This window comes from Coregonus clupeaformis, unplaced genomic scaffold (genome assembly GCF_020615455.1).
Source record: "Coregonus clupeaformis isolate EN_2021a unplaced genomic scaffold, ASM2061545v1 scaf0052, whole genome shotgun sequence".
Lineage (NCBI taxonomy): Eukaryota > Metazoa > Chordata > Actinopteri > Salmoniformes > Salmonidae > Coregonus > Coregonus clupeaformis.
Genome location: NW_025533507.1, coordinates 287,148 through 355,000, shown reverse-complemented (window position 1 = coordinate 355,000; position 67,853 = coordinate 287,148). Strand labels below are relative to the sequence as shown.

Genomic DNA, 67,853 nt, shown 5'->3' with positions numbered 1-67,853 from the left:
GTATGGACTCAGCTTCAGACTATGTCCTGTCGCCTCCACTCTGCCCTTTCTGCTGAAAATGTCAGCTCAACCCCCTTCTCTGAAAAACCCCCCAAACACTTGCTTTAATTCACTTTCTCTGTAACTCCTTGGCTAACTCCCTCACTGGTCCAGGTGCTCTGACTCTCTCCACTGCTATGCATCTTACAGTTGCATACATCACTGTCCCTGTTATGACTATTAAAGGTCAACTGCCCCTTAGAACCAACTTATATGGTTATAAACGGCCTCTGTGTCATCGAAATGCGAAAGAAACATTAATTGTAGTGCCAAAATTAACTACAAAGTGTAAATAGGTCAGTTTTGGTCATAAAGTCAGTCTCGTCCAAAACGGAGTTTGGTAAGTGACTGCGTCATGACTTACTTGAGGGTTTGGTTTGGATTACAATTATGTCAACAATTCATGCCCCCTTTTGTCTAATAACACGTGGTGGCACCGTGTTGTCTGGGATAAAGACTGGGCGAGTTCACCCGCTGTTAGCGCTGTTACCTTCAAGTAGGTTTCAGTTTTGCTAGGGCGTTGTGGATCGGGATTGGTTGATTGGAAGTTCAAATCCAGCGATAAGAAAGTCGTGTTTGATATTATCTTTAGTTTTAAGCCTATACCAAACCTTAAACCTTACCTTAACCATTTGGAGTTAATGCCTAAACTTAACCTTAAACACTTAGAAATTTCACGTTTGGAACAACTTCGAAATTTGACATTTGAGAAACATGGATGAATGTCTAATTCTGACGTGAGACTGTGTGAGCTGGTTGAAAGGCAGGTGGTTGTGTTATTTAAGCTGAGGTGTGTTTCCGCTAACTCAGTCAGAATTGATCTGCCCTACACGTCACACTGCTTTCTGACTCATCACTGTGGTTACCCAACCACTGCTGACAGAGAGACCCGGGTGACGCACAGAAACACATTTCATCTGCAATAACTGTGTCTTTCCTAGTGTGTGTGTGTGTGTGCGTATGTGTGAGAAAGGTGCCCAACCAAGCTAAAACGGACAAATCCAGGCCCAACTAAGGCCCTCTAAAACAGGGGACAAATATAATATTCTCAGAGATAGTACAGGAGAGCTAAAAAGAGGAAGGGATATGTAGTGACACTCATATATCTGCCTGAGAGGGGAACCCTGTGAGAGAGCGCAAGCAGAGTGGGAGCGAGGAGAGAAAGATAAAAGCGAGGGAGTGAGCGGGAGAGAGGGAGATAGAGATATGTAGTGGTGCTTGAGTTGTGACTGTGGAGAGGTCCTGATACTGTACAATAAAGGGCATGTGATGTGTGTGTGTGTCTGTGTGTGTGTGTCTGTGTGTGTGTGTGTGTGTGTGTTTATGTGTCTGTGTGTGTGTGTGTGTGTGTGTGTGTGTGTGTGTGTGTGTGTGTGTGTGTGTGTGTGTGTGTGTGTGTGTGTGTGTGTGTGTGTGTGTGTGTGAACGTGTTTAACTATTCTTGTGGGTACCAGGGCAAAATAAATAACAATATTGGGATGAGGTAGTTGGGTGGGCTAATTTTAGATGGGCTGTCTACAGGTGCAGTGATCGGTAAGGTGCTCTGACAACTGACGATTAAAGTTAGTGAGGGAGATAAGAGTCTCCAGCTTCAGAGATTTTTGCAGTTCGTTCCAGTAGGTTTAGGGTTAGGGTTAGAATTAGGGTTAGGGTTAGAATTAGGGTTAGGGTTAGAATGAAGGTTAGGGGTTAAGGTTAAGGGAAAATAGGATTTTGAATGGAAATCAATTTTAGGTCACCTCAAGGATAGTAAAACATATGCTGTGTGTCTCTGTGTGTGTCTCTGTGTGTGTCTGTGTGTGTGTCTGTGTGTGTGTCTGTGTGTGTGTGTGTGTGTGTGTGTGTGGGTTGGTTCTTCTATCCTTGTGGGGACCTAAAATCCCCAGAAGTCCCCACAAGGATAGTAAAACAAGGAAAATTCTCCATAGTGAAGACATCCCCATGAGGACAAAGGCTATTTTAACATTAGGGGTTAGGTTTAGGGTTAGGGTTACAATTAGGGTAAGGTGTTAGTGGTTAGGATTTTGAATGGATATTAATTATATTTTCCCACAAGGATAGAAGAATATAACATGGCGTGTGTGTGTGTGTGTGTGTGTGTGTGTGTGTGTGGAGGTGTGTGTGGAGGTGTGTGTGTGGAGGTGTGTGTGCGTGCGTATGTCCATGTGTGTGTGTGTGTGTGTGGAGGTGTGTGTGGAGGTGTGTGTGGAGGTGTGTGTGTGGAGGTGTGTGTGCGTGCGTATGTCCATGTGTGTGTGTCTAGATGGTGTTTTGTGTGGGAGGTCTATAATAGTGGAACAGGTCAGCAGGGCAATGCTCTTCCATATGTAAACATAAACTGGTGTATTTCATAATCATCTGTCCAGATTACCACAGTAAGCCCTGGTTGGCTCGTCTGTCAACAGCCTCCCTCTGAAACCCACGGCAACACCACAACTATCCAATAAAAACCCCTGTACAAAACAGCAACACACACACACACACACAACTACTAAATTGTGTACATTTGAGTTGGTAATCTCAATATTAGCTGATATTGTGCAGATGCATCGTACAGCAATCATGAATTGATATGGTAAATATAGTTTACTAGGCTCCCTGCATGCAAACCTGATACTTTCAACTCAACGTATGGTAGAAAACAGTAGCTTGGAAAGATGGTTCGTTCTGCAAAGTAGCAGACCTTAAAGTATCTTTTCAATTTATTGCGATCTACATTTCCGACTTATATCACTAGCTGATGTATGGATAACACGGTGTTACTGTCCACAGAAGACAGAAACCTGGCCTGAAAAGACTCCCTGAACACAGTCAGTTAAAAGCATTCAGCTGGGACAGATAGGCCCCCAGAGGACAACTAACCTGCAGAAATAGACTGGTAGAAAAGGACAGACAAATCCAAGAAGAACTAAGAAACAACACAGACTTTCAAAGCTATAACCCAGAGGAACAGAACTAATAAAGGAGACAAAGACAGGAAGACTGGAACAGAAAAATAAAGAAGTGAGAAATAAGAAGATGGAGAGAGCAGAGTGCGTGTTAGCTTACTGACAGAGGAGACTGCAGATCAGCTCAGAGGTTATTATACAACAGGATCATTTTAGCCTCTTTTTCTAATGCGCCACACACAAACACACAAACACACAAACACACAAACACAATAACACAATAACACACAAACACACAAACACACAAACACACACACACACACACAAACACACACACACACAAACACACAAACACACACAAACACACACACACACAAACACACACACACACAAACACACAAACACACACACACACAAACACACACAAACACACACACACACAAACACACAAACACACAAACACACAAACACACACACACACACAAACACACAAACACACAAACACACAAACACACACACAAACACACAAACACACACACACACAAACACACAAACACACACACACACAAACACACAAACACACAAACACACAAACACACAAACACACATGCACACATGCACACACACAACATAATTGTGCTTTCATTTTCTACGCAGACTGAGACTCATGAACTTAAACCATCTCTCTTTCACACACGCGCACACACACACACACACACACACACACACACACAAACAAACACACACACACAGTACATAAATACCTTCTCCTTGGTGCCTGACTGGGAGCAGTCTGGCCGGGTGCAGATTGTGAAGGGGGAGGCCAGGCGTAGCAGTATGGCCTGGAAGGTGGGCTGGATCCTGGGGGAGATGATCTCAAAGCAGTCCCTGAAGGAGAGGGTCCGGTGAGGCTCGATCCGTGCCTGCCTTCTCAGACCTTCCCCTAGCTGCAGCAGCTCCATACTGGAGCCCAGCACCAGGTGGAAGGGGAACGCCCTGCAGAATGTAGCCGGACCGATGCGCAGGTCAGTGGGGGAGAGGGAGAGGGGCAGGAGGGTCCGCTTGGAGGTCTCTGATGGAAGGGTGACAGAGGAGGGAGGGATGTAGAGAGGGGAGGGGGAGGTTTCTCTGATGAGGAAGGAGAGGCAGACGGGGGCAGACGAGGAAGGGGAGGGGGTGGGAGTAGAGATGGAGTCTCCTCCTGAGTGTTCTGCGTCCTCATTGGGCGACAAGGGCACTAGGGGAGGGGCTTCCTTCACCACAACGTGGGAGTGGAAGATTCGGAGTGCGACAGCTCGGATCAGACCAGGCATAGCCAATCCCACGACAGGGGCGGGGTTAAAGCAGTGAAGGAGGAGAAGCTTTCCTCCCACCCTCTCCCTTCCTCCTCCTCCTCTCTCCTCCTCCTGAGGGTCTTTGCATTGAAAGGAGGGGCTCTCTGAAGAGGCCCGGCGTCCGGTCGAGGTTCTGATGTGTTCTAAGATGGCGTCAAAGCCGTTAAAGAAGTCCTGCAGGTTCCCTCCCACCGCTCTTAGAACCCGCTCGTTCTCCTCGAAACACAGACCGAAGAACTCCTCCCCGAAACGCTCCCTCAGCTCACAGAACTGCACACCTAGAACACAGCGCAAACAGAACCTCAGGACAACATAAGGACAACACAACTACAACCTCAGGACAACGTAAGGACAACACAACTACAACCTCAGGACAATGTAAAGACAACACAACTACAACATCAGGACAACGTAAGGACAACGTAAAGACAACACAACTACAACATCAGGACAACGTAAGGACAACACAACTACAACATCAGGACAATGTAAAGACAACTCAACTACAACATCAGGACAACGTAAGGACAACACAACTACAACATCAGGAAAACGTAAGGACAACACAACTACAACATCAGGACAACGTAAGGACAACACAACTACAACATCAGGACAACGTAAGGACAACACAACTACAACATCAGGACAACGTAAGGACAACACAACTACAACATCAGGACAACGTAAAGACAACACAACTACAACATCAGGACAACGTAAGGACAACACAACTACAACATCAGGACAATGTAAGGACAACACAACTACAACATCAGGACAACGTAAGGACAACACAACTACAACATCAGGACAACGTAAGGACAACACAACTACAACATCAGGACAACGTAAGGACAACACAACTACAACATCAGGACAACGTAAGGACAACACAACTACAACATCAGGACAACGTAAAGACAACACAACTACAACATCAGGACAACGTAAGGACAACACAACTACAACATCAGGACAATGTAAGGACAACACAACTACAACATCAGGACAACGTAAGGACAACACAACTACAACATCAGGACAACGTAAGGACAACTCAACCACAACATAAAAATAAACAAACACAGCTGGAGTGCCATGGCTGGGCTGTAGGGAGTTATTTACTGTGAAGGACAAGCAGAGCAGAACACTGATCTGGAGTCAGCTTTAGAGCACACACACACACAGACAGCTGCTGTTTGTCTGACTGATCAGTCAACCCTGATGCATAACAAACAGAGAGACCACAACAGGCTGGACAATACACAAAACCTACAAACCACACACACACACAGAGGTGGGTTAGGTAATGAGGGTATGGTGAGGAGCATGCTGACATTTACAGGCATGTCACGGCTGAGACAGAGATGGAGAGAGCGAGGTAGAGAGAGCTGGAGGGAGGGACGTAGAGAGAGATGGAGAGAGGGAGGTAGAGAGAGATGGAGGGAGGGAGGTAGAGAGAGCTGTAGGGAGGGAGGAGGGAGTTAGAGAGGACGGTAGAAGGAGATGGAGAGAGGAAGGTAGAGGGAGATGGAGGGAGGGAGGGAGGTAGAGGGAGATAGAGAGAGGAAGGTAGAGGGAGGGAGGTAGAGAGAGATGGAGGGAGGGAGGTAGAGGGAGATAGAGAGAGGAAGGTAGAGAGAAGGGAGGTAGAGAGATGGAGGGAGGGAGGTAGAGAGATATAGAGAGGAAGGTAGAGGGAGGGAGGTAGAGGGAGATAGAGAGAGGAAGGTAGAGGGAGGGAGGTAGAGAGAGATGTAGGGAGGGAGGTAGACAGATGGAGGAGGGAGTTAGAGAGGAAGGTAGAAGGAGATGGAGAGAGGAAGGTAGAGGGAGATGGAGGGAGGGAAGGAGGTAGAGGGAGATAGAGAGAGGAAGGTAGAGGGAGGGAGGTAGAGGGAGATGGAGGGAGGGAGGTAGAGAGAGATGGAGGAGGGAGGTAGAGGGAGGGAGGTAGAGAGAGATGGAGGGAGGGAGTGAGAGATGGAGGGAGGGAGGGAGGGAGGGAGGGAGGGAGGTAGAGGAGGGAGGTAGAGATGGAGGTAGAGAGAGATGGAGGGAGGGGTGGAGGGAGGGAGGTATAGAGAGAGAGATGGAGGAGGGGGTAGAGAGAGGTGGAGGGAGGGAGGTAGAGAGAGAGCTGGAGGGAGGGTGGTAGAGGGAGATGGAGGGAGGAAGGTAGAGAGATATGGAGGGAGGGAAGTGGAGAGAGAAAGATGGAGGGAGGGAGGGAGGGAGGGAGGGAGGGAGGGAGGGAGGGAGGGAGGGAGGGAGGGAGGGGAAGGCAGAGGGAGGGAGGGAGGGAAGTAGAGAGAGATGGAGGGAGGGAGGGAGGTATAGAGAGAGAGATGGAGGGCGGGAGGTGGAGAGAGGTGGAGGGAGGGAGATAGAGAGAGATGGAGGGAGGGAGGGAGGTAGAGAGAGATGGAGGGAGGGAGGTAGAGAGAGGTGGAGGGAGGGAGGTAGAGAGAGAGAGAGAGAGAGAGAGAGAGAGAGAGAGAGAGAGAGAGAGAGAGAGAGAGAGAGAGAGAGAGAGAGAGAGATGGCGGGAGGGAGGGAGGGAGGGAGGGAGGGTGGTAGAGGGAGATGGAGGGAGGAAGGTAGAGAGAGAGTTGGTGGGAGGGAGGAAGGGAGGGAGGGAGGGAGGGAGGGAGGGAGGGAGGGAGGGAGGGAGGGAGGGAGGGAGGGAGGGAGGGAGGGAGAGATGAAGGGAGGGAGGGAAGTAGAGAGAGATGAAGGGAGGGTGGTAGAGAGAGATGGAGGGAGGAAGGTAGAGAGAGATGGTGGGAGGGAGGAAGGGAGGCAGGGAGGGAGGGGGAGGGAGGGGAAGGCAGAGGGAGGGAGGGAGAGATGAAGGGAGGGAGGGAAGTAGAGAGAGATGGAGGGAGGGAGGTATAGAGAGAGAGATGGAGGGAGGGAGGTAGAGAGAGGTGGAGGGAGGGAGGTAGAGAGAGAGAGAGAGAGAGAGAGAGAGATGGAGGGAGGGTGGTAGAGGGAAATGTAGGGAGGTAGAGATAAATGTAGGGAGGGAGGGAGGGAGGGAGGGAGGGAGGGAGGGAGGTAGGTAGGTAGAGAGAGATGGAGGGAGGTAGAGAGAGGTGGAGGGAGGGAGGTAGAGGAAGGTGGAGGGAGGGAGGGAGGTAGAGAGATGGAGGGAGGTAGAGAGAGGTGGAGGGAGGGAGGTAGAGAGAGATGGAGGGAGGAAGGTAGGGAGAGTGAGGTAGAGAGAGCTGGAGGGAGGGGGGTAGAAGGAGAGCGGTAGAGAGAGCTGGACGGAGGAAGGTAGAGAGAGATGGAGAGAGGGACATAGAGAGACAGAGAAGTAGAACACTGAGAAACAGGTTGTGCTGTAACCTAATGACCATCAGTACCGCAGCACAAGACAGAAGAATGGAGGCAGGAGGAGAAAGAGCGATTAGGGGAGAGGAGGGAGGGAGGGAGGGTTGGGAGGGAGGGAGAAAGGAGGATGAGAGGTAGGAGAGCCAGGAAAGGGAGAGGAAGGAGGAGAGAAAGAGAACAGCAGAAAGAGGTGAAGAAGTGTGTGTTTGTCAGAGCTCCACCGAGATGTCTCCCCTCATTAGAAGGTTGCTGCAGGGTTCCAGAGGAGCTAGTGTGCATGCGTGTGGAGAGGTTGCTTTTAGTTGCAAAGTACAGCTGAAGAATCATTCTAGTGTAAGCAGCAAGTAAGCACTATAAATCACACACCCATTCCACAAACACACACACTTTTGGACATAAATCAAACCGTTATTCAAGACACCAATACATCAAAAAGCATAGTTAGCAGACAGCATTAATCAAACTCCTTTAAATGTGACACAGAGACTAAGCAGAGAGCATATAAAGTATTTCAAAGCACGCACACACACTTACTCACACACACTTACACACACACACACTTACTCACACACACTTACACACACACACACTTACTCACACACACTTACACACACACACTTACTCACACACACTTACACACACACACTTACACACACACACTTACTCACACACACTTACTCACACACACTTACACACACACACTTACTCACACACACTTACTCACACACACTTACACACACACACTTACACACACACACTTACTCACACACACTTACACACACACACTTACTCACACACACGGTAGAGTGATACTGACCCTGTAGAGTAGCCATGTACTGTAGTATTCCTGAGATGTCCGCCTCTTCTCCAGAACCAGAATTATCCACAAAGGGACACATTGTCTTTTCCTCCTTCCCATCCTCTCTGCACCTTTGACGCACGCACACGCACACGCACACACACACAAACACACACACACACACACACACACACACACACACACACACACACACACACACACGGAATGGAGACAGAGAGATGATGTAACAGGCTGGAGAGCACCTAAACACACATACACACAGTCTTGTATAACTAACCTTGTGGGGACACACAATTTAGTCCCATTCAAAATCTTATTTTCCCTAACCCCTAACTCTAAACCTAACCCTAACCCTTACCCTAACCTTAAACCTAACCCTAAACCTAACCCTAGCTCCTAACCCTAAAACTATCCCTCCTAACCCTAACCTAATTCTAACCGTAAAATAGCATTTGACCTTGTGGGGACCAACAAAATGTCCCCAGTTGGTCAAACATTTTATTTGACTATTCTATAGTTAAGCACGTCCACACACACACCAACGCACACCCACACACACACAAACACAGAGCATTGAACAGAAACTCACACCAACACACAACAGACAGTAATACTTAACTAGAGCAATGTTCACACAAAATACAAACACACGTTATGTAACGGATGAATTAGTTACATGGTTTTCTCATTTATAACAGTTACAGTTGAAGTCAGAAGTTTACATACACTTAAGTTGGAGTCATTAAAACTCGTTTTTCAACCACTCCACAAATGTCTTGTTAACAAACTATAGTTTTGGCAAGTCGGTTAGGACATCTACTTTGTGCATGACACAAGTAATTTTCCCAACAATTTTTTACAGACAGATTATTTCACTTATAATTCACTGTATCACAATTCCAGTGGGTCAGAAGTTTACATACACTAAGTTGACTGTGCCTTTAAACAGCTTGGAAAATTCCAGAAAATGATGTCATGGCTTTAGAAGCTTCTGATAGGCTAATTGACATCATTTGAGTCAATTGGAGGTGTACCTGTGGATGTATTTCAAGGCCTACCTTCAAACTCAGTGCCTCTTTGCTTGACATCATGGGAAAATCTAAAGAAATCAGCCAAGATCTCAGAAAAAAAATTGTAGACCTCCACAAGTCTGGTTCATACTTGGGAGCAATTTCCAAATGCCTGAAGGTAACGCGTTCATCTGTACAAACAATAGTACGCAAGTATAAACACCATGGGACCACACAGCCGTCATACCACTCAGGATGGAGACGCGTTCTGTCTCCTAGAGATGAACGTACTTTGGTGCGAATCAATCCCAGAACAACAGCAAAGGACCTTGTGAAGATGCTGGAGGAAACAGGTACAAAAGTATCTATATCCACAGTAAAACGAGTCCTATATCGACATAACCTGAAAGGCCGCTCAGCAAGCAAGAAGCCACTGCTCCAAAACCACCATAGAAAAGCCAGACTACGGTTTGCAACTGCACATGGGGACAAAGATTGTACTTTTTGGAGAAATGTCCTCTGGTCTGATGAAACAAAAATAGAACTGTTTGGCCATAATGATCATCGTTATGTTTGGAGGAAAAAGAGGGATGCTTGCAAGCCAAAGAACACCATCCAAACCGTGATGCACGGGGGTGGCAACATCATGCTGTGGGGGTGCTTTGCTGCAGGAGGGACTGGTGCAATTCACAAAATAGATGGCATCATGAGGAAGGAAAATGATGTGGATATATTGAAGCAACATCTCAAGACATCAGTCAGGAAGTTAAAGCTTGGTCGCAATTGGGTCTTCCAAATGGACAATGCATACTTCCAAAGTTGTGGCAAAATGGCTTAAGGACAACAAAGTCAAGGTATTGGAGTGGCCATCACAAAGCCCTGACCTCAATCCTATAGAACATTTGTGGGCAGAACTGAAAAAGCGTGTGCGAGCAAGGAGGCCTACAAACCTGACTCAGTTGCACCAGCTCTGTCAGGAGGAATGGGCCAAAATTCACCCAACTTATTGTGGGAAGCTTGTGGAAGGCTACCCGAAACGTTTGACCCAAGTTAAACAATTTAAAGGCAATGCTACCAAACACTAATTGAGTCTATGTAAACTTCTGACCCACTGGGAATGTGATGAAATAAATAAAAGCTGAAATAAATCATTCTCTCTACTATTATTCTGACATTTCACATTCTTAAAATAAAGTGGTGATCCTAACTGACCTATGACAGTGAATTTTTACTAGGATTAAATGTCAGGAATTGTGAAAAACTGAGTTTAAATGTATTTGGCTAAGGTGCATGTAAACTTCTGACTTCAACTGTAAAGGAGAGTGGCCTTGCTCTTATGTGACCTCAGTATGTTACTAGAAACCATTACTCACAGTCTCCTTATTCACTCTTACCAAAGACCTATATGTACCTCTACTACACCATTCTCAAGGGCGCAGACACATGCATACACACACACACACACATACACACACACACATACACACGCACGCAACACAGCAGTCCTTACCTGATCTCTTTCTGTCTGTAGAACTCTAAGGTTCTCTGTAAAGACTGTTGAACCATCTGTGTCTGAAAGAAGATGGAAAAACAAATGTTACTGGGCCAGAAACCTAAAGGTCGCTGGTTCGAATCCCCGAGGAGACAAGGTGAAAAGTCTGTCTATGTGCCCTTGAGCAAGGCACTTACCCTAATTGCTCCAGGGTCCGAGGGTGTCTCAGGGAGAGTTTGGATATGCAAAAACACATTTCCAATTCACACATGCATATTAATACACCCTAGTACATGTGTGGGATAGGACAAATATAAGAACACTGTTTTCCTGGTCTGAAATTGCATTTTTGTCCCCCCCGTTTTATCATTGGAATGTGATACAAAACGAGAAAACTGTGTGCTTTAGGACCATGCGGACGCCTCCGAGCGGTCGGGTAGGCTGCTTGGAGTGTTTATCTGACTGGATTAAAATAATATACGCTACCGGTCAAAAGTTTTAGAACACCCACTCATTCAAGGGTTTTTCTTTATTTTTACTATTTCCTACATTGTAGAATAATAGTGAAGACATCAGAACTATGAAATAACACATATGGAATCATGTAGTAACCAAAAAAGTGTTAAACAAATCAAAATATATTTTATATATTTGAGTAAATAGCCACCCTTTGCCTTGATGACAGCTTTGCACACTCTTGGCATTCTCTCAACCAGCTTCACCTGGAATGCTTTTCCAACAGTCTTGAAGGAGTTCCCACATATGCTGAGCACTTGTTGGATGCTTTTACTTCACTCTGCGGTCTGACTCATCCCAAACCATCTCAATTTGGTTGAGGTCGGGGGATTGTGGAGGCCAGGTCATCTGATGCAGCACTCCATCACTCTCCTTCTTGGTAAAATAGCCCTTACACAGCCTGGAGGTGTGTTGGGTCATTGTCCTGTTGAAAAACAAATTATAGTCCCACTAAGCCCAAACCAGATGGGATGGCGTATCGCTGCAGAATGCAGTGATAGCCATGCTGGTTAAGTGTGCCTTGAATTCTAAATAAATCACAGACAGTGTCACCAGCAAAGCACCCCTACACCATAACACCTCCTCCTCCATGCTTTACGGTGGGAAATACACATGCAGAGATCATCCGTTCACACACACCGTGTCTCACAAAGACATGGTCGGTTGGAACCAAAAATATCCAATTTGGACTCCAGACCAAAGGACACATTTCCACCGGTCTAATGCTCGTGTTTCTTGGCCCAAGCAAGTCTCTTCTTCTTGTTGGTATCCTTTAGTAGTGATTTCTTTGCAGCAATTCGACCATGAAGGCCTGATTCACACAGTCTCCTCTGAACAGTTGATGTTACATTTACGTCATTTAGCAAACACTCTTATCCAGAGCGACTTACAGGAGCAATTAGAGTTAAGTGCCTTGCTCAAGGGCACATCGACAGATTTTTCACCTAGTTGGCTCGGGGATTAGAACCAGCGACCTTTCGGTTACTGGCACAACGCTCTTAACCACTAAGCTACCTGCCGCCCCTGTTGAGATGTGTCTCTTACTTGAACTCTGTGAAGCATTTATTTGGGCTGCAATTTCTGAGGCTGGTAACTCTAATGAACTTATCCTCTGCAGCAGAGGTAACTGGGTCTTCCATTCCTGAGGTGGTCCTCATGAGAGCCAGTTTCATCATAGGGCTTGATGGTTTTTGCGACTGCACTTGAAGAAACTTTCTTGAATTTTTCCGGATTGACTGACTTTCATGTCTTAAAGCAATGATGGACTGTCGTTTCTCTTTGCTTATTAGAGCTGTTCTTGCCATAATACAGACTTGGTCTTTTACCAAATAGGGCTATCTTCTGTATACCCCCTACCTTGTCACAACACAACTGATTGGCTCAAACACATTAAAAAGGAAATAAATTCCACAAATTAACGTTTAAGAAGGCACACCTGTTAATTGAAATGCATTCCGGTGACTACCTCATGAAGCTGGTTGAGAGAATGCCAAGAGTGTGCAAAGCTGTCATCAAGGCAAAGGGTGGCTATTTGAAGAATCTCAAATATAAAATGTATTTTGATTTGTTTAACACTTTTTTTGGTTACTACATGATTCCATATGCGTTATTTCATAGTTTTGATGTCTTCACTATTATTCTACAATGTAGAAAATAGTAAAAATAAAGAAAAACCCTTGAATGAGTAGGTGTGTCCAAACTTTTGACCGGTAGTGTATATATTACATTTACATAAGTATTCAGACCCTTTACTCAGTACTTTGTTGAAGTACCTTTGGCAGCGACAACAGCCTCAAGTCTTCTTGGATATGACGCTACAAGCTTGGCACACCTGTATTTGGGGAGTTTCTCCCATTCTTCTCTGCAGATCCTCTCAAGCTCTGTCAGGTTGGATGGGGAGCGTCGCTGCACAACTATTTTCAGTTCTCTCCAGATATGTTAGAATGGATTAAAGTCCGGGCTCTGGCTGGGCCACTCAAGGACATTCAGAGACTGGTTCAGAAGCCACTCCTGCGTTGTCTTGGCTGTGTTCTTAGGGTCGTTGTCCTGTTGGAAAGTGAACCATCGGGTTCTTGGTTCTTGTGGTTCTCTGTAGCTCAACTGGTAGAGCACGGCGCTTGTAACGCCAGGGTAGTGGGTTCGATCCCCAGGACCACCCATACACAAAAAATGTATGCACGCATGACTGTAAGTCGCTTTGGATAAAAGCGTCTGCTAAATGGCGTATTATCGGTCACCTCCCTGACAAAGGCCCTTCTCCCCCAATTGCTCAGTTTGGCAAGGTGGCCAGCTCTAGGAAGAGTCTTGGTGATTCCAAACTTCTTCCATTTAAGAATGAGGCCACTGTGTTCTTGGGGACCTTCAATGCTGCAGAAATATTTTGGTTCCCTTCCCCAGAACTGTGCCTCGACACAATCCTGTCTCGGAGCTCTATGGATATTTCCTTCGACCTCATGGCTTGGTTTTTGCTCTGACATGCACTGTCAACTGTGGGACCTTATATAGACAAAAAACAATCATTTCCTATCAACAATGACAACAACAACAAAAATACAGAAAGCTCTAAATATTCAAAATCCAGTTTTACATCTTAAATTCCTCTGCAGTGGGCTCTGACTGAGACAGTGTGTGTGCGTGTGCCCGCGTACATGTGCGTGTGTTTGTGTGTGTGAGAGAGAGGTTTAAATATGATGAACATTAATAGAATCCTGCAGCAACGCTAAAAGAACACTGTGTCAGTCTGGGGTCACCCTACGGCCTGGTGTACAGGGGATCAGGATCTGGCTCATCTAACGTTATACATACAGGCATAGTGTGTGTGTGTCCTATGAGAGTGTCCTTGTCTTAGCCATTCATTCACAGAACATGCATGTACATCATCGACACACACACTCACTCTCTCCACACATTACCATCAGCAAACCAGTAAACACACTGACAAGCACACATCTTTTATCAAATTTCACTGACACAGACAAGCAAATGTTCACATCACAAAGACTTGTACATGAATCCATACAAACACACACACACATAAGCTATGAAAGGTGGGTTGGCTTGTTAACACACAGTGGATCAGCTGGCTGATCCATACAAACACACACATACACACACACAAAATGAACAAATGAGTCAATTAATTAGTGCATTTATTTTTACTCTTTCTGCATCTCTCTCTCTTCTTTCCTCTCTCCCATCCCTCCATCATCTGTATCCTTCCTCTGCCCTCCTTTCCTCTCTCAAGCAGTTCTCCTCTCTCTCCTCTTTCTCTCTCCTCAAGCAGTTCTCCTCTCTCTCCTCTTTCTCTCTCCTCAAGCAGTTCTCCTCTCTCCTCTTTCTCTCTCCTCAAGCAGTTCTCCTCTCTCTCCTCTTCCTCTCCTCAAGCAGTTCTCCTCTCTCCTCTTTCTCTCTCCTCAAGCAGTTCTCCTCTCTCCTCCTCTTTCTCTCTCCTCAAGCAGTTCTCCACTCTCCTCCTCTTTCTCTCCTCAAGCAGTTCTCCTCTCTCCTCCTCTTTCTCTCTCCTCAAGCAGTTCTCCTCTCTCCTCTTTCTCTCTCCTCAAGCAGTTCTCCTCTCTCCTCTTTCTCTCTCCTCAAGCAGTTCTCCTCTCTCCTCTTTCTCTCTCCTCAAGCAGTTCTCCTCTCTCCTCCTCTTTCTCTCTCCTCAAGCAGTTCTCCTCTCTCCTCATCCTCTCTCCTCAAGCAGTTCTCCTCTCTCCTCTTTCTTTCTCCTCAAGCAGTTCTCCTCTCTCCTCATCTTTCTCTCTCCTCAAGCAGTTCTCCACTCTCCTCCTCTTTCTCTCCTCAAGCAGTTCTCCTCTCTCCTCCTCTTTCTCTCTCAAGCAGTTCTCCTCTCTCCTCTTTCTCTCTCCTCAAGCAGTTCTCCTCTCTCCTCTTTCTCTCTCCTCAAGCAGTTCTCCTCTCTCCTCTTTCTCTCTCCGCAAGCAGTTCTCCTCTCTCCTCTTTCTCTCTCCTCAAGCAGTTCTCCTCTCTCCTCCTCTTTCTCTCTCCTCAAGCAGTTCTCCTCTCTCCTCTTTGTCTCTCCTCAAGCAGTTCTCCTCTCTCCTCTTTCTCTCTCCTCAAGCAGTTCTCCTCTTTCTCTCTCCTCAAGCAGTTCTCTCTCCTCCTCTTTCTCTCTCCTCAAGCAGTTCTCCTCTCCCCTCCTCTTTCTCTCTCCTCAAGCAGTTCTCCTCTCTCCTCCTCTTTCTCTCTCCTCAAGCAGTTCTCCTCTCTCCTCCTCTTTCTCTCTCCGCAAGCAGTTCTCCTCTCTCCTCTTTCTCTCTCTTCAAGCAGTTCTCCTCTCTCCTCCTCTTTCTCTCTCCTCAAGCAGTTCTCCTCTCTCCTCTTTGTCTCTCCTCAAGCAGTTCTCCTCTCTCCTCTTTCTCTCTCCTCAAGCAGTTCTCCTCTCTCCTCCTCTTTCTCTCTCCTCTAAGGCAGTATGTTTGTATGTGAGTGTGTCTGTGTACTGCTTTAATTAGGGAATGTAGTGCAAACTATGGCACAGCTACATGTCCCACAGTACACACACAGCCTTTGAAGTTCATGAACTACACTACTGTAGAACAGTTATGGGTCTCTCCACTAACTACCACCTCCCTGGATATGTTTATGTTTGTGTTTATGTTTATGTGTGTGCAATGTGTGGCGACAGGGTGTTGTGTGTGTGTGTGTGTGTGTCCTGTGGTCAGGGTCACTGTGGCTGGCCTGGTTGACAGTATCAGGACCGTTCTACTTTTTTATTAGAAATAAATGCACTGTTGGTTAAGGGCTGTAAGTAAGCATTTCACTGTAATGTCTGCACCTGTTTGATTTGATTTGAAGTGAACACCAAGTACATGCTCTGTTCTGTTACTTTTTAGTTTTGGTCAGGGAGTGGGAGGCGTCTCTGCTTTTGGTCAGGGAGTGGGAGGCGTCTCTGCTTTTGGTCAGGGAGTGGGAGGCGTCTCTGCTTTTGGCCAGGGTGTGGGTGGCGTCTCTGCTTTTGGCCAGGGTGTGGGAGGCGTCTCTGCTTTTGGCCAGGGAGTCGCAAGCTAAACACTTCCCTTAGACCAAGGAAATTGAAAACAGCCTTGTATAAAGACCAGGGTATCTTTATCATCATAATCATAATCATCATCATCAAATGCATCTCTAATATCTAGCTTATGTCCTAGTTTCTATTCCTTAACCTACACTGTTCTGAAAACACAGGTTAATGATGCTGTAAGGTGGAGGCCAGCTATTTTATTTCACCTGTCCACTTCTTTCACATCAGTGCAGGTGGAGGAGAGGAGGTGAAAGGGAACCATCTACACTACACTAGGTAAACAGATAGTCTCACCAAAACTCACCCAGAATAACCTCATCGCCCAGCAAGGAGTGATATAGAATAGGCCTAATCTACTACCCAATCTTCTCTCTCTCTCTCGCTCTCAATTGGTATTCTAACAGTCATCTCTAGGGTGCTGGTCCTTTTGTAACCACTCAGGTGATGCATGCAGAGGGGAGAGAGAAATACCGGAGAGAATCTCTCTATCTGGGGTTTTTGTTACTGTATCCTACCGTGGGCGACGTTAATCTCCTCAAACTCTCCCCGAGCGAGTCCAGGTTCACGCGCTTCCGTCTGTTCGCCCGTTTGGGTCCCGGTGCGTCCTCGAACGGGCACCCGAGCTTCTCCACGGGGCTCTTGCCGTTCCAGATGCGTGAAAAGGGGCAGGAATCGCCATCATCTCCGGGGCTCTCCAGGCACTCCGATCCCATCGAGCTGAACGACTCCGAAGAGATCTTGCGCGAGGACATGCTGCTGCTGCTAAGCGCGAAAAGTCCAGGCGCGTACGCGTGCGGCGGCGAAACAACACACGGCCACGGGGACTCATCAGATTCACTCGCGTGGTAATGATGGGGAGGCGCGCGCGCCGGTCAAGAGCGAGAGCTACACTAACCGCACACGAGCATTTAGATAAAAAATGTATTCCCCAAACCAAGATGCTCTCGCGATGGCCAGAGAGAGGGACTATATTCACCAGCTGAATCTCATGTCTAATGGTTTTAACGGTTGTCCTTTTGGTTTTCCCTTTGAAATACGAGTTGGAAGTATTTTGCCTGCTGCGCACCTCTCCACTATCACATCCTCTGCGGCTTCACTGTTTTCTGACTCTCTCTCTGAGTGGACTATTCATGCTTTCATTCCTTCATCCTCTCATCCCTGCAGTTGGCTGTATTCCTCTCCTCTCTAGAGGGCGGGAAACGGTGTGTCCAGGTGCGGGCCCGAGGAGGATCGGGAGATACGGAGAGATGCTCGCGGAGTCAGCTTGCAGTCAAACATCAGCTCGAGCCGCTGCCTGGTGGAGTTCTATCTGTCCACTCCGCTCGAGCTCTTCAGCATCACTATTCTACCTCCATCCGCCACAGCCAATCAGATATCATATCAGACTAAACCCCCCCCGCTTACCATCCCTGTGAGAGACAGACTTTAGTTTAGGGCTAGGCTGCTGTATGGCGCAGATACAGACGGAGGAGACACTAGAGTCAAAACTACAAGCAACTGCAGGAGAAACCAAGACCATAACCTACAAATCAAATAGGTCTAGCGGTTGCATGTGATTTGATCCTTTTTCTTGTTTTTCATGAAACACAAAATATACCAGCAGAACACATTCAGTGTGTTTGTATCCTAGACCAATTTGCCATAATCAACTGAATACTGACCGTTGTAAATAATTTACTTCTTACTTTACTCAAGGTCATTGTGATAAAACAATAATTTAAGGTAGACTTGGTTCTAGTAGACTAGACTATGGTATATGTCAACAATAGTACACCACTAAAATCAACGGGTGTGTTTGGTTCACACAGCCTCCTCTCCTATAAGATCTGACTCTCTGTCCCCATAATAAACACATGATAACGGTAACTGACGGTATTAGCGTAATTAAAATTGCCGAGCCGCAGCGGGTGACAGGGCGGAATTCATGTCGAACACTAATCGCTTCGGTGACCTTGACCTCTTCTCTGCCCATGTGCCAGACTATCCCCCCAGCCTGAGGCCCGAGACACACAAACTGAAGAAAACACACTACCAGGATAGTGCCCTGGATAAACATACACACTGCATATTTAGTGAACAAAAATACAAACGCAACATGTAAAGGGTTGGTCCCATGTTTTATGAGATTAAATAAAAGATCCCATAAATCTTCCAAACGCACAATTTATTTTTATTTCACCTTCATTTAACCAGGTAAGAAGCCAGTTGAGAACAAGTTCTCATTTACAACTGCAACCTGGCCAAGATAAAGCAAAGCAGTGCGATAAAAACAACACAGAGTTACATATGGGGTAAACAAAACATAAAGTCAAAAATACAACAGAAAATATATATACAGTGTGTGCGAATGTAGTAAGTTATGGAGGTAAGGCAATAAATAGGCCATAGTGCAAAATAGTTACAATTTCGTATTAACACTGGAATGATAGATGTGCAAAAGATGATGTGCAAATAGAGATACTGGGGTGCAAATTAGCAAAATAAATAACAATATGGGGATGAGGTAGCTGGGTGGGCTAATTTCAGAAAGGCTGTGTACAGGTGCAGTGATCGGTAAGCTGCTCTGACAACTGACGCTTAAAGTTAGTGAGGGAGATAAGAGTCTCCAGCTTCAGAGATTTTTGCAGTTCGTTCCAGTCATTGGCAGCAGAGAACTGGAAGGAATGGCGGCCAAAGGAGATGTTGGCTTTGGGGATGACCAGTGAGATATACCTGCTGGAGCGCAGACTACGGGTGGGTGTTGCTATGGTGACCAGTGAGCTAAGATAAGACAGGGATTTGCCTAGCAGTGATTTATAGATGACCTGGAGCCAGTGGGTTTGGCGACGAATATGTAGTGAGGGCCAGCCAACAAGAGCGTACAGGTCACAATGGTGGGTAGTATATGGGGCTTTGGTGACGAAACGGATGGCACTGTGATAGACTACATCCAATTTGCTGAGTAGAGTGTTGGAGGCTATTTTGTAAATGACATCGCCGAAATCAAGGATCGGTAGGATAGTCAGTTTTACGAGGGCATGTTTGGCAGCATGAGTGAAGGAGGCTTTGTTGCGAAATAGGAAGCCGATTCTAGATCTAACTTTTGATTAGAGATGCTTAATGTGAGTCTGGAAGGAGAGTTTACAGTCTAACCAGACACCTAGGTATTTGTAGTTGTCCACATACTCTAGGTCAGACCCGCTGAGAGTAGTGATTCTAGTCGGGTGGGCGGGTGCAAGCAGCGTTCGGTTGAAGAGCATGCATTTAGTTTTACTAGTGTTTAAGAGCAGTTGGAGGCTACGGAAGGAGTGTTGTATGGCGTTGAAGCTCGTTTGGAGGTTTGTTAACACAGTGTCCAATGAAGGGCCAGATGTATACAAAATGGTGTCGTCCGCATAGAGGTGGATCCGAGCATCACCAGCAGCAAGAGCGACATCATTGATATACACAGAGAATAGAGTCGGCCCGAGAATTGAACCCTGTGGCACCCCCATAGAGACGGCCAGAGGTCCAGACAACAGGCCCTCCGATTTGACACATTGAACTCTATCTGAGAAGTAGTTGGTGAACCAGGCGAGGCAGTCATTAGAGAAACCAAGGCTATTTAGTCTGCGGTGGTTGACAGAGTCGAAAGCCTTGGCCAGGTCGATGAAGACGGCTGCGCAGTACTGTCTTTTATCGATCGCGTTTATAATATCGTTTAGGACCTTGAGCGTGGCTGAGGTGCACCCATGACCAGCTCGGAAACCGGATTGCATAGCGGAGAAGGTACGGTGGGATTCGAAATGGTCGGTGATCTGTTTGTTAACTTGGCTTTCAACTACTTTCGAAAGGCAGGGCAGGATGGATATAGGTCTATAACAGTTTGGATCTAGAGTGTCACCCCCTTATTGATCCCAAATTTGGTGCCCAAATTTGTTTACATCCCTGTTAGTGAGCATTTCTCCTTTGCCAAGATAATCCATCCACCTGACAGGTGTGGCATATCAAGAAGCTGATTAAACAGCATGATCATTACACAGGAGCACATTGTGCTGGGGACAATGAAAGGCCACTCTAAAATGTGCAGTTTTGTCACACAACACAATGCCACAGATGTCTCAAGTTTTGAGGGAGTGTGCAATTGGCATGCTGACTGCAGAAATGTCCACCAGAGCTGTTGCCAGATAATTGAATGTTAATTTCTCTACCATAAGCCGCCTCCAATGTCATTTTAGAGAATTTGGCAGTACGTCCAACTGGCCTCACAACCACAGACCACGTGTAACCGTGCCAGCCCAGGACCTCCACATGCGGCTTCTTCAACTGCGGGATCGTCTGAGACCAGCCACCTGGACAGCTGATTAAACTGAGGAGTATATCTGTCTGTAATAAAGCCCTTTTGTGGGGAAAAACTCATTCTGATTGGCTGGGCCTGGCTCCTCTGGCCCTCCCAGGCCCACCTATGGCTGTGCCCCTGCCCAGTCATGTGAAATCCATAGATTAGGGCCTAATGAATTTATTTCAATTGACTGATGTCCTTCTATGAACTGTAACTCAGTAAAATCGTTAAAATTGTTGCATGTTGCGTTTATATTCTTGTTCAGTATACATAGACATGCACATGCCAAACAGACAAACCGACAGACAGACCGACATACTGACAGATGGACGGACAGACACACAGAGAGATAGACAACCAGAGGATGCAACACACACGTACACATACACAGCGGTCAGATTCTTAAAAATGTTTTCTTTCCAAAGCAGTGTGCCCTGACCCTAATAGATTACGGTCTCTCGTCGTCTCTCCTCTCTCCCCGCTTATCTCGCTACATAAAACAATACATCAATAACACTGTCAGAAGGATATTTAATAAACCTGCAGCAACAATTTAACCATAATTCTCTAAAGATTAAAAAGCAAGGGAAAGTCTTGAACGTGCATGTGTGTGTGTGTGTGTGTGTGTGTGTGTGTGCGTGCGTGGCGTGTGTGTGCGTGTGCTCAGAGGATTGGTCGATTGTGTAATACCTCAAACAGTGATATTAAAGATGATTAGTGTCTTGTTTTGTACGCTTTGTACAAAATAATAAAATGCAGGACGACAGGATATTTATAAACGTAGCTCTTTATTAACTAGCTATAACGTGCATGTCCATGTGTCTCTGGCCATGATCATCTTAGAATGACCTCACCACCTGGGTGGTCTTAACCAATCATTGCACAGTATGATGCATCCAATTACAATTCAGTATGGTGACACATATGAATATTACATCCCCCCTTCTTTTAAAAAAAGAAAAAATATGTGGAACAATAAAGCGTTTCTTTTGAATATATGCTCTGTAGTTTGAACTCGAGGTAAGTAACCATTTAAACTGCACCAACTGCATCAACATAACAGACAAACAATGATTCAGCATATTGTTATTTTTAGAACAAATATTTCTCAGCAACTCAGCTTTTCACTGTAGCAATGACATCTCAACATATCAAACAAATACAATACCAAAGCATTTCAAGTTAACTTTCAATAACAAGTTTACAGTCTGGAAACTCTTTTAGGGCAGCGATCCGCCTACACCCTTTGACATTTCACAGGTCTAGGACAGCTCTAGGCTTGACCTCTCTTCCTGACCTTGTGTGATATGAAGCTGAGCATGCTTCTGTGTCAGTCAACAGTTCTTGTGGTGTTGCAGGTAAGTATGGTGTATGTTGTGTTGTGTCTGTGTTTAGTCCATCCCTGTTCTCTTTCAGGGGAACAGTTCATCTCGTCAGTGTGTTGTTCTTTTGTGTTCAGTAGGTGACGACGATTGCGGCGGTACACCGCTCCTTCTGCGGTGCGAACGTGATATGAACGTTCAGTGTCAGCTGGTTGGATGACGACTGCTGGCTTCCAGTAGCCATGCTCCTGGATTCTAACTGACTCTCCGTCGTTCAGTGGTGGCAGTGGTCTGGCTGACCTGTCGTAGTATCGCCTTTGCTGTTGCTGTCTCTGTGCACGTTTTGCATGCACTTCCTTGTAGCTGACGACCCAGGTTGCAGCTGCTGGTTGGTGCTGGGGAGGATTGAGCGAAGTCTGCGGCTCATCAACAGCTGGGCTGGTGATTTGAAGTTGTCAACTGGAGTGTTGGTGTATTCAAGGAGACTGAGGTAGGGGTCTCTCTTGTCTGCTTTTGCTTTGTCCATGAGTGATTTAGCGATCTGCACAGATTTTTCAGCAAGGCCATTACTTTGAGGGTAATGTGGGCTTGTGGTGACGTGTGTGAACTCCCATGCTTTTGTGAAGGATTCAAACTCATTTGATTTGTAACAGGGCCCATTGTCAGATATTAAAGTCTCTACAATGCCATGCCTGGCAAAGGCTGCTTTCAGCTTGTGTATCACAGCTGCAGATGTGGTGCTGTGAAGCTTGTCGAGTTCAAAGTATCTGCTGTAGTAGTCCACTGTTATAATGTAGTCCTCGTTGTTCCACGTGAACAGATCGGTTGCCACGACCTGCCAGGGTCGGTCTGGGATACGGTGAGGTAACATTGGCTCTTTGGTGTTCGAGGGGCGTCGTTCAAGACACGTGGGGCATTTACCAACCATGTCCTCTATTTGTTTGCACATTCCGGGCCAAAACAAAATGTCCCGTGCTCTCTGTTTGCACTTTTCCATGCCCATGTGTCCAGCATGGATCTTTGTCAAAATCTCTTCTCTGAGACTGGTAGGAATGATGATTTTCTCTCCTTTGAAAATGATTCCGTTGATCTGTGATAGTTCGTCACGATGGTTCCAGAACTCTGAGACGCTCTGAGGGCATTTTCTCCTCTCCTCAGGCCATCCTGACTGTATGACTTTCCTCAGCTGTGTGAGTTGTGTGTCTTTTTCTGTTTCTGCTCGGATCTCCTTCAGTTTTGTGTCACTAACTGGTAAGTTGCTGTACACAGTGTGCACCTGCATGTCCATGCCTTCACTGAGGCTGCTGTCCTTGTAGGTAAGAAACTTCCTGGAGAGTGTGTCTGCGACAGGGATGTCTTTGCCTGGACGGTGAGTGATTGTGAAGTCGTATTTTTGTAGTTGAAGGATCATTCTCTGTAGCCTTGGCGGGGCTGCGGCTAACGGTTTCCTCATGATTGACTCGAGGGGCTTGTGGTCTGATTCCACAATGACTTGTCGTCCATAGACATACTGATGGAAACGCTTACATCCGAACAGAATGGCGTACAGCTCCTTTTCGATTTGAGCGTAGTTGATTTCACAGTCTGTGAGAGATTTGGAAGCGTAGCCGATGGGTTTTCCTTCTTGCAGTAGCACTGCCCCTAGTCCATACTTTGACGCGTCCACCTGGAGTCTGAGCTCTTTGTTGGGGTCGTAGTAGGCAAGGATTGGTCCTGGTTCTCTCGTGATCAAGTCTTTCACTTTCTGGAAAGCGATGTTGTGTTGGTTGTCCCAGAGGAACTCACTGGACTGCTTTAGCAGCTGACGCAGGGGTGCATTAGCATTGGAGAGGCTGGGTGCGAACTTGGCTAAGTAGTTGACCATGCCAAGCACTGTTTCCAGCTCTGCGCGGTTCTTTGGTGGCTCCATTTCCTTTATGGCTGAGATCTTCTGCGGATCTGGCTTGATTCCATTCGCTGTGAGAAGATGCCCGAAGTAGCTGACCTCTGTAGCGCCCGACTGTGCTCTTCTCGGGGTTGAGCCGGACTCCTCTCTCGCGGGACCTTTGCAGCATCGCGCTGAGGTTTCTGTCGTGTTCCTCTTTGGTTCGACCATAGACAAGGATGTCGTCCACAATTGCCACGCGACTCGCCGAGGCCTTCGTACACCTCGTCGATCTTTCGCTGAAACTCGTCTTGGGCTGAGATAATCCCAAAAAGGCAGGCGACGGAACCTGTAGCGTCCAAACGGTGTGTTGAACGTTGTGAGCTTAGATGACTCTTCTGTGAGCTTGATAGCCCAGTAGCCTGATCTGGCGTCCATGACACTGAAGTAGCGTGCGCCCGCTAGCTTGTGTGTGATGCCATCTAGCGTCGGTAAGGGGTAATGGGGGGCGTTTGATAGCCTTGTTCAAGTCTCTTGGGTCGAGACATACTCTGAGCTTGCCTGTCCGTGGTTTCTCCACCACCACTAACGCGTTGACCCAATCCGTCGGTTCTGTAACCTTGGTGACGATGTCAGATTGCTCCATGCTCTCCAACTCTTTCTTCAGACGGGCGCGGAGAGCAAGTGGAATCTTTCTCGGTGGGTAGATCACAGGGGTTGCGTCTGGGTTAAGGTGAATGGTACATTCTCCTGGGAATAGTCCTATTCCTGTAAAAACATCAGCAAACTCCTCCATGACATTCTCTATCTCTACTGGTGCTGTCACTGATAAAACTAGCTTGATAAGGTCCATGTCTAAACATGCTTTAAGACCTAGCACTGCAGGTGCTCGAGTGTCAACAAGGTAAAAGTCCAACATCATGTCCCTTTCCTTGTATTTGCATTTGAGAGTGCATGTGCCTTTTACTGGGAGCTGTTCACCACCATAACCAGTCAGTCTGCGCGTGGTGGGCTGTAGCTCACACTCAGATGTCAAGCTTCTGTACTTACTCAGAGGAATAATGTTTACTTGTGCACCAGTGTCTAGTTTGAATTTTAGCTCTGTGCCTTGTCTTCCTATCTCAATGTCAGCAAAGGCTTGCTCTGTCTCTGATATCTGACTTTTCTGTGTCACTGAATCAATAAACAGTTCATCAGCATTTGACTCTTTGATTGACATTTCATCTTCACTCACTGTATGTACTGTTTTTCCACGGTAAACTCTGCACACTTTTGCAAAGTGATTCCATTTTCCACATTTAGTACACTGTTTGCCTTTAGCTGGGCAATTCCCCTGTTCGCCATGCACTTTGTATCCACAATATCCACATGTTTTGGGGCGTTTGGAGTCTGTGTCGCTCTGTTTTGGAGTTCTGTCTGTCTCCGTTCTGAAACATGCTCTCTGGGCACTGGAGGTGTGCTTTGATGTCTGCCTGACTGCGTGCACTGCTTGTTCACGTGATGCGCTCATGCTGCCGCCTGAAATGGTTTTCATCTGAACCTGTGCTAGCTCGTGAGATCTGGCTATGTCGATAGCTTTGTCCAGCGTTAACTCTGATCCAACATTCAAAAGTTTCTCTCTCACTCGCGGTGATTGTATTCCAAATACAATACGGTCCCTGACCATCTCATCCTTGTTTGCATAATCACAGTCTTTCACAAGCAGACGCAGCTCGGTGACAAACTGTTCAAACGATTCACTAGCGCCTTGTACTTTCTCATGGAATTTGTACCTAGCGAAAATTGTATTGGTCTTTGGCAAAACATATGCTTCAAAACGATCGTAGTATGTTTTCAGTACCTTTGATTCAGCCTCGGTAAGTGTCCATGTGTTGTAAATGTCTCTCCCTTTTTCACCGATCCAGAGGAGCAGGTAGCTGCACTTTTCCTCTTCTCCTCTTTCCTTCAGAGGACCCGTGAACATCAGCTCCACATGCTGTTTGAACTTACGCCATGCATCGGGTAGATTTGTAGACCCCCAATCCATTCGAGGTGAAGGAACTCCAGCAAAATCCATCTTTTAGTCCTTTTACTCTGACACCATGTCTTGTTTTGTACGCTTTGTACAAAATAATAAAATGCAGGACGACAGGATATTTATAAACGTAGCTCTTTATTAACTAGCTATAACGTGCATGTCCATGTGTCTCTGGCCATGATCATCTTAGAATGACCTCACCACCTGGGTGGTCTTAACCAATCATTGCACAGTATGATGCATCCAATTACAATTCAGTATGGTGACACATATGAATATTACAATTAGGTTTATTGAAGATTATAATTAAATGTTACGTGAGGAAGACAACAATGCTGCTTACTACTCAAAGGGAACACATCCTACAATATGAAGACTCATCCCTTCAGTTGACATTACCAAAAACCCAACTTCAATTTTAAAGCCATTATTTAGATTGTGGTGTGTGTGAGTTACCCATAAAACCCCTCTTGGCCAGACTGAATATTCCATGTGTCTACTACCCCATCTCCCTCCAGATCAACAGGCAGTAAAAACAGGGTTTTCTACAGTCAGATTTACGGTTGTAATTCCCAAGGTATGCCTTTTCTAGAGATGTTGCACAAGAGACAGCCAGTTATCACAATGCACCTAAATACCATAGAAAGAAAAAACACATTCAAAATAATGTTAATGTCAGTCAGAGTCACTCACTCACGCTCTCACACACATACACACACACCCCCGACGGTAACATTATTCCGTCAGTCACATTAAATTAGAGCTAGCAGAGATAGTGCATGAAGCGGCTCCGAGGTGCCTACCGTTGAGTCACACAGAACCTCAAGTTATTCAGATATACACCCTTGTTTGACCTAGTTCCAACTGACTGTAGGCTAGCATCTATTTTTACAGTAGAAACGCATACAGTGCCTTCAGAAAGTATTCACACCACTTGACTTTAACCCCCCAAAATTGTTACAGCCTGAATTTAAAATTGATAACATTTAGATTGTTTGTCACTGGCCTACACACAAAACAACCTCTCCCTCAACATGCTCAAGACAAAGGAGATGATTGTGGACTACAGGGAAAAAAAAGAGGACTGAGCACGCCCCCATTCTCATCGACGGGGCTGTAGTGGAACAGGTTGAGAGCTTCAAGTTCCTTGGTGTCCATATCACCAACAAACTATCATGGTCCAAATACACCAAGATAGTTGTGAAGAGGGCATGACAAAGCCTATTCCCCCTCAGGAGACTGAAAAGATTTGGCATGGGTCCTCAGATCCTCAAAGAATTCTACAGCTGCACCATCGAGAGCATCCTGACTGGTTGCATCACCACCTGGTATGGCAACTGCTCGGCCTCCGACCGCAAGGCACTACAGAGGGCTAATCTATTTGCATTGACTACCTCATCTCTGTGCCCCAAACATACAACTATCTGTAAGGTCCCTCAGTCGAGCAGTGAATTTCAACCACAGATTCAACCACAAAGACCAGGGAGGTTTTCCTATGCCTCGCAATGAAGCGCACCTACAGTGCATTCGGGATGTATTCAGACCTCTTCACTTTTTCCACATTTTGTTACGTTACAGCCTTATTCTAAAATAGATTAAATTGTTTAGTTTTTTCTCACACCATCCACAGTGAAGCATGGTGGTGGCAGCATTATGATGTGGGGATGTTTTTCATTGGCAGGGACTGGGAAACTGGTCAGAATTGAAGGAATAATGGATGGCGCTACATACAGGGAAATTCTTGAAGAAAACCTGTTTCAGTCTTCCAGAGATTTGAGACTGGGACGGAGGTTTACCTTCCAGCAGGACAATGACCCTAAGCATACTGCTAAAGCAAAACTTGAGTGGTTTAAGGGAAAACATTTAAATGTCTTGGAATGGCCTAGTCAAAGCCCAGACCACAATCCAATTGAGAATCTGTGGTATGACTTAAAGATTGCTGTACACCAGCGGAACCCATCCAACTTGAAGGAGCTGGAGCAGTTTTGCCTTGAAGAATGGGCAAAAATCCCAGTGGGTAGATGTGCCAAGCTCATAGCGACATACCCCAAGAGACTTGCAGCTGTAATTGCTGCAAAAGGTGGCTCTACAAAGTATTGACTTTGGGGGGGATGAATAGTTATGCATGCTCAAGTTTTCTGTTTTTTTGTCTTATTTCTTGTTTGTTTCACAAAAAAAAGTATTTTGCATTTTTAAAGTGGTAGGCATCCCCCATTTGCGTTTTTCCCAAAGAGTTCAATCTTGGTTTCATTAGACCAGAGAATCTTGTTTCTCATGGTCTGAGAGTCCTTTAGGTGCCTTTTGGCAAACTCCAAGCGGGCTGTCATGTGCCTTTTACTGAGGATTGGCTTCTGTCTGGCCACTCTACCATAAAGGCCTGATTGGTGGAGTGCTGCAGAGATGGATGTCCTTCTGAAAGGTTCTCCCATCTGCACAGAGGAACTCTGAAGCTCTGTCAGAGTGCCTATCCGGTTCTTGGTCACCCTGACCAAGGCCCTTCTCACCCGATTGCTCAGTTTGGCTGGGGGGCCAGCTCTAGGAAGAGTCTTGGTGGTTCCAAACTTCTTCCATTTAAGACTGATGGAGGCCACTGTGTTCTTGGGGACCTTCAGTGCTGCAGAAATGTTTTGGGTACTCTTCCCCCGATCTTTGCCTCGACACAATACTGTCTCAGAGCTCTACGGACAATTCCTTTGACCTCATGGCTTGGTTTTTGCTCTGACATGCACTGTCAACTGTGGGACCTTATATAGACAGGTGTGTGCCTTTCCGAATCATGTCCAATCAATTGAATTTACCACAGGTGGACTCCAATCAAGTTGTAGAAACATCTCAAAGATGATCAATGGAAACAGATGCACCTGAGCTCAATTTTGAGTCTCATAGGAAAGGGTCTGAATACTTATGTAAATAAGGTATTTCTGTTTTTTATTTTGAATACATTTGCAAAAATTTATAAAAACCTGTGTTCGCTTTGTCATCATGAGGTATTGTGTGTAGATTGATGATGAAAAAAACAGATTAAGGCTGTAACGTAACAAAATGTGGAAAAAGTCAAGGGGTCTGAATATTTTCAGAATGCACTGTATTGGTAAAAAAAAAGCAGACATTGAATATCCCTTTGAGCATGGTGAAGTTATTAATTACACTTTGGATGGTCACTACAAAGATACAGGCGTCCTTCCTAACTCAGTTGCCAGAGAGGAAGGAAACTGCTCAGGGATTTCATCATGAGGCCACTGGTGACTTTAAAACAGTTACAGAGTTTAATGTCTGTGATAGGAGAAAACTGAGGATGGATCAACAATATTGTAGTTACTCCACAATGCTACAAATATTCCAAAACATGCATCCTGTTTTCAACAAGGCACTAAAGTAAAACTGCAAAAAATGTGGCAAAGCAATTAACGTTTTGTTCTGAATACAAAGTGTTATGTTTGGGGCAAATCCAATACAACACATTACAGAGTACAACTCTCTACATTTTCAAGCATAGTGGTGGCTGCATCATGTTATGGGTATGCTTGTAATTGTTAAGGACTGGGGAGTTTCAGGATAAAAAAAGGAATGGAACAGAGCTAAGAACAGGCTAAATCCTAGAGGAAAACCTGGTTCAGTCGGCTTTCCACCAGACACTGGGAGATTAATTAACCTTTCAGCAGGTCAAATCTACACTGGAGTTGCTTACCAAGAAGACAGTGAATGTTCTTGAGTGGGCGAGTTACAGTTTTGACTTAAATCTGCTTGACAATCTATGGCAAGACTTGAAAATGGTTTTCTAGCAATAATCAACAACCAACTTGACAGAGTAAAAAAAAAAAGAAACAAGTGCAAATATTGTACAACCCAGGTGTGCTAAGCTCTTAACGACTTACCCAGAGAGACTCACAGCTGTAATCACTGCCAAAGGTGATTCTAACATGTATTGACTCAGGGGTGTAAATAGTTATGTCAATTAGATATTTCTGTATTTCATATTCAATAAATGTGCAACAATGTCTAAAAACATGTTTTCACTTTGTCATTATGGGGTATTGTGTGTAGATGGGTGAGAGAAAATATTTATTGAATCCATTTTGAATTCAGGCTGTAACACAACAAAATGTGGATTAAGTCAAGGGGTATGAATAGTTTCTGAAGACACTGTAGGTCCTGTCTGCGATACCCTGTTTGTGTGTGTGAACTGTATAACCGGGTAGAGCAGCTGTCTGAACCCTTCTTTGATAAACGCCACCGTTAATCAGAACTGGTCAATTTAGAGTCATGGGATATGGCCTGACAGTGGTGTGTGTGTGTGTGTGTGTGTGTGTGTGTGTGTGTGTGTGTGGGAGAGAGACAGAATGTGTGTCAGCAGGAAGGGGACAGTAGAGTGGAGCTTGGCTGTACATCTATCCCAGGTCCATCTAAGTGGGCATAACCACAGATCACGCGTCACCACCATAGCACCATTACTGATGACATTGGACCATTTACTGTCTAGAACACACACACACAAACAAACTGAGACATACAACCACTGACACACACAGGAGGGGAGATGAGTTAAAAGAGAAAGATGGAGAGGAGAGAGGACATGAGGGGAGAGATACTTAGATAATAGGAGAGGATAGGGAGATGAGATGAGAGAGAGAGAGTAATAGAGAGTGGGGTCTTTCAGGGGACAGTATTAGGAGCCAGAGGTTTATTCATGTCTAGACCAATCTAGTGTCTGAATGATGAGGGCAGCTGCTGGGTCAGGTTTGGCAGATTACCCACAAGTAAAAGTGTTTGTGTGTGTGTGTGCATTTGGCTGTGTTTTTGGTGTTTGCAAGTTACCTGATGACAAAGCAGCAAATCAAAATAAAATTAAAAATAACCTGCACTTGTCTTTTCTTACTCGCACTGTACTTTGAGGGGAAAATGTTCTAACTACGACTGTGACACGTGGTCGTCTCACCTAGCTATCTTAAGATGAATGCACTAATTGTAAGTCGCTCTGGATAGGAAACGTCAGCTAATTGACTAAAATGTAAAGAACAGAATGCGTCATTAATTATTTTTAACACAGTAAAAACAACATATACCACATACACAACAATTGTACATCAGCTTTTAAAATAGTCGTTTTTTTATGGCTTTCTGCCCTTATTTAATCCAAATAATCTGGGAGCAAAACAACGTGTTGACAGGATCATAGAGGATTATAAAGCAGAACGTCAGAGACTCCTCTTAGTCTTAACTAATCAGAGGACAAGGCGGGGCTAACACCATACTGCTTGCAGTTACATCTACTGTATATTTTCAGATGTAAAAGGGGATAGGGGTTTATTGAGACATGTTGGTTGGCTGGTTCAGCTGTCCGTCTTGGTGCAGTCAAAGGGTTTCCACCACTGGCAGAACTCAAGGACTTTCTTCTGCTGGTCGTCAAAGTTCTCTCTGATGGACTTCCTCCATATCCTCGGCTCCACGTCCAACATCCCCCCAACTATCTCCTGAAGAGAGGGGAGAGGAGGAGGGGGAGAGAAGGAGAGAGAAAGAAGTGAGAAGGGTTAGCGTGATACAGCGGACATACATAACATGCTACTGCATACAGACAGTAAAAGCACCCCATAGTGGTTGTAATTCACTAGTGGGGGAACTTGTGTTGTAATTCACTAGTGGGGGAACTTGTGTTGTAATTCACTAGTGGTGGAACTTGTGTTGTAATTCACTAGTGGGGGAACTTGTGTTGTAATTCACTAGTGGGGGAACTTGTGTTGTAATTCACTGACCTTGACAAAGTAGTGGGGGAACTTGTGTTGTAATTCACTGACCTTGACAAAGTAGTGGGGGGAACTTGTGTTGTAAATCAATGACCTTGACAAAGTAGTGGGGGAACTTGTGTTCGTTCTCAATGACGTGAAAAAAGCTCCCCTGAAGACCAAAGTCTACAGAGAAATAGGGCAGACCCCGCGGCACCTGGCACAGAGAGAACACACAGTCATACACACACTCACAATACACCCCCCTTATAAACCCAGGGGCAGGGACAGGCGACTGGTTCTGGAGCTTTGTAGAGGGATGAAGGCTTTTAAGGAGTGAGGAAGGGGGAAAGATGGAGGTATAACTCACTGCATGGCAGATGTCTTTGGAGGAGAGATCCACAACCTTCTTTCTCATCGCCCACTCCTCATCACATTCCATGATGGCTTTCTGTAGGACACACCAACACACTTTATTAACCCAGACACCTCATCTATTCTATAGATGGCTTTCTGTAGGACACACCAACACACTTTATTAACCCAGACACCTCATCTATTCTATAGATGGCTTTCTGTAGGACACACCAACACACTTTATTAACCCAGACACCTCATCTATTCTACAGATGGCTTTCTGTAGGACACACCAACAAACACACAATTTCACACACAAACTCCATTCTCTGCCTTCTAGACCAATCAGTGAAAATCTGAAAGGTGGGAGGGCATGTCTAGGCTGTAGTAGAGGCAGATCCTGGCTGACCTGGATCTCTGTCCACACGTCCTCGTCCAATCCAGTGGCAGAGCGGTGGTGTTGCAGCGGAGCGATCAGACAGTGACCCTCTGTCAGAGACACACCTCCAGGCAGGCTCAGATACACCTGTTCAGAAAACACACACACTCACTGTCAGAACATACACACACACTCTCACGGTCAGAACATATCTATACACACACACACGGTCAGAACACACTCAGTCAGAACACACATGGTCAGAACATACCTATACACACACTCACTGTCAGAACACACACACACACACACACACACACACGGTCAGAACACACTCATACCAATCTGACACTAGGAATCCCAGGGGGCCAAACCTTCCTTCCCTTCTCTCTCACCTTGGTTCCTATGGTGATGAGCAGGTGTTTCTGGAGCTCGGGGTTGCTGAAGCAGTGATGGCATTTCTCCACGGTAACCGCCAGTCGCCTGTGCTCTTTCTACGTTATCAACACACACACACACACACACACACACACACACACACGCCCAGACAGAGACCCAAAGGGCTAGTCTCACACTAGACTAGAGTAATCAATCAGTCTATCAATACCAATCCATATTGCTGTAGCCGGGTCAGTTAACAGACGTCATTGTTTGATCAGTGCACGTTATTGCTGTAGCTCAATAAAGATCACACTAGGGAGCAACGAACAGCGGACAAATATTCCCACTCTTCACATTGCACACAGAAACAAGATAGGAGGGTGCTTTGAAAAGTAGTGTTTGTGTTGGTTCAGTTGTCATTTACGTCACAACTAAACCATGTCTATAGGATCTGATGGTTGAGTGTTGCTTCTAGGATTTTATTTTTATGGAAGTGACAGAGAGGCGTCTCCATGGATACAGGGTGAGCTGTGGGGATGTTGTGTCTCCAGACCCTGTCTTGACTGATTGACAGGTCTGGGTCTGTGTGAGAGCAGGCCTAGTAGTGTGTGTGTCTGTGTGTGGTGTGTATTGTGTGTGTGGCATGTGTAGTGTGTGGTTTGTGGTGTGTGGTGTAGTGTGTGGTGTGTAGTGTGTGTAGTTTGTGGTGTGTGGTGTGGTGTGTAGTTTGTGGTGTGTGGTGTGGCGTGTGTGGTGTAGTGTGTAGTGTGTAATGTGTGTGGTGTGTAGTGTGGTGTGTGTAGTTTGTGGTGTGTGGTGTGGTGTGTAGTTTGTGGTGTCTGGTGTGTAGTGTGGCATGTGTGGTGTAGTGTGTAGTGTGTAATGTGTGTGGTGTGTAGTGTGTAGTTTGTGGTGTGTGGTGTAATGTGTAGTGTGTAGTGTGTGTAGTTTGTGGCATGTGTGGTGTAGTGTGTAGTGTGTAATGTGTGTGGTGTGTAGTGTGTGTAGTTTGTAGTGTGTAGTGTGTAGTGTGTAATGTGTGTGGTGTGTAGTTTGTAGTGTGTAGTGTGTAGTGTGTGTGGTGTGTAGTGTGTGTAGTTTGTAGTGTGTAGTGTGTAGTGGGTGTAGTTTGTGGCATGTGTGGTGTAGTGTGTAATGTGTGTGGTGTGTAGTGTGTGTAGTTTGTAGTGTGTAGTGTGTAGTGTGTGTAGTTTGTAGTGTGTAGTGTGTAGTGTGTGTAGTTTGTGGCATGTGTGGTGTAGTGTGTAATGTGTGTGGTGTGTAGTTTGTAGTGTGTAGTGTGTAGTGTGTGTGGTGTGTAGTGTGTGTAGTTTGTGGCATGTGTGGTGTAGTGTGTAGTGTGTGTGGTGTGTAGTGTGTGTAGTTTGTAGTGTGTAGTGTGTAGTGTGTGTGGTGTGTAGTGTGTGTAGTTTGTAGTGTGTAGTGTGTAATGTGTGTGGTGTGTAGTTTGTAGTGTGTAGTGTGTGTGGTGTGTAGTGTGTGTAGTTTGTAGTGTGTAGTGTGTAGTGTGTAGTGTGTAGTGTGTGTGGTGTGTAGTGTGTGTGGTGTGTAGTGTGTGTAGTGTGTAGTGTGTGTAGTGTGTGTGGTGTGTAGTGTGTAGTGTGTGTGGTGTGTAGTGTGTGTAGTGTGTAGTGTGTGTGGTGTGTAGTTTGTAGTGTGTAGTGGGTGGCTGTGTTTTAATCTCAGCTCTAATTGATCTACTCTAATTTTCAGCTCTAATTTCATCTCTCTCTCAGACAGAGCACAGGGGAGACACTCGATCTAGCTAAAGCCGCTTACAGACACTAAGGCAGAGATGTGATAAGTGTGTGTGTGCTGGGCCAGTGTGGGGCTCATATTGTCAGCCTTCACTAAGTGGATAATTCATTAATGAATTAAACCACAGGTCTGTGTGTGTGTGGGGATGTAATTGCTGCACCTCACTGCTGGAGTTTTAGACAACTTCTAGCTGCGCCGCACGCACGCCCTGAATGGCCGAGTGGGACTTCGCCTTGTTTAGATTGACCATCAGTTGTGGAACTGGGAACCCAAAAAGTGCAAACAGCAAATGCTTTTGGAATCTGACCCGTTGTGCCATAGAAGGTAAATATCAAAGCGTCTAAAATACTAACTATCCTTGGAACCCGTTGAAACATCTACAGAAACACCAGGTCTAGGCATAGTGTAGCTGCATCAGGCTGCATTGGGTGAGGGAAAACTAAACCCAGACAAACGTTGATACAGGAGACAGTCGGCTAATATTTCAATATCATTGATCTATTAAACTGGTTATCAGATCAGCTTGACTGAAGAAATCAAAAGTCCGATTTGGGTGGTGGTTGAGGAGTACACAGGGCCAGTGTTAAAGCCATAAGGACTAGGGTGGTGGTTGAGGAGTACACAGGGCCAGTGTTAAAGCCATAAGGACTAGGGTGGTGGTTGAGGAGTACACAGGGCCAGTGTTAAAGCCATAAGGACTAGGGTGGTGGTTGAGGAGTACACAGGGCCAGTGTTAAAGCCATAAGGACTAGGGTGGTGGTTGAGGAGTACACAGGGCCAGTGTTAAAGCCATAAGGACTAGGGTGGTGGTTGAGGAGACACAGGCCAGTGTTAAAGCCATAAGGACTAGGGTGGTGGTTGAGGAGTACACAGGGCCAGTGTTAAAGCCATAAGGACTAGGGTGGTGGTTGAGGAGTACACAGGGCCAGTGTTAAAGCCATAAGGACTATGGTGGTGGTTGAGGAGTACACAGGGCCAGTGTTAAAGCCATAAGGACTAGGTGGTGGTTGAGGAGTACACAGGGCCAGTGTTAAAGCCATAAGGACTAGGGTGGTGGTTGAGGAGTACACAGGGCCAGTGTTAAAGCCATAAGGACTAGGGTGGTGGTTGAGGAGTACACAGGGCCAGTGTTAAAGCCATAAGGACTAGGGTGGTGGTTGAGGAGTACACAGGGCCAGTGTTAAAGCCATAAGGACTAGGGTGGTGGTTGAGGAGTACACAGGGCCAGTGTTAAAGCCATAAGGACTAGGGTGGTGGTTGAGGAGTACACAGGGCCAGTGTTAAAGCCATAAGGACTAGGGTGGTGGTTGAGGAGTACACAGGGCCAGTGTTAAAGCCATAAGGACTAGGGTGGTGGTTGAGGAGTACACAGGGCCAGTGTTAAAGCCATAAGGACTAGGGTGGTGGTTGAGGAGTACACAGGGCCAGTGTTAAAGCCATAAGGACTAGGGTGGTGGTTGAGGAGTACACAGGGCCAGTGTTAAAGCCATAAGGACTAGGCGTTCTCTCCATGTATATTATAAATATATAAATGATTAGATCTAGTATTTAGTCACTAGGCCATGGTAACTGTAGCAGTATTTAGAATCTAGTCCATGCTTGTAGGCTTACAGTAGAGCTAAGGAGAGAGAGGGTGTGTGTGTGTGTGTGTGTGTGTGAGCGGAGCTAAGGATATAGCCCACAGAGGAGAGTGAGCTAAAAAGGTGCAACTTTGTCACTTTCATTTTGAATCCCCATGGCAACTCTGACGTCTCCTAGAGTTTATTAATAATGCTTTCTCTCTCTCCCTCGCTCTCGCTCTCTCACACACACACACTTCTCTGCACTCCAAAAGATTTACTCATATACTTAGAGAAAAAGTGAGCGATGAAGAGAGATCATGAGCGAGTGTGCAAGAGAGAGAGAGACTCTCGCTTAAAACTGGAAGGATACATATTCAGATGGATAAATCTGACAGTGATACTCTGTCCGTTTCTAGTACACAGGAAGTGAGGCTGCAAGACTACACATCCCAGAAGGCTGTTCTCTCCATTCTGCCCTCAGGGGAGCTGACACATTTACCTTGACGTATCCTGTCTCACAGACTGCACCAAAGACCTTCTACAAAAGAGACACTACACTATAAGCATTTCCAATGGGAAAACCTATCAGGCTTCCTATCAGGTATACCAACAAGTCTGCGTGCTCTTAATGGAATATCACAATGCATTGTGAAAGCTAATGCTTTTGAGTCAAGGCTTTTGGCCTTCATTCTCTTACTGCGTGTCATGGTTTACAGCCATTAGTCAAGGTCAACCAAAAAGCAGTTATTTATCTTATAACTTGTCCTTGTGGTAAAAATTATGTGGGTAAAACAAAGCGCAAATTAAAAGTACGAATCTTGGAGCATCGTAGCACCATTAGGTGCAAAAAACTTGACAAACCCAGTCGCTGCCCACTTTTTGGAAGCGAACCACTCGATTTCGTCCCTACGTTATATCGGCATCGAACATGTCACTCTCCCTAGGAGAGGGGGTGAACTCAATAATTTATTGTTAAAACGAGGATCTTTAATTTAAAGACCCTTGCTCCCTTTGGTCTCAACGTAGACTTTGATTTGAAGCCATTCTTGTGATTATTGTGATTTTGCTATTCATTGTAAATGTTTGTGGGCCTATGTAGCCAAGTTGTATCTATGATCGTATGCTATCTATTCATGTTTTTTCTAACTGAGGAGAGGGGTTCATGATCAAACAGCTCATTAGAGCAGGGTTCCCCAACTGGCAGACCCCTGAAAAGAAAATCGTCCTGCGGCTGAATCTTGTTGATTATCTGTGCACTAGAGGGTTTCATTCAAAGCTGAAATTACACACACACACACAGAGAGAGAGAGAGAGAGAGAGAGAGCGAGAGAGAGAGAGAGAGAGAGGAGAGAGAGAGAGAGAGAGAGAGAGAGAGAGAGAGAGAGAGAGAGAGAGATGATTGACGATTGACACTGCTAACAAAAGAAAATGGGCCATAACATATTACAAAAAAACACCAAAGAAAGCTGAGCATTTCACAGAAGGAGAAAGTCTTTGATCCAGGGCGGGGCTGGATGGTGGAGCAGGTTTGAGTTCAAGGCCAAGGAGAGAAAGAACAGTGTGACAAGTGTTAGCCAACACTCACAGACAGCCAGTGAACACAATCACACACACAGGAAAAGTAGACCGCCACATACTAACAGCGATTGTATTTTCTAATAAAAGTTGAGATGTGACGTTGTTTTGAAGATTCCTCTTTGAGTGTCTGAGATTCTTCATGCCTGGCGGAAGATGGATGACGTGATAACGGCGTTAATTTAAACCACTTGTGTAATAAAAGTGGAGCTATGAGCTCTCTGTTTGGATAAACCCATACCAGGGCAGGAGAGAACGCTAGGGAATAAATCTGACAAAGGTAGATGTGTTGGGAGTGTGTGTGTACCCTAGAACACTAGGATATATAAATCTGAGGGAGTAAGAAAATGCATTCATGTCAATGACAGGAGAGAATAACGCTACATGCATTCAGACAGCAGGTATTCAGACAGATGGGGTAGACAGGCAGGGGAAAAGCAGTCAATCAGTCTGCAGGCTTGTTGCTACTGAGCACTCAGTCAGTCAGCTGACAGTGATTTAGTCTGTTCTGAAGTGCTAATGGTCATCTCCAAAAGAGTAGCACATACTTACAGTAGGCTACTACCTTATGCTTTTGGCTCCCTGAGGGGTAAGGGAGGCAGAGACTAGCATGCCTGTCCCTCCCTCCCTCCCTCCCTCCCTCCCTCCCTCCCTCCATCCTTTCATCCATATACACCTCCACTCACCCTGTCTGATTTCCCAGGTTGCTGTGCGGCATTTTCAGCGCGGTTCTCCTTGGCTTTAAGGGACGATTCCAGCTAGGTCTTCAGTTTCTACATCAGAGCCTAAAGGAGACACACATTTAAAAACTTCACACCACCAACCCACTGCACACTAATGATTTCTGGATTTCTCTTACACAGAGTGCCGTTTCTCCAGCCATTCCTACATAACACACTGAATTACATTGAACAACCTCTCCGGATTGTATTCAGAACCCTTGACTTGAGATTTTCTAGCTAACTTATAAAAAATACAAAAACTGAAATATCACATTTACATAAGTATTAAGACCCTTTACTCAGTACTTTGTTGAAGCACCGTTGGCAGCGATTACATCCTCAAGTCTTCTTTGGTATGCCGCTACAAGCTTGGCACACCTGTATTTGGGGAGTTTCTCCCATTCTTCTCTGCAGATACTCTCAATGATCTATCCGGTTGGATGGGGAGCGTGGCTGCACAGCTATTTTCAGTTCTCTCCAGAGATGTTTGATCGGGTTCAAGTCCGGGAAAGTGAATATTTTCCCCAGTCTGAGGTCCTGAGTGCTCTGGAGCAGGTTTGATCAAGGATCTCTCTGTACTTTGCACCGTTAATCTTTCCCTCGACCCTGACTAGTCTCCCAGTCCCTGCCGCTGAAAAACATCCCCACAGCATGCTGCCATCACCATGCTTCACCGTAGGGATGGTGCCAGGTTCCCTCCAGATGTGACGCTTGGCATTCAGGCCAAATAGTTCAATCTTGGTTTCATCAGACCAGAGAATCTTGTTTCTCATAGTCTGCGAGTCCTTTAGGTGCCTTTTGGCAAACTCCAAGTGGGCTGTCATGTGCCTTTTACTGAGGAGTGGCTTCCGTCTGGCCACTCTACCATAAAAGCCTGATTGGTGGAGTGCTGCAGAGATGGTTGTCCTTCTGGAAGGTTCTCCCATCTCCACAGAGGAACTCTGGAGCTCTGTCAGAGTGACCATCTGGTTCTTGGTCAACTCCCTGACCAAGGGCCTTCTCCCCCATTGCTCAGTTTGGCCAGGCGGCCAGCTGTAGGAAGAGTCTTGGTGGTTCCAAACTTCTTCCATTTAAGAGGCCACTGTGTTCTTGGGGACCTTCAATGCTGCAGAAATCTTTTGGTACCCTTCCCCAGATTTGTGTATCGACACAATCCTGTCTCAGAGCTCTACGGACAATTCCTTCGACCTCATGGCTTGGTTTTTGCTCTGACATGCACTGTCAACTGTGGGACCTTATATAGACAGGTGTGTGCCTTTCCAAATCATGTCCAATCAATTGAATTTACCACAAGTGGACTCCAATCAAGTTGTAGAAACATCTCAAGGATGATCAGTGGAAACAGGATGCACCTGAGCTCGATTTCGAATCTCATAGCAAAGGGTTTGAATACTTATGTAAATAAGGTATCTGTTTTTTATTTTGTATACATTTGCAAAACAAATCTAAAAACCTTTGACAGAGAATTTAATGTTAATTTCTCTACCATAAGCCGCCTCCAACATCGTTTTCGAGAATTTGGCAGTACGTCCAACCGGCCTCACAACCGCAGACCACGTGTAACTACACCAGCCCAGGACCGCCACACCTGGCTTCTTCACCTGCGGGATAGCTCTTACTCCATCTCTGTCCGTCTCTCCCTCTCTCTCTCTCTCTCTCTCTCAGTCCGTCTCTCCCCCCTTTGTCTTTCTGTCTCTCACTCACTCCATATGTCCTTCTCCACTCTGTCTTTCAGTCAGCCCCATATCTCTCCCTCTTTTTGCCTCTCATTTGTTGCCTTCTACCACCACAAACTTCTACCACCAGCACCTTCTAACCCTCTGTCTCATATGAGAGGGATGTGGACAATGTGGAAAAGTAGCAGAGGAAGCCACTAGCAGAGGAAGCCACTAGCAGAGTGTGTGTTCGTTCGTGCTTGGCCCATCTCTACCAAGCCCTTGTCAGCTAAGAGGAGCTGGCTGTGACTGGACACTGTCAGAGCAGACAGGGATATAGAAAAATAGTGGCCACATCCACACACAGTCCTCTGAAGGGGATATAGAAAAATAGTGGCCACATCCACACTCAGTCCTCTGAAGGGTATATAGAAAGAGAGTAGTGGCCACATCCACACACAGTCCTCTGAAGGGGATATAGGAAAATAGTGGCCACATCTACACAGTCCTCTGAAGGGGATATAGGAAAATAGCGGCCACATCTACACAGTCCTCTGAAGGGGATATAGGAAAATAGCGGCCACATCCACACTCAGTCCTCTGAAGGGTATATAGAAAGACAGTAGTGGCCACATCCACACTCAGTCCTCTGAAGGGGATATAGGAAAATAGTGGCCACATCTACACAGTCCTCTGAAGGGGATATAGGAAAATAGCGGCCACATCCACACTAAGTCCTCTGAAGGGTATATAGAAAGAGAGTAGTGGCCACATCCACACTCAGTCCTCTGAAGGGGATATAGGAAAATAGTGGCCATATCTACACAGTCCTCTGAAGGGGATATAGTAAAATAGTGGCCACATCCACACTCAGTCCTCTGAAGGGTATATAGAAAGAGAGTAGTGGCCACATCCACACTCAGTCCTCTGAAGGGGATATAGGAAAATAGTGGCCACATCTACACTCAGTCCTCTGAAGGGTATTTAGATAGAGAGTAGTGGCCACATCCACACTCAGTCCTCTGAAGCCTGTCTCTAGTGACAAATGCCAATGCTGTTATTCTATAGGGTATGAAAGCACACAGTTAAAAGGCATTTAACAAAAACACACACACCAACGCAGTCTCTCAAACCAGGGACACTTAGTGGTCTGCTATAGAGTACTCAAGGCCCAGTACAACTGTCTGGTATAAATGTGTGTGTTATATAGTACTGAGGCCAGTAAAACCTGTATGGATTGATATACCGAGATGGATGGGGGTTGAGTGGACTGAGTGACTGCTATAAAATGAGTATTTTGCTGTGATTAAGGAGAGCGAGAGAGAGCTGTGGGACCTGATATGCTAGGGGAAGGGCCTATGGGCAGGGGTGTATGGAAAGCATCCAGAATGGGGAATTGTCTGTCTTTTTTTGGGTGACTAGGATGAAGAGAGGAAACACATCACCGTGTTACCCATCATCTCTGCCTTCACCAGCCTGGCTCCCAGTTTGTTCATCTCTTCATCTCCTCCTCACTCAAACTGTCACTGCTGCTCTCAGATATGAAGACACAGGGAAGAACTGAAATTAGGTTAAATTAAGCAAAGACAACAAGAGGTACACATTGTACACATCAGATACCTGTGTGTGTGTGTGTGTGTGTGTGTGTCAGTGTGTGTTAGAGAGATGTCCAAGAGGTTCTGCTAAATGTAGGCTTAGCAGCATCGGAACAGGCTCACCCGCTCACAAATCAACCGGCTTGTTCTGCTCTCTTCTCCCCTGATGGTTCTCTCTCTCTATCCCTCCCTCCATCTCCACCCTTCTCTCTCTTTCTGGTCCATTTCCCTGCTCTCTTTCTCGCTCCATCCATCCCTTTCTACCCCTCTCCCTGTTTCTGCCATGTTCTTTCTGATGGTCGTCTTGTCTCAGAAACCGTCTCCTTCTGTCTCGTTCCCGACAGAATTTCTCTCCTCACAGATTACCTTTTCTTCTAAAACGGCACCTTCATTTCACGCTGCAGAGGTTTAAAGGGCTTCTGGATGCAGGTTTAACTTAATGACTTAGCTAATGATAGAGAGAGAACGGGGAGCGGTGGAGCAATACGGACAGAGAGAGGGGAGAGAAACGTGGTGGAAAGAGAGAGGAAGAGAGGAATGGGGAAAGATAGAGTGAGGGTGTGAGGGAGAGAAAAAGAGAGAGACAAAGAGTGAATATGAACGAGAGAAAATCTAGATAATTGAGTGAGTGTTCTATGGTGCGTGAAGTGATAACTGCCACTTTGGAACAGCTACTGCCACTTTGGAACAGCTACTGCCACTATGGAACAGCTACTGACACAATGGAACAGCTACTGCCACTTTGGAACAGCTACTGCCACTATGGAACAGCTACTGACACAATGGAACAGCTACTGCCACTTTGGAACAGCTACTGCCACATTGGAATAGCTACTGCCACATTGGAACAGCTACTGCCACTTTGGAACAGCTACTGCCACTATGGAACAGCTACTGCTACATTGGAACATCTACTGACACTATTGAACACCTACTGCTACTTTGGAACAGCTACTGCTACTTTGGAACAGCTACTGCCACTATGGAACAGCTACTGCCACTATGGAACAGCTACTGCCACTTTGGAACAGCTACTGCCACTTTGGAACAGCTACTGCCACTATGGAACAGCTACTGCCACTTTGGAACAGCTACTGCCACTATGGAACAGCTACTGCCACTTTGGAACAGCTACTGCCACTATGGAACAGCTACTGCCACTTTGGAACAGCTACTGCCACTTTGGAACAGCTACTGCCACTATGGAACAGCTACTGCCACTATGGAACAGCTACTGCCACTTTGGAACAGCTACTGCCACTTTGGAACAGCTACTGCCACTATGGAACAGCTACTGCCACTTTGGAACAGCTACTGCCACTATGGAACAGCTACTGCCACTATGGAACAGCTACTGCCACTTTGGAACAGCTACTGCCACTATGGAACAGCTACTGCCACTATGGAACAGCTACTGCCACTTTGGAACAGCTACTGCCACTATGGAACAGCTACTGCCACTATGGAACAGCTACTGCCACTATGGAACAGCTACTGCCACTTTGGAACAGCTACTGCCACTATGGAACAGCTACTGCCACTTTGGAACAGCTACTGCCACTATGGAACAGCTACTGCCACTATGGAACAGCTACTGCCACTTTGGAACAGCTACTGCCACTTTGGAACAGCTACTGCCACTTTGGAACAGCTACTGCCACTTTGGAACAGCTACTGCCACTATGGAACAGCTACTGCCACTATGGAACAGCTACTGCCACTTTGGAACAGCTACTGCAACTTTGGAACAGCTACTGCTACTATAGAACAGCTACTGCCACTTTGGAACAGCTACTGCCACTATGGAACAGCTACTGCCACTATGGAACAGCTACTGCTACTATGGAACAGCTACTGCCACTATGGAACAGCTACTGCCACTATGGAACAGCTACTGCTACTATGGGACAGCTACTGCTACTTTGAAACAGCTACTGCCACTTTGGAACGGTCACTGTGAAAGACTGTGATGAACGGAGGGAATGATTGCGTGTAAAAAAAGGAAGAGGAGGAGGTCAAGTGGAGGAGAGAATCATCTGAGGGGTCATTTTAAAGTTTGGATGAAGTGATGGGAAAGTTTTCCCCATCAGTAGACAGGGCCAGGGTCAAGGACAGTGTGTAGAAAAATACTATCTTAGTCTTACAGAGAAGAAATGACTTCAGGTTCAGAGTTCAGATATTCAGAGAATCTTCTGGGGATTGGAAGAATGCTTCTACAAGTTCAGTCTAGCCAATAGCTAAACATCTCTAGTACCATTACAACATATTCAGTTGAAATGTAGTGCATCCAACATGCATATCTGTGGATCCTGTTGGAACTCTTGCTTAAATATCCAAGCAAGTTAGATGAGTGATTAATACTGGGGAGAGAAGAAGCCAAAATGAATTGCTAAACAGTTGGAACAGTGCTATAGCGACTGTGTATTTTACCTCTGACCTCAATGATGTCACTGCAGGCCTGTTGCAGCTATGACCCTGGTCAGGAGTGGACATGGTTTTCCCAGACTCCCTCTCTTTATCCTGCTCCGGTTTTCCTGAAGCAGATTTCTGTCCGGAGCTGCTCTTCCTTCAGGCCGGACCGCTCCTCTTCCGATCCGACTCATCGTCAGACCCAGGTTTCAGGAAACCCATGGAAGCTCGGGCCGGAGCAGGGGCTGACACTCCGCCTAGTAGAGTGTTAGTAGGGTGTGTATATTTGTGTGTGTGGAACGAGGTACTACACTGAACTCACCTCCATCATCCTCGTCAGCAGGCTTGAGGAAGCGACTTTTCAGAGCTCTGAGGGAGAGGGGAGGCTGACTCCGGCCTAGCCCAGAGTCAAGGCTCTCATCCCCACCTCTCTCTCTAGGTCTGTCCCTCTCTCTGTCTCGATCCCAGTCACTAGGTCTACCTCCAGCCCTCTCTCTATCCCAGTCACTAGGTCTACCTCCAGCCCTCTCTCTATCCCAGTCACTAGGTCTACCTCCAGCCCTCTCTCTATCCCAGTCACCAGGTCTACCTCCAGCCCTCTCTCTATCCCAGTCACTAGGTCTACCTCCAGCCCTCTCTCTATCCCATTCACTAGGTCTACCTCCAGCCCTCTCTCTATCCCAGTCACTGGGTCTACCTCCAGCCCTCTCTCTATCCCAGTCCCTAGGTCTACCTCCAGCCCTCTCTCTATCCCAGTCACCAGGTCTACCTCCAGCCCTCTCTCTATCCCATTCACTAGGTCTACCTCCAGCCCTCTCTCTATCCCAGTCACTAGGTCTACCTCCAGCCCTCTCTCTATCCCAGTCACTAGGTCTACCTCCAGCCCTCTCTCTATCCCAGTCACTAGGTCTACCTCCAGCCCTCTCTCTATCCCAGTCACTAGGTCTACCTCCAGCCCTCTCTCTATCCCAGTAACTAGTTCTACCTCCAGCCCTCTCTCTATCCCAGTCACTAGGTCTACCTCCAGCCCTCTCTCTATCCCAGTCACTAGGTCTACCTCCAGCCCTCTCTCTATCCCAGTCACTAGATCTACCTCCAGCCCTCTCTCTATCCCAGTCACAAGGTCTACCTCCAGCCCTCTCTCTATCCCAGTCACTAGGTCTACCTCCAGCCCTCTCTCTATCCCATTCACTAGGTCTACCTCCAGCCCTCTCTCTATCCCATTCACTAGGTCTACCTCCAGCCCTCTCTCTATCCCAGTCACTAGGTCTACCTCCAGCCCTCTCTCTATCCCAGTCACTAGGTCTACCTCCAGCCCTCTCTCTATCCCAGTCACTAGGTCTACCTCCAGCCCTCTCTCTATCCCAGTCACTAGGTCTACCTCCAGCCCCCTCTCTATCCCAGTCACAAGGTCTACCTCCAGCCCTCTCTCTATCCCAGTCCCTCGGTCTACCTCCAGCCCTCTCTCTATCCCAGTCACTAGGTCTACCTCCAGCCCTCTCTCTATCCCAGTCCCTAGGTCCACCTCCAGCCCTCTCTCTATCCCAGTCACTAGGTCTACCTCCAGCCCTCTCTCTATCCCAGTCACTAGGTCTACCTCCAGCCCTCTCTCTATCCCAGTCACTAGGTCTACCTCCAGCCCTCTCTCTATCCCAGTCACAAGGTCTACCTCCAGCCCTCTCTCTATCCCAGTCACTAGGTCTACCTCCAGCCCTCTCTCTATCCCATTCACTAGGTCTACCTCCAGCCCTCTCTCTATCCCATTCACTAGGTCTACCTCCAGCCCTCTCTCTATCCCAGTCACTAGGTCTACCTCCAGCCCTCTCTCTATCCCAGTCACTAGGTCTACCTCCAGCCCTCTCTCTATCCCAGTCACAAGGTCTACCTCCAGCCCTCTCTCTATCCCAGTCACAAGGTCTACCTCCAGCCCTCTCTCTATCCCAGTCACTAGGTCTACCTCCAGCCCCCTCTCTATCCCAGTCACAAGGTCTACCTCCAGCCCTCTCTCTATCCCAGTCACTAGGTCTACCTCCAGCCCCCTCTCTATCCCAGTCACAAGGTCTACCTCCAGCCCTCTCTCTATCCCAGTCCCTAGGTCCACCTCCAGTCCTCTCTCTATCCCAGTCACTAGGTCTACCTCCAGCCCTCTCTCTATCCCAGTCACCAGGTCTACCTCCAGCCCTCTCTCTATCCCAGTCACAAGGTCTACCTCCAGCCCTCTCTCTATCCCAGTCACTAGGTCTACCTCCAGCCCCCTCTCTATCCCAGTCACAAGGTCTACCTCCAGCCCTCTCTCTATCCCAGTCCCTAGGTCCACCTCCAGTCCTCTCTCTATCCCAGTCACTAGGTCTACCTCCAGCCCTCTCTCTATCCCAGTCACCAGGTCTACCTCCAGCCCTCTCTCTATCCCAGTCACTAGGTCTACCTCCAGCCCCCTCTCTATCCCAGTCCCTAGGTCCACCTCCAGTCCTCTCTCTATCCCAGTCCCTAGGTCCACCTCCAGTCCTCTCTCCATCTCAATTCAATTCAATTCAATTTAAGGGCTTTATTGGCATGAGAAACGTATGTTAACATTGCAAAAGCAAGTGAAGTAGATAGTAAACAAAAGTGAAATAAACAATAACTATCAACAGTAAACATTACACAAAGAAGTTCCAAAATAATAAAGACATTTCAAATGTCATATTATGTCTATATACAGTGTTGTAATGATGTGCAAATAGTTAAAGTACAAAAGGGAAAATAAATAAACAAAAATATGGGTTGTATTTACAATGTTGTTTGTTCTTCACTGGTTGCCCTTTTCTTGTGGCAATAGGTCACAAATATTGCTGCTGTGATGGCACACTGTGGTATTTCACCCAGTAGATAAGGGAGTTTATCAAAATCTCTCTCTCCATCTCTCTCTATCCCTCTCTCTATCTCTCTCTCCATCCCTCTCTCTATCTCTCTCCATCTCTCTCTCCATCCCTCTCTCCACTGCTTTCTCTCTCTCTATCCCCTTCTCCATCTCTCTCTCCCTCCCTCTCCATCTCTCTCATCTCACTCTATCTCCCTCTCTCTCTTCATCTCTCTCTCTATCCATCTCTCCATCTCTCTCTCTATCCCTCTCTCCATTTCTCTCAATCTCTCCATCTCAATCTCTCTCTATCCCTCTCTCCATCTCTCTCTCCATTTCTCTCTCTATCTCTCTCTCCATCTCTATCTCTCTCTCTATCCCTCTCTCCATCTCTGTCCATCTCTCTCTCTCTCTCTCTCTATCCCTCTCTCCATCTCTCTCTCTATCCCTCTCTCCATCTCTATCTATCCCTCTCTATCTCTCTCTATCCCTTTCTCCATCTCTCAATCTCCATCTCTCTCTCTATCCCTCTCTCCATCTCCATCTCTCTCTCTATCCCTCTCTCCATCTCTATCTCTCTCCATCTCTCTCTCTATCCCTCTCTCCATCTCTCTCTCTATCCCTTTCTCCATCTCTCTCTCTCTCTCTCCATCTCATTTTACATTTACATTTTAGTCATTTAGCAGACGCTCTTATCCAGAGCGACTTACAATATTATTATTATTATTTTATTTTTTATACTGGCCCCCCGTGGGAATCAAACCCACAACCCTGGCGTTGCAAACGCCATGCTCTACCAACTGAGCTACATCCCTGCCGGCCATTCCCTCCCCTACCCTGGACAACGCTGGGCCAATTGTGCGCCGCCCCATCTCTCTCGCTAACCCTCTCTCCATCTCAATTCAATTCAATTTCAATTTAAGGGCTTTATTGGCATGGGAAACGTGTGTTAACATTGCCAAAGCAAGTGAAGTAGATAGTAAACAAAAGTGAAATAAACAATAAATATTAACAGTAAACATTACACTCAGAAGTTTCAAAATAATAAAGACATTTCAAATGTCATATTATGTATATATACAGTGTTGTAACAATGTGCAAATAGTTAAAGTACAAATGGGAAAATAAATAAACATAAATATGGGTTGTATTTACAATGGTGTTTGTTCTTCACTGGTTGCCCTTTTCTTGTGGCAACAGGTCACAAATATTGCAGCTGTGATGGCACACTGTGGTTTTTCACCCAGTAGATAAGGGAGTTTATCAAAATTGGGTTTGTTTTCTAATTCTTTGTGGATCGCTGTAATCTGAGGGAAATATGTGTCTCTAATATGGTCATACATTTGGCAGGAGGTTAGGAAGTGCAGCTCAGTTTCCACCTCATTTTGTGGGCAGTGTGCACATAGCCTGTCTTCTCTTGAGAGCCAGGTCTGCCTACGGCGGCCTTTCTCAATAGCAAGGCTATGCTCACTGAGTCTGTACATAGTCAAAGCTTTCCTTAAGTTTGGGTCAGTCACAGTGGTCAGGTATTCTGCCACTGTGTACTCTCTGTTTAGGGCCAAATAGCATTCTAGTTTGCTCTGTTTTTTTGTTTGTTCTTTCCAATGTGTCAAGTAATTCTCTTTTTGTTTTCTCATGATTTGGTTGGGTCTAGTTGTGTTGTTGTTGTTGTTGTCCTTGGGCTGTGTGGGGTCTGTTTGTGTTTGTGAACAGAGCCCCAGGACAAGCTTACTTAGGGGACTCTTCTCCAAGTTCATCTCTCTGTAGGTGATGGCTTTGTTATGGAAGGTTTGGGAATCGCTTCCTTTTAAGTGGTTATAGAATTTAACGGCTCTTTTCTGGATTTTGATAATTAGCGGGTATTGGCCTAATTCTGCTCTGCATGCATTATTTGGTGTTTTACGTTGTACACGGAGGATGTTTTTGTAGAATTCTGCATGCAGAGTCTCAATTTGGTGTTTGTCCCATTTTGTGAATTCTTGGTTGGTGAGCGGACCCCAGACCTCAGAACCATAAAGGGCAATGGGTTCTATAACTGATTCAAGTATTTTTAGCCAGATCCTAATTGCTATGTCAAATTTTATGTTCCTTTTGATGGCATAGAAGGCCCTTCTTGCCTTGTCTCTCAGATCGTTCACAGCTTTGTGTAAGTTACCTGTGGTGCTGATGTTTAGGCCGAGGTATGTATAGTTTTTTGTGTGCTCTAGGGCAACGGTGTCTAGATGGAATTTGTATTTGTGGTCCTGGCAACTGGACCTTTTTTGGAACACCATTATTTTTGTCTTACTGAGATTTACTGTCAGGGCCCAGGTCTGACAGAATCTGTGCAGAAGATCTAGGTGCTGCTGTAGGCCCTCCTTGGTTGGTGACAGAAGCACCAGATCATCAGCAAACAGAAGACATTTGACTTCAGATTCTAGTAGGGTGAGGCCGGGTGCTGCAGACTGTTCTAGTGCCCTCGCCAATTCGTTGATATATATGTTGAAGAGGGTGGGGCTTAAACTGCATCCCTGTCTCACCCCACGGCCCTGTGGAAAGAAATGTGTGTGTTTTTTGCCAATTTTAACCGCACACTTGTTGTTTGTGTACATGGATTTTATAATGTCGTATGTTTTTCCCCCCAACCCCACTTTCCATCAATTTGTATAGCAGACCCTCATGCCAAATTGAGTCAAAAGCTTTTTTGAAATCAACAAAGCATGAGAAGACTTTGCCTTTGTTTTGGTTTGTTGTTTGTCAATTAGGGTGTGCAGGGTGAATACGTGGTCTGTCGTACGGTAATTTGGTAAAAAGCCAATTTGACATTTGCTCAGTACATTGTTTTCACTGAGGAAATGAACTAGTCTGCTGTTAATGATAATGCAGAGGATTTTCCCAAGGTTGCTGTTGACGCATATCCCACGGTAGTTATTGGGGTCAAATTTGTCTCCACTTTTGTGGATTGGGGTGATCAGTCCTTGGTTCCAAATATTGGGGAAGATGCCAGAGCTAAGGATGATGTTAAAGAGTTTAAGTATAGCTAATTGAAATTTGTGGTCTGTATATTTTATCATTTCATTGAGGATACCATCAACACCACAGGACTTTTTGGGTTGGAGGGTTTGTATTTTGTCCTGTAGTTCATTCAATGTAATTGGAGAATCCAGTGGGTTCTGGTAGTCTTTAATAGTTGATTCTAAGATTTGCATTTGATCATGTATATTTTTTTGCTGTTTGTTCTGTTATAGGGCCAAAAAGTTTGGAGAAGTGGTTTACCCATACATCTCCGTTTTGGATAGATAGCTCTTCGTGTTGTTGTTTGTTTAGTGTTTTCAAATTTTCCCAGAAGTGGTTAGAGTCTATGGATTCTTCAATTACATTGAGCTGATTTCTGACATGCTGTTCCTTCTTTTTCCGTAGTGTATTTCTGTATTGTTTTAGTGATTCACCATAGTGAAGGCGTAGGCTCAGGTTTTCTGGGTCTCTATGTTTTTGGTTGGATAGGTTTCTCAATTTTTTTCTTAGGTTTTTGCATTCTTCATCAAACCATTTATCACTGTTATTACTTTTCTTTGGTTTTCTGTTAGAGATTTTTTAGATTTGATAGGGAAGCTGAGAGGTCAAATATACTGTTTAGGTTTTCTACTGCCAAGTTTACACCTTCACTATTACAGTGGAACGTTTTGTCCAGGAAGTTGTCTAGAATGGATTGAATTTGTTGTTTCCTAATTGTTTTTTGGTAGGTTTCAACACTACTTTCCTTCCATCTATAGCATTTCTTAATATTATTCAGTTCCTTTGGCTTTGATGCCTCATGATTGAGTATTGCTCTGTTCAAGTAGACTGTGATTTTGCTGTGGTCTGATAGGGGTGTCAGTGGGCTGACTGTGAACGCTCTGAGAGACTCTGGGTTGAGGTCAGTGATAAAGTAGTCTACAGTACTACTGCCAAGAGATGAGCTATAGGTGTACCTACCATAGGAGTCCCCTCGAAGCCTACCATTGACTATGTACATACCCAGTGTGCGACAGAGCTGCAGGAGTCGTGACCCGTTTTTGTTGGTTATGTTGTCGTAGTTGTGCCTAGGGGGCATATGGGGGAGGGAATGCTGTCACCTCCAGGTAGGTGTTTGTCCCCCTGTGTGCTGAGGGTGTCAGGTTCTTGTCCAGTTCTGGCATTTAGGTCGCCACAGACTAGTACATGTCCCTGGGTCTGGAAATGATTGATTTCCCCCTCCAGGATGGAGAAACTGTCTTCATTAAAGTATGGGGATTCTAGTGGGGGATATAGGTAGCACACAGGAGGACATTTTTCTCAGTTGAGATAATTTCCTTTTGAATTTCTAACCAAATGTAAAATGTTCCTGTTTTGATTAATTTAATAGAGTGAGTTAGGTCTGCTCTATACCAAATTAGCATACCCCCGGAGTCCCTTCCCTGTTTCACACCTGGTAGTTTGGTGGATGGGACTACCAGCTCTCTGTAACCTAGAGGGCAACCAGTGGGTCCGTCTCCTCTATACCATGTTTCTTGTAGGATGACAATGTCTGTATTTCCGATTTCTTTGGTGAAGTCCAGATTCCTGCTCTTTAGGCCAAAGGCAGATGACCTCAGGCCTTGGATATTCCAGGATGAAATAGTGAAGGCTTTGTGTTCCATAAAGTGTCTAATGTTGTTGGTTGTGTGGTTTGGCCTCAGGCCAGTAATTGTGAGCAGAGCCTGCTGAGCATCTGGTACATGCCATTGGCTTGGGCTAGTGTAAGAGTGGGTGTTGGGCCTGTTTGCCTGCTCACGGCCTGGGCGTATGTGTGACTTTCATGTTGAGGCCCTCTTTGTGGGAATGGGGGGCTTGGGGTGGGTAGGAGGGGCATAGGTCTGATCTGAGGGGGCCTAAATGGGGTGTGGGCATGGTTGACTTGGGGGGGAGTTAATTGGTGGGGGTGGGGGTGTAGATGTGGTTGATGGTGCTGTGGTCTGGATGTAGGTCCTCTCTGCGGGGGTCCTCTATGTGTAGGTCCTGGGGGGGGGTCCCGCAGGTCTGAGAGAGTGTCTCGCTGGTCTGGGCGGGGTATCTGTTGATCTGTTGCTCCTGTGTGAGGTGTTGGGTCTGCGGTTGAGGGCGATATCCTTTAGGGTCCGGGCGAAGGTGGGCACTGCTGCCTTGTATAGGTGGACCTGGTCATAAAGGCTGTTCACGTCCAGGGTGGAGTGGTGGGCCAGGTAGACATTTGGTTTTGATGCACAGTCACGGGAAATACTTGCGTTTACCCACTGTATGGTAGCAGGGTGGAAGTATTTTCGTGGTAACAGGGTTGAGATAACCACTTGTGCATTGGGGAAAGTAGAAGAAGCTTTTTCTATCACTCCCTTGAGTGATGTGGCCACCCTTTCCTGCTGTGTTCTCAGGTCGTTTGTGCCTGTGTGTATTATTATGTGGCTGGGTGATCCAGTCGGTCCTCAGACAGAAGGTCTAGGGCGCGCTGGGTGTTTGGACACCAGAGTTTAGACACTGTGTGTTTTGGTTAAAGTTTATTTTCTTGTATGTATTTCCCGTTTGAGTCCATAAGGAGTACAATCTGTGGCTTGTGTATGTCCTCAGTGGGTGTGGGGGGGTCGTCATGAGGGCTATCAGGGTGTCTGACTGGGGGGTTGCTCAGAGGGGTTGGGATCCCCTGGGCTTGGGGTTCTTCATTTGTTTGTCTGGGTGTGATGTCGAGGCTATGGTCAGGGTCTAGGGTGTACTGTTCTGCTGCGGTGTCGAGACTTTGGCCAGGATCTGAGGTGGGCTGTTCTGCTGGCTTCTCTGCGGGGGTGGCCAGCTCTCTAATGGGTTGTTCTATGTCACCCGTCATCGTTCTCACCTTCTCCTCCAGCACTCTGATCCTCTCCTCTAGTGCTCTGTTCTTCTCCTGCTCCTGCTCTTTCTCCTGTTGATGTTGTCTCACCACAGTCCAGAGATGTCTCTCTCTACCTGCAGCTCTCCAGGTCTAGTTAAGGGGGTGTTGTTGTGCTGGACTGTTGTCTGGGTCTGTGCTGACTGGAGTGTGTTCACCTGCTGTTCCAGCTCCACCTGCCTTACCTCCAGCTGGGTGAATTTATCCTTCATTTCAATGAGGGAGTAGTACTCTATGCTGGGAAGTTGACTTTCTGCTTGGGGTTGCTCTGTGGGGTTATTTAATGATGAAGAGGTCTGGTCTGACCCGCTCGGGGTAGGGGTATCTTTCTCAAGGGAGAGCTTCTCCTGCTGAGCTATTTCTTTGATTAGGTGAAAGTCCAGCTGGAACTGTTTGGTGTTGCCTTGAACCAAAACGGTTCCAGATTTATAGAGATTAATATTAGACGACTCAGAGTCCTCGTTGTCCAGTATCCTGAGTTTCCACCCGTCGCTAACACCCCCCCTCTTAACAGATGGGTAGTGTGCTAGTATAGCACTGTGCCATGCCAGGGGATGGTCTGTGTGGAAGATAAGGTTGCTTATGTTCCCATTTTTATACAAATCAGCAAAAAGTGTCTCGTGCTTCCCCAAAATAAGTTTCAATTTGTACTCTTTTCGTGTCTTGTCGTTTTTTACATTCAGAGGGTACTGTATTTTAATGACCTCTGAACAGTGGGGGGGGTGCTTCTAAGGCCTCTCCATTTAGTTGGGGTAGACTGTACGACTCTCCTGCCATTGTTGGGCTCAAGGGCTTTGACACCTCTCACTTCACACGTCAGTGCTAATTGAAATTGTATCTCTTTGTAGCAAGCTTAAGCTTGGTAGCCTTAGCATTCAGTCCTTATAAAATAAAATATATCATTGTAATGTATTTTTCTTCTTGGTTTTTGAAAGTGAAAAATAGCTTCATACTAAACATTACTCACTCAGTTCCAGGTTGGATGGTGTTTTCAGGTTTCTGTTTGTTTGCCAGAGCATTTGCTGTATAGCTTGATAATAGTAATCCTTGGTAGTAGAAAGCTTTCCAGGTAATTCCGTCCAAAATCAGGTTGTAGGTTTGGAGTTTTGGTTTGGAATGAAGGTTATGTTGTGGAGGGTAGCATCCTGTATATGTCCCTGCCAAAAAATCCTACTTTATCTAACTCTAAATCTATATTTTTTGTTAAAAATGCAGGAGCAATGTCTTTGAGCTCTCTCTCTCTGTCTCTCTCTCTCTCTCTCTCCATCTCTATCTCGCTCCATCTCTATCACCATCTTTATCTCTGTTACTATCTCCATCCCGATCTCTGTCCCGGTGACATTCCCTCTTCCTCTCCTCTCCACCCTCTTCCTCTCCTCTCCACCCTCTTCCTCTCTCTCTGCCCATCCATTTCCCCTCTCCTCTCTTGTATCCATACACAGCAATCTCAGCCTCATCCATCCTCTTCTGAAACGTCTCCATGGACTGCCTATAGCTCCCTCTCATCTAATCCCTCTTCTCCTGAACAATTTCACATCTGCTTTCCGCAGAGAAGTTATCCTCTCCCTCAATCTTTCTCAATCTCTTTTCTCTCACAGCGTGTTATCCCCCCCGCCCATTCACACACCACTTCATGAACCTCTCAGTCAAACCAGAGATGAGGAAAACAACATTCCCTTCTGACACACACAGCTTAGAGAGAAAAGTGTGTGTGTGTACTGTCCATGGCTGTATCTAGGAGAGTTTGGTTTGCATACGTGACAGTGTGCGTCACTGTCTGTGGGAGTGTGTCTGTGTGAGTGTGTATGTGTGAGTGTGTCTGTGTGAGTGTGTCTGAGTGAGTGTGTATGTGTGAGTGTGTCTGTGTGAGTGTGTCTGTGTGAGTGTGTCTGTGTGAGTGTGTCTGTGTGAGTGTGTCTGTGTGAGTGTGTCTGTGTGAGTGTGTCTGTGTGAGTGTGTATGCGTGAGTGTGTCTGTGTGAGTGTGTATGTGTGAGTGTGTCTGTGTGAGTGTGTATGTGTGAGTGTGTATGTGTCTTAAGTCTACTTATTCTGCCACACTGTTAAAGTGAGGCTCACTCAGGAGATGGTAGAGTACCTACTGAGTGGAGATGACACGCACACTGTCAGCTTAGCAGAACCAAGACCCCTCTCTCTGCCAGTGATGCCAACTTAGCAATTTTGTTGCTAGATTTAGCAACTTTTCAGACTACCCTGGCAACTTTTTTTTTCTCCAAACAGCACCTAGCAACAAATTTAGCTACTTTTACAAATGTATTTGGAACTTTTAGCAACTTTTGAAAAGTGACTCAAACGCTAAAATGCACACATTTTCCCCTCTAAATGACTCAAAAACAATTTTCTCTGTCACACAGCAGTGACGTCAGCAGCAGGCGCTCAGCTAGTGCACAGGCAGCAGCAGGCCAGCCAAGCAGCACAACAACCTGGAGAGAGCTGGAGAGAGATGCCTAGCGCACACATCATTATTTGAGTTAAGTTGCTTGTTCAATAAGATAGCATACATACCTTGTTATTAGCTTGTACCTATAATTGTTGATCAGTTAGGTAGCATGTTAACTAACTACCTATACACTGCTTAAAACTATAACTGTTCAGAATGTGTAGGTTTACTAGTTAATAAAAAAATCTAATGTAATTGTTCAATAATGTGTAATTGTTCAATAATTCAATGTGTTGTGTTTAAAAATAAAAATATCTGATCATATAAAAAGTGTTGTTTATATCTATCTATATTTTACAAATAAAAAGATGTGATAATAAACAAACAAATCTAAACTAACAAATGTCAAATCATATTTGTCACCGAGATGGCCAGTCAATTTGAGTAATGTTATTGTGTATTCTATGTAATGACGCAGTTTTACGTTATTACGTAATGACGTCATCACGCAATTTACATTTACATCATTTAGCAGGCGCTCTTAGCGACTTACAAATTGGTGCGTTCAATTTATGATAGCCAGTGGGACAACCACTTTTCTTTTTTTTCCTTTCTTTTTTTATGGGGGGGGAGGGGTAGAATGATTACTTTATACTATTCCAGGTATTCCTTAAAGAGGTAGGGTTTCAAGTGTCTCCGGAAGGTGGTCAGTGACTCCGCTGTCCTGGCGTCGTGGGGGAGCTTGTTCCACCATTGGGGTGCCAGAGCAGCGAATAGTGCGGGAATGACATCACAACATCATTTAGCAACAAATCGACCTGCCTCTAGCAACTTCCCCTGAAAATTAGTTGGCAACACTGCTCTCTGCACCTCTTACTTATTATTCTCTCATACAGTATCTCTCAATACTCCCTGCCTCCCTCTCTCTTTCTTTCTGCACTAATTTTCGCACACTCTTCCTCCTCTCCTTCTCTCTGGCCCCTCTCCTTCTCTCTGGCCCCTCTCCTTCTCTCCTTCTCTCTGCCCCCTCTCCTTCTCTCTGGCCCCTCTCCTTCTCTCTGCCCCCTCTCCTTCTCTCTGCCCCCTCTCCTTCTCTCCTTCTCTCTGCCCCCTCTCCTTCTCTCTGCCCCCTCTCCTTCTCTCCTTCTCTCTGCCCCCTCTCATTCTCTCCTTCTCTCTGCCCCCTCTCCTTCTCTCCTTCTCTCTGCCCCCTCTCATTCTCTCCTTCTCTCTGCACCCTCTCCTTCTCTCTGCCCCCTCTCCTTCTCTCTGCACCCTCTCCTCTCTGCCCCCTCTCCTTCTCTCTCCTTCTCTCTGCTCCCTCTCCTTCTCTCTGCCCCCTCTCCTTCTCTCTTCCCCCTCTCCTTCTCTCTGGCCCCTCTCCTTCTCTCTGCCCCCTCTCCTTCTCTCCTTCTCTCTGCCCCCTCTCATTCTCTCCTTCTCTCTGCCCCCCTCTCCTTCTCTCCTTCTCTCTGCCCCCTCTCCTTCTCTCCTTCTCTCTGCACCCTCTCCTTCTCTCTGCCCCTCTCCTTCTCTCTGCCCCCTCTCCTTCTCTCTCCTTCTCTCTGCTCCCTCTCCTTCTCTCTGCCCCCTCTCCTTCTCTCTGCCCACTCTCCTTCTCTCTGCCCCCTCTCCTTCTCTCTGCCCCCTCTCCTTCTCTCTGCCCCCTCTCCTTCTCTCTGCCCCCTCTCCTTCTCTCTACCCCCTCTCCTTCTCTCTGCCCCCTCTCCTTCTCTCTCCTTCTCTCTGCCCCCTCTCCTTCTCTCTACCCCCTCCCCTTCTCTCTGCCCCCTCTCCTTCTTCTCTCCTTCTCTCTGCTCCCTCTCCTTCTCTCTGGCCCCTCTCCTTCTCTCTGCCCCCTCTCCTTCTCTCTGCCCCCTCTCCTTCTCTCTGCCCCTCTCCTTCTCTCTTCCCCCTCTCCTTCTCTCTGCCCCCTCTCCTTCTCTCTGCCCTCTCCTTCTCTCTGCCCTCTCTCCTTCTCTCTGCCCCCTTTCCTTCTCTCTGCCCCCTTTCCTTCTCTCTTCCCCCTCTCCTTCTCTCTGCCCCCTCTCCTTCTCTCTGCCCTCTCCTTCTCTCTGCCCCCTTTCCTTCTCTCTGCCCCCTCTCCTTCTCTCCTTGTCCATCCGTCTGCTAGAAATTCTTTACCCAATATTCCCCTACAGCGTCTCCCTCTCCTACTCCTTTCTCTCTCTCTCACTCCTATTTCCCCCTCTCTTATTTATCTCTTACTTACATCTCCCTCCCTCCCTCCCTCCCTCCGTCTGTCCGTCTGTCTGTCTATGATTTACGTGGTGTCTGGGCCCTCAGTGCCTGTAAACACTGAACTCTTTACCCATCCCTCCCCTCTCAGAGTGACAGGGCAGCAGTCCTAGCACAGATAGAGGGGAGGGGGAGTCCTAGCACAGATAGAGGGGAGGGGGAGTCCTAGCACAGATAGAGGGGAGGGGGAGTCCTAGCACAGATAGAGGGGAGGGGAGGGGAGGGGGAGTCCTAGCATAGACAGAGGGGGAGGGGGGAGTCCTAGCACAGATAGAGGGGAGGGGGAGTCCTAGCACAGACGGAGGGGAGGGGGGAGTCCTAGCACATAGAGAGGGGAGGGGGAGTCCTAGCACAGATAGAGGGGAGGGGGAGTACTAGCACAGATGGAGGGGAGGGGAGGGGGAGTCCTAGCACATAGAGAGGGGAGGGGGAGTCCTAGCACAGAGAGAGGGGAGGGGGAGTCCTAGCACAGAGAGAGGGGGAGGGGGAGTCCTAGCACAGACGGAGGGGGAGGGGGAGTCCTAGCACAGACGGAGGGGAGGGGGGGAGTCCTAGCACAGATAGATGGGAGGGGAGGGGGAGTCCTAGCACAGATAGATGGGAGGGGAGGGGCAGTCCTAGCACAGATAGATGGGAGGGGAGGGGGAGTCCTAGCACAGACGGAGGGGAGGGGGGAGTCCTAGCACAGATAGAGGGGAGGGGAGGGGGGAGTCCTAGCACAGACGGAGGGGAGGGGGAGTCCTAGCACAGACGGAGGGGAGGGGGAGTCCTAGCACAGACGGAGGGGAGGGGGAGTCCTAGCACAGACGGAGGGGAGGGGGAGTCCTAGCACAGACGGAGGGGAGGCGGGAGTCCTAGCACAGACGGAGGGGAGGGGGAGTCCTAGCACAGATGGAGGGGAGGGGGAGTCCTAGCACAGATAGAGGGGAGGGGGGAGTCCTAGCACAGACGGAGGGGAGGGGGGAGTCCTAGCACAGACGGAGGGGAGGGGGGAGTCCTAGCACAGAGAGAGGGGAGGGGGGAGTCCTAGCACAGACGGAGAGGCCGGGGGAGGGTTGACCAAAGACTGGGATGATATAGAGAGTTGTGTACATGGGTTTGATGATTAAACTTCAGGTACAAGTGTGAGAGCAGAAAAGGTTTATGATGTAGTATGAAGTTGTGCAGGGGGTTTGATTGACCTTTTTTAACCACATTACTGGCCTTCTCTTCTGGGGGAGGGCCACTCCCCCCGGCCTTCCACAACGGGTTCAACTCCATCTTGTGCAGACAAGCCCAGGGCACCACACACACACAAAGCTGTTGTTAAGTCCCTTGTCCCTGCTCAGTTCGGCACCTTTGGTTGCCCAGGTAACCAACAGAAGAGGTGAAGTGAGGCAATCGACTTCCATCACCCTTCCATTTAAACATAGCGAGCACACACACCTGCTCGATGACCCGGGCCTTCTCTTTCTCCTCCGCTTTCAGACGTTCTTTCTCAGCCCTCTTTTCTGCTGTTGACATTATTCTCATTGTCAAGAAGTCAAAGGTCATCTACTCATCTCTCTAGCGGATGGATGGAAGGAGACAGGGATAGAGAGAGAGCAATGGACAAAACACATGAATCATGTTATGAAACATGTTGCCTGACAATAACATCAAACCAATCAATAAAGAAATCAATATAGAACATAAATCATTACGTACATGTAGGCTAATGTAAATGGTACATGGGTTCATAACCCCCAACACATCAGACCTCATTAAGAGTGGGGCTCTATTGATCCCCTGTCCTAGAAACATGCACTCACAACAATAATGTCGCTGCACCATTTATACCTGCTGGAAAATGTGTACGTGATTAATACAATTTGATTTGGGGAAAAAATGCTTAATAAGACCACAACATACCACTTTATAAACCAAGAGCATTGAACCCTTCCACTCAACCGCCATCTTGGCACCCCATCTTGACTACACTGCTAGCTGCTTGTTCTCTTAAGGCATTTGGCCCGCAGGTGATTTTGTCCCCCCAAGTTTTCAGAGTAAAATACTGTATATACCCTGTGGAACGCTTTCGACACCTTGTAGAATCCATGCCCTGACGCATTCAGGATGTTCTATGGGCAAAAGGGGGGTCCAACTCAATATTAGGAAGATGTTCCTAATATGTGTTTCTCTCGCTCTCTCTCTCTCTCTCTCAAACAAAAATATAAATGCAACATGTAAAGTGTTGGTCGCACGTTTCATGAGCTGAAATAAAATATTCCCGAATTTTTCCATACGGACAAAAGGCTTATTTCTCTCAAATGTTGTGCACAAATTTGTTTACATCCATGTTCGTGAACATTTCTCCTTTGCCAAGATAATCCAACCACCTGACAGGTGTGGCATATCAAGAAGCTGATTCAACAGCATGATCATTATTCATGTGCACCTTGTGCTGGGACAATACAAGGCCACTCTAAAATGTGCAGTTTTGTTACACAACACAATGCCACAGATGTCTCAAGTTTTGAGGGAGCTTGCAATTGGCATGCTGACTGCAGGAATGTCTTACAGCGCTGTTGCTAGAGAATTTAATGTTAATTTCCCTACCATAAGCCGCCTCCAACATCGTTTTAGAGAATATGGCAGTACGTCCAACCGACCTCTGAACCGCAGACCACGTGTAACCACGCCAGCCCAGGACCGCCACTTCCGGCTTCTTCACCTGCGGGATCATTTGAGGGGGGTTGGCTGATTTGTATTTCTGTCTGTAATAAAGCCCTTTTGTGGAGAAAAACTCATTCTGATTGGGCCTGGCTCCCCAAATAAAATACTGAAATATCACATTTACATAAGTATTCAGACCCTTTACTCAGTACTTTGTTGAATCACCTTTGGCAGCGATTACAGCCTTGAGTCTTCTTGGGTATGACGCTACAAGCTTGGCACACCTGTATTTGGGGAGTTCCTCCCATTCTTCTCTGCAGATCCTCTCAAGCTCTGTCAGGTTGGATGGGGAGCGTCGCTGCACAGCTATTTTCAGGTCTCTCCAGAGATGTTAGATCGGGTTCAAGTCCGGCCTCTGGCTGGGCCACTGAAGGACATTCAGACTTGTCCCCAAGCCACTCCTGCGTTGTCTTGGCTTTGTGCTTAGGGTCATTGAAGGCCTGATTGGCAGAGTGCTGCAGAGATGGTTGTCCTTCTGGAAGGTTCTCCCATCTCCACAGAGGAACTCTGGAGCTCTGTCAGAGTGACCATCGGGTTCTTGGTCGCCTCTCTGACCAAGGCCCTTCTCCCCCGATTGCTCAGTTTGGCCAGCGGCCAGCTCTAGGAAGAGTCTTAGGTGGTTCCAAACGTCTTCCATTTAAGAATGATGGAGGACACTGTGTTCTTGGGGACCTTAAATGGTGCAGACATTTTTTGGTCTGTGTCTAGACAAAATCCTGTCTCTGAGCTCTACGGAAAAGTCATTCGACCTCATGGCTTGGTTTTTGCTCTGACATGCACTGCCAACTGTGGGACCTTATATAGACAGGTGTGTACCTTTCCAAATCATGTCCAATCAATTGAATTTACCACAGGTGGACTCCAATCAAGTTGTAGAAACATCTCAAGGATGATCAATGTAAACAGGATGCAGCTGAGCTCAATTTTGAGTATCATAGCAAAGGGTTGAATACTTATGTAAATAAGGTATTTCTGTTTTTAATTTTTAGTAAATTTGATACAATTTCAAAAAACCTGTTTTTGTTTTGTCATTGTGGGTATTGTGTGTAGATTGATGACGGAAAAAAAGTATTTAATCCATTTTAGAATAAGGCTGTAATAAGGCTGGAAAAGGTCAAGGGGTCTGAATACTTTCCGAATGCGCTGTAAATACAAAGTTATTGGCACCCCGGAGATAGTACTTGGTTGCACAGCCTTTGGCCAAGATAACTACCAACAAATGCTTATTGTAGCCATCAATGAGCTTGCTGCACATTTCTACTGGTAACTTAGCCCACTCTTCAGCAGCAAACTACTCTAATTATTCAATGTTCGAGGGGTGCCCTCCACCAATTGCTGTTTTAAGCATAGGAATGGGTTTTGGATGTGATTCAGATCTGGACTCTTCACTGGCCACTCCAGAACAGTCTTTCTTCTTGTACTATTCCTGGGTGCTTGTGATGTGCGTTTGGGGTTGTTGTCCTACTGGAAGACCCACGACATTCAACAGAGACACTGTTTTTGGACACTTGGTTGAACATTGCTGCCTCTGGTACTGGGGGTCCTTGAACGTGCGCAAGGCATCATGAAATCAGCAGATTATCAGGTGTTTTGTAGTCCAATGTTGGACCCAGTGTCCAAAAACTGTGTCTCTGTTGAAAGTGATGGGTCTTCCAGCAGTACATCGACACCAAAACGCACAAAGGAATGGTTAAGAAGACATGCTGGACTGTTCTGGAGTGGCCAGTGAAGTCCAGATTTGAATCACACCCAAAACCTATAGAGAGATCTGAAAACAGCAGTTGGTGGAGGTGGGCCAAACAGTGGGCCAAATTGTCAGGAGAAAGATGCAGCCAGCTCATTGATAGCTATAAGAAGCGTTTGTCTGCAGTTATCTTGGCCAAAGGCTGTGCAATAAAGTACTTGCTCTGGGGTGCAAATAACTTTGTCCATGCCATTTGTCTTTATTTTCTCAATTAAAACTGTAAACTTAAGTTTATAAAAATAAAAATAGGGGAAAAAATCCAATAACAAGGGGGGGCGACCTTTTTATTTGAGAAGAAATAGGAAATGATTTAAGAAAAGTTCAAGGGTGCCAATTTATTTGGCCGCAACTGTATGTGATTGTATACAAATGTAAGCAAGGTTTGAAATTATTATGTTTTAATCAAATATTATATCTGTTTGTGCTTCTTGTGGTCAATTTGCAGTCTACAAATGATTTGTAATTATGTTCTGGCGCCCTGACCATCCACTAAAGAAAAAATTGGCCCGTGGCTGAACCTAGTTGATGATCCCTGTCTTATGGTTTACCGGTGCTGTGGGGGGTAATGGATGTGGGTGTTACCTGGTTGTTCTCGGCTGGGGTAGGGCTGCTGTCTCAGATTTGGCAGGAATCTTCCAGGCTTTACCTGAGGCCTCTGTCTGGGGCTGGGCCTCAACCCACTCATCCCCTGACCCCTGGAGAGAGAGAGAAGAGGGATAACATGTATATGTTCGGGATAGAGGAAAGGAAGTACAAGAGAGGGAAGGAGAGGGAATATGGGATGTGAGAGGAAAATAAAGAGGTGAGAGTAAACGGAGGGAGGGCGGAAGAGCGATACAAAGATATACCAGTCCAATGGTGCTTACCTCTGAGCTGTCACTGGACCATCTCCTCTCTGAGCTCTCTTCTCCTCCCCGAGCTCTCTTCTTCTCCCTGAGCTCTCTTCTCCTCCCCGAGCTCTCTTCTTCTCCACGAGCTCTCTTCTCCTCCCTGAGCTCTCTTCTCCTCCCTGAGCACTCTTCTCCTCCCCGAGCTCTCTTCTCCTCCCCGAGCTCTCTTCTCCTCCCTGAGCTCTCTTCTCCTCCCTGAGCTCTCTTCTCCTCCCTGAGCTCTCTTCTCTTCTCCTCCCTGAGCTCTCTTCTCCTCCCTGAGCTCTCTTCTCTTCTCCTCCCTGAGCTCTCTTCTCTTCTCCTCCCCGAGCTCTCTTCTCCTCCCGAGCTCTCTTCTCCTCCCTGAGCTCTCTTCTCCACCCTGAGCTCTCTTCTCCTCCCTGAGCTCTCTTCTCCTCCCTGAGCTCTCTTCTCTTCTCCTCCCTGAGCTCTCTTCTCTTCTCCTCCCCGAGCTCTCTTCTCCTCCCTGAGCTCTCTTCACCTCCCTGAGCTCTCTTCTCCTCCCCGAGCACTCTTCTCCTCCCCGAGCTCTCTTCTCCTCCCTGAGCTCTCTTCTCTTCTCCTCCCCGAGCTCTCATCTCCTCCCCGAGCTCTCTTCTCCTCCCCGAGCTCTCTTCTCCTCCCTGAGCTCTCCGAGCTCTCTTCTCCTCCCTGAGCTCTCTTCTCTTCTCCTCCCCGAGCTCTCTTCTCCTCCCTGAGCTCTCTTCTCCTCCCTGAGCTCTCTTCTCCTCCCTGAGCTCTCTTCTCCTCCCCGAGCACTCTTCTCCTCCCCGAGCTCTCTTCTCCTCCCTGAGCTCTCTTCTCTTCTCCTCCCCGAGCTCTCATCTCCTCCCCGAGCTCTCTTCTCCTCCCCGAGCTCTCTTCTCCTCCCTGAGCTCTCTTCTCCTCCCCAAGCTCTCTTCTCCTCCCTGAGCTCTCTTCTCCTCCCTGAGCTCTCTTCTCCTCCCTGAGCTCTCTTCTCCTCCTTCTCTTACTTCATCTTGCTTTTGCCCGAAAACCTCCTGAAGGTGACAGAAATTAGTGGGGCTGATTAAAATATGCAAAACGAGGTGATCTCTTATATGCCATTATAGATAAGATAAAGTGTTTGGAAACATCAATGGTCTAGCTAGATCTACAAAAAAGATGACAGGTATGAAAAACAGTGCAGCTCTAGATCCACTGTTGCTGTATGAGAACCAAATATTGACTTGGGGATCAACCCTACTTCTAGGCCATGCAGAGGATAGGGAGGTCACGGGGTTACCAACGCACGACCTGCTGACCTGTTCTAGCTGCTGCAGTCTGAGGTCAACTTCAGGGAGCATCCAGGTGTTCTCTCTTCTCTGTCTCTTCATCTCCTTCCTCTTCTCCTCCTTCTCATACTGCTGCTTCGTCTGGGGGGAGGTGGAGATGAGGTGAGACAGAGAGGGAGAGCGGAGATAATGATAATAATAATAATATGCCATTTAGCAGACGCTTTTATCCAAAGCGACTTACAGCCATGCGTGCATAAATTTTTTATTTTTTTTGTGTATGGGTGGTTCCGGGGATTGAACCCACTACCTTGGCGTTACAAGCGCTGTGCTCTACCAGCTGAGCTACAGAGGACCACAGATGAGGTGAGACAGAAGGAGATGGAGGGAGAGCGGAGATGAGACAGAGGGAGAGCGGAGATGAGGTGAGACAGAGGGAGATGGAGGGAGAGCGGAGATGAGGTGAGACAGAGGGAGATGGAGGGAGAGCGGAGATGAGGTGAGACAGAGGGAGAGCGGAGATGAGGTGAGACAGAGGGAGATGGAGGGAGAGCGGAGATGAGGTGAGACAGAGGGAGATGGAGGGAGAGTGGAGATGAGGTGAGACAGAGGGAGATGGAGGGAGAGCGGAGATGAGGTGAGACAGAGGGAGATCGAAGATGAGGTGAGACAGAGGGAGAGCGGAGATGAGGTGAGACAGAGGGAGGAAGGAGATGAGGTGAGACAGAGGGAGAGCGGAGATGAGGTGAGACAGAGGGAGATGGAGGGAGAGCGGAGATGAGGTGAGACAGAGGGAGAGCGGAGATGAGGTGAGACAGAGGGAGATCGAAGATGAGGTGAGACAGAGGGAGGAAGGAGAGTGGGAGATGAGTTGAGAGAGAGGGAGGGAGGGAGGGAGAACGGAGATAAGACAGAGTGAGAGCGGAGATGGAGGGGAAGATGAGGTGAGAGAGAAAGAAATATCAAGTTCAGATGATTTCCTCCAGGAAGCTTATCCGTCACCATTACACACACCTCACAATGTGTGTTCATGAAGTCAACACAGCTGCTCAGGAGATAACATGTACCCAACTACTCTTTGTTTTTGGTATGCATGGCATATGTATGGTGTAAGGTAAGTGAGTATATGTGTGTTGAACAGGAATATAACCGTGTTCAACTGTATCCGGAGTGGTTGCGTCACAGCTATTATCTCCCTGCAGCAGTGTTTGTCCTGCCATCCCCTGATGACACTTCATATTTACACACACACACACACACTATGGTGTATCTTGATCGATCACACCACTGTAAACACTATCAATCTGCTTCCATTGATTCAAGTGTCTGTCCGCCTTGTCATTTCCCTCCTGTCCTCAGAGGGCACAGCGTCTGTTGCTCTTTACTTCTCCATGGTAATCTATTGATCACCTGAGGAAATGTGGGTAGACATTGACAGTTTATTTCTCCATGGTAATCTATTGATCACCTGAGGCAAGGTGGGTAGACATTCAGACAGTTTATTTCTTCATGGTAATCTATTGATCACCTGAGGCAAGGTGGGTAGACATTCCGCAGACAGTGCATTCACAGAGAGGACTAGGGATAGGCACCACCTCCACTGTGTAGAACATCGCCACCTAGTGTCTACCATGCTCACATCACCACTGACTGACTACCAGAGAGAATAAGAGCATACTAACATAGCAGGAGCAACATGGGGGGACATGTAAACAATTTCATGTACTGGGGTACTTTGGAAGGAATTAAAAAGGAATGCAAGACACTGAACAAAAATATAAAATGCAACATGTTTCATGAGCTTAAATAAAAGATCCCAGAAATCTTCCATACACACACAAAGCTTTTCTCAAAGATTAGTTTACATCCCTGTTAGTGAGCATTTCTCCTTTGCCAAGATAATCCATCCACCTGACGGGTGTGGCATTTCGCTTCACCCGCAATAACATCTGCTAAATATGTGTATGTGACCAATAAAATGTGATTTAATACAGTGCATTCGGAAAGTATTCAGACCCCTTCCCTTTTTCCACATTGTTACGTTACAGCCTTATTTTAAAATTGATTAAAATATTTTTTTCCCTCATCAATCTACACACGATACCCCATAATGACAAAGCGAAAACAGGTTTTTAGAAAATGTTGCTAATGTAAAAAACAGAAATACCTTATTTACATAAGTATTCAGACCCTTTGCTATGAGACTCGAAATTGAGCTCAGCTGCATCCTGTTTCCATTATCATCCTTGAGATGTTTCTACAACTTCATTGGAGTCCACCTGTGGACAATTCAATTGATTGGACATGATTTGGAAAGGCACACACCTGTCTATATAAGGTCCCACAGTTGACAGTGCTTGTCAGAGCAAAAACCAAGCCATGAGGTTGAAGGAATTGTCTGTAGAGCTCCGAGACAGGATTGTGTCGAGGCGCAGATCTGGGGAAGAGTACCCAAGGGTAAAACATTTCTGTAGCATTGAAGGTCCCCAAGAACACAGTGGCCTCCATCGTTCTTAAATGGAAGAAGTTTGGAACCACCAAGATTCTTCCTAGAGCTGGTCGCCCGGCCAAACTGAATAAGGCTGTAACGTTACAAAATGTGGAAAAAGTCAAGGGGTCTGAATACTTTCCAAATGTAGCTGATTAAACAGCATGATCATTACACAGGTGCACCTTGTGCTGTGGACAATAATTTGAAAGAAAATAGCTTTTTGTGCGTATGGAAAATGTGATTTTTCATTTCAGCTCATGAAACCAACACTTTACATGTTCATTTATATTTTTGTTCAGTGTAAATAGGTTGGTAGTTAGCCATGTGATTCCGGTTAGTGCTATCTGGGATCCTTCGGAAGTCCCTATCATTAACCCCAATCCCTTACCGAACCATTTACATTTTCTACTTCAATTGGGGGTGGGGACGTCCCAAGGAACACGGATAGGAAGGACCATGTGACTTCCTTTCACTGTTTTGACGTTTGTTAGCGAGCTGGCTAAGATAGCTAACTACACATCTTTGCTGTACTTAGTAGGTAATAGCATTATTCAAAACAGTTTATTATCACTATATGATATTAAACATACGTATATGTGCCAATTACAAATATTGTTTAAAGTATATCAGAAAACGAACTCCCGTAGCTAGCTAATTCGTATGGCAGACGTTAGGCTAACAATTTGTTAGCATTCAGCTAGGTGTTGCAGCCACACACTTGACTTTTGTATTGACGTTCAATTAAAGTATTTTACATTGCCCATGTAGATTAGTATCTACCTATACAGCACACATATTGACCTTCTGAATAACCTCCTCCCTGGCTTTACGTTTATATTCTTTTCGGTCTTCGACGCCGTTAACATTTTCAAAACTGCCGCCATGACACGGCCGGTAAATGTGCTTCCGTCAACTGTCGCAAAAACATTTACGACCTCTGAAAAAATGGTGGTTCTGGTTAATTTAGTCCACTGCAGTGGATTATACGTACAAATACAGTGAATTACAGAACTACAATTGTAATCAGGGCAGAAATTTGACAAACTGACTTTTTGGAAAGGTGGCATCCTATGACGGTGCCACGTTGAAAGTCACTGAGCTATTCAGTAAGGCCATTCTACTGCCAATGTTTGTCAATGGAGATTGCATGGCTGTGTGCTCGATTTTATACACCTGTCAGTAACGAGTGTGGCTGAAATTGCTGAATCCAATCATTTGAAGGGGTGTCAAGTGGACACTGTCCACATACTTTTGTATTTGTAGAATATTACTACACCGGAAGGGGTTTCAACATATCTAAGCCTTTATACTTATTGCATGAACGAATT

At 46.4% G+C, this 67,853-nt stretch overlaps 2 protein-coding genes and 1 long non-coding RNA gene across 4 annotated transcripts in view; all 3 read right to left on the bottom strand.

Moving 5' to 3' along the window:
- Positions 1 to 17,768, bottom strand: part of LOC121567796 (guanylate cyclase soluble subunit alpha-2) — a 45,157-nt gene extending 27,389 nt beyond the window's left edge. The window contains exons 1-4 of one of the 2 annotated variants that reach the window (XM_045212794.1): positions 16,980 to 17,768; positions 10,944 to 11,005; positions 8,421 to 8,533; positions 3,692 to 4,539 (exon numbers count right to left, since the gene is read on the bottom strand). In XM_045212794.1, the coding sequence (XP_045068729.1) occupies positions 3,692 to 4,539; positions 8,421 to 8,533; positions 10,944 to 11,005; positions 16,980 to 17,216 (1,260 nt within the window). In that variant the 5' untranslated portion in view covers positions 17,217 to 17,768. The remainder of the gene's footprint in view (positions 1 to 3,691; positions 4,540 to 8,420; positions 8,534 to 10,943; positions 11,006 to 16,979) is intronic. The other variant, XM_045212795.1, reaches the window with a different exon arrangement.
- A 13,328-nt stretch (positions 17,769 to 31,096) lies between these two features.
- LOC121568135 (CWF19-like protein 2) lies at positions 31,097 to 58,974 on the bottom strand. The gene is made up of 7 exons (XM_045212801.1): positions 58,897 to 58,974; positions 38,407 to 38,478; positions 32,819 to 32,917; positions 32,454 to 32,570; positions 32,058 to 32,138; positions 31,803 to 31,904; positions 31,097 to 31,438 (listed from the first exon to the last, which is right to left on the bottom strand). Exons 1-7 carry the CDS (start codon positions 58,972 to 58,974, stop codon positions 31,298 to 31,300), a joined length of 690 nt encoding a protein of 229 aa, XP_045068736.1. The 3' UTR covers positions 31,097 to 31,297.
- Positions 58,975 to 63,709: 4,735 nt separating this feature from the next.
- Positions 63,710 to 67,415, bottom strand: LOC123481114. The gene is made up of 3 exons (XR_006658142.1): positions 67,327 to 67,415; positions 64,065 to 64,175; positions 63,710 to 63,800 (listed from the first exon to the last, which is right to left on the bottom strand). It is a non-coding gene; the product is annotated as an uncharacterized LOC123481114 (long non-coding RNA).
- Between the last annotated feature and the right edge of the window lie 438 nt (positions 67,416 to 67,853).

Bases quoted from the DNA above. Each gene is read 5' to 3' on its own strand.
- LOC121568135 (XM_045212801.1), bottom strand. From the start codon at position 58,974: ATGTCAACAGCAGAAAAGAGGGCTGAGAAAGAACGTCTGAAAGCGGAG. The intron at 32,918-38,406 runs GTGAGTGGAGGT...TTGATAACGTAG, and splicing joins AACCTGGGAAATCAGACAGG to AAAGAGCACAGGCGACTGGC. The intron at 31,905-32,057 runs GTGAGTTATACC...TCTCTGTGCCAG, and splicing joins CCAAAGACATCTGCCATGCA to GTGCCGCGGGGTCTGCCCTA.